Below are 69,392 nucleotides of genomic sequence, written 5' to 3'. Positions count from 1 at the left end.
GCACAACACATAAGCACTGGTGGCAAACAGGAAGGCATTTAATTCCAAGGCCTAAAGGGAGGTGAAGCTTTGGAAGTAGCCCCCAGGACAGAATTGCACTGTGCAGAGTGTGGGAAAGAGCAGACAGCCCCAGCAGGAAGCCAGGGCTGGTAAGGCAGGTCTGGGGAACCCATTACAGACAAAGATTCCCACCTGCAGACTGGAAGCACACCGGGCAAAACTCCCACCATGGCAAGCTGTGGGAAAGGAAGCAAGTCCTTGTAGACGTGCCAGCCCAAGCTGTGGGAACAGCATCTACCCCCCTGAATACCCAGGGCTTGGGCTGTATAAAAGTGATAGCCCAGAAGCACAACTTGGGGACCCTCCACTGAGTAGAGCAGGGTGAAGGACTGGCGGGAGCCTCAGGGATCTCCATGGTGTGATACATTTACTGCGTCTCTCTCTCACTGGCTTCCCACCACTCCCTTCTTCTCTCTCTTACTTTGTATTTCTTTCTCTCCCTCTTATTTACTGTTAAATCAAAGCTGGACTGCTGACTTTGGCACATGGTCTCCTTTGCAGCTGAATTTGGGCAGAGGCGTCTTTTAATGATGGGAACCTGAGAGTATCCATGAGGTTTTACAGTGTGGGAATGACCAACTGATTCCATGAGGTTCTGCAGAGTCACAGGGTCCATTTGGCTTCATAAGGCTCTGTAGTGTGATAATGGACCCTTGATTCCATGGGTTTGCAAAATGTCTCAGGACTCCTCTGGTTGTAGGAGGCCCCACATATCAAAGTGACCCCTTGGTTCCATGAGATTCCACAATGTCCCAAGAATCCTTTGGTTCCATGAACCCTGCAGTGTCACAACGGCCCGTTGGTTCCATGAGGTTCTGAAAAGTCTCAGGGTTCCTTTGGTTCCATGAGGCCCTGTAGTTTCACAGTGGCCTAATAATTCCATGTGATTCCACATTGTCCCAGGGTTCCTTTTGTTCCATGAGGCCCTGCAGTGTCACAGTGGCTTTTGACTCCCCAAGGTTCCTCAGTGTCACAATGGCCCCTGATTCTATGAGGTCCCGAAATGTCTCAGGGCTCCCTTGGTTCCATGAGGCCCTTCATGGCACAATGAATCCTTGATTCCATGAGATTCCACAGTGTCCCAGGGTTCCTTTGGCTCCAGAAGGCCCTACAGTGTCACAATGGCCCCTTTACTCCAGGAGGTTCCACAGTGTCCTTGCTGGAACACACAGGGCTGTAATGTTGTCACCCCTGCAGAGCTGCCTCCAGCTCTGGGCTCCAGCACAGGAAGGACATGGACATGTTGGAGTGAGTCCAAAGGGGAGCAGCAAGAGGATCAGAGGGATGGAGTAGCTCTACTGTGAGGAAAGGCTGCGAGAATTAGGATTGTTCAGGCTGGAGAAGAGAAGGCTTTGGGGTGACCTAATTGTGGCCTTGCAGTGCCTGAAGGGAGCCAACCAGAAAGATGGAGAGAGACTTTGGACAAGGGCCTGGAGTGACAGGACAAGGGGAATGGCTTCACACTGACAGAGGGAAGAATTAGATGTAATATTAGGAAGAATTTCTGGACTGTGATGGTAGTGAGATCCTGGCACAGGTTGCTCAGAGAAGTTCTGGCTGCCCCATCCCTGGAAGTGTTCACGGCCAGGTTGGATGGGGCTCTGAGCTCTGAGGCTAGTGGAAGGTGTCCCTGCCCATGGCAGGGGGTTGGACTGAGATGCTCTTTAAGGTCCCTTCCAACCCAAACCATTCCATGATTCTGTGACTGGTGGGGGATGTGGTGGTCGAAGCCAACGGGCACAGAGACCCCAAAATGATGGAGTTTTCCATTCTGGGTGGAGGAAGGAGGGGGCAGCAGAACTGGCACCTTGGACTGCTGGTGGTCAGACTTTGTCCTGTTTGGGAGACTGACTGATCTGGGTGTGAGTGTGGATGTGCTGGAGGGCAGGAAGGCTCTGCAGAGGGATCTGGACAGGCTGGATCAATAAGGCCAAGTGTCAGGGCCTGCCCTTGGGTCCCAACAACCCCCTGGAACGCTCCAGGCTGGGGGCAGAGGGGCTGGAGAGCTGCTCAGCAGGAAGGGACTTGGGGGTGCTGCTTGACAGCAACTGGACATGAGGCAGAGTGTGCCCAGAGGGGCAAGAAGGCCAAGGGCATCGTGGCCTTTGTGGAGAAGAGTGTGACCAGCAGGAGCAGAGAACTGGTTGCCCCTCTGTGCTGGGCACTGGGGAGGCCCCACCCGGAGTGCTGTGTCCAGTTCTGGGCCCTCAGTGCCAAAAGGCCCTTGAGGGGCTGGAGCGTGTCCAGAGAAGGGAACGGAGCTGGGGAAGGCTCTGGAAAACATGTCTGCTGAGGGACGGCTGAGGGAACTGGGCTGGTTGAGTCTGGAGAAGGGGAGGCTCAGGGGGGACCTCATTGCTCTCTACAACGACCTGAAAGGAGGTTTTAGTGGGGTGGGGGTTGGTCTCTTCTGCCAAGGCTATAGTGAAAGGTTGTGAGGGAATGGCCTTAAATTGCATTGGGCAAGGTTCATATTTGATATTAAAGAAACCTTTTTCCACTGAGAGAGTGTTGAGGCATTGGAACAAGTTGCCCATGGAGGTGGTCTGGAAGTCTCTGGAAGTGTTCAGGTGTGTGGTGGGTTGACTTTGGCTGGACACCAGGTGCCCTCCCAGCCGCTCTATCACTCCCCTTCCCAGCAGGACAGGGGAGAGAGTAAGGTGAAAAAAAAACCCAAAACTGGTGGGTTGGGATAAGACAGTTTATTTAAAGCAAAAGATAGCAGGGTTTGTTCTCTGCTTCCCATGAGCAGCCATGGTCGGTCACTCCTGAGGAGCAGGGCTTGGGTCCACAGGACGGTTCCTCATCAGGCAGCCATTAGACAGTGAATGCCCCCCTCCTGCTCCCTGCCTCAGCTTTTAGAGCTGAGCTGACCTCCCATGGTCTGCAATGTCCCTTGGGTCAGTTGGGCTCAGCTGGCCTACTTGGGTCCCCTGACAGGGTCTTACCCTCAGCTAAGGAAGGAATGTCCCAGTGTTGGTGCTGTGCTCAGCAGTGGCCAAAACACTGGTGTGATGTCACAGGAAAACTGTTATGTCATGAGCATGTGTGATGTCATAGGGGAGATGTGATGTCAGAGGGGAGGACGTGTTGTCACAGGGGAGAATGTGATATCATAGAGGAGAGATGATAGGAAGGATGTGATGTGTTTGGGAGCACATGATGTTACAAGGGAGACATGATGTCATATGACGGATGTGACATCATAAGAGAGCTGTGATGTCACGGGGAAGATGTGATGTCACGGAGGAGTTGTGATTTCACAGGGGAGGACATGACAACACAGGGATGATGTGATTTCACAGTAGAGGTGTGATGTCATATGATGGATGTGAGGTCATAGGGGAGATGTGATGTTACAGGGCAGGTGTGGTGCCACAGAGGAGCTGTGATGTAACAGAGGAGCTTTGATGTCATCGGGAGGTGTGATGTAATAGTGGAGATGTGATGTCACACGAAGGATGTGATGTCATAACGGAGGACATGATGTCACAGGGATTATATGATATCACAGGAGAGGTGTGATGTCATATGATGGATGTGATGTCATACAGGAGATTTGATGTCACATGAAGGATGTGATGTCATATGATGGCTGTAATGTCATAGTGGAGGATGTGATGTCACGGGGAGCTGTGATGTCTTAGGGGAGCTGTGATGTCACAGGGATGATATGATATCACAGGAGAAATGTGATGTCATACTATATATGTAATGTCATGTGGGAGATGTGATGTCACAGGAAGGATGTGATGTCATGGAGGATATGATCTCACAGGGGAGCTGCGATGTCACGGGGAGGGTGTGATATCACAGGGATAATATGATATCACAAGGGAGATGTGGTGACATATGTTGGATGTGACATCATAGAGGAGCCTAGATATCACAACAAGGATGTGATGACACGGGGAGGATGTGATGTCACAGATCAGGTGGGATGTCATAGGCGATCTGTGAAGTCACATGGGTGGATGTGACATCACAGGGATGATATGATCTCGCAGGAGAGATGTGATGTCATATGATGGTTGTGACATCAGCTTTTATGTCACAGGGGAGATGTGATGTTACAGGAAGGTTGTGCTGTCATGTGATACTTGTGACGTCATAGAGGGGGGATAATGTGATGTCACAGGGAAGCTCTGATGTCAGAGGGGAGCTGTGATGTCACAGGGAGGATGTGATGTCACAGGGATGATATGACAGGAAAGATGTGATTTCATATATTCGATGTGACATCATAGGAGAGATGTGATGTCACAGGAATGATGTGATGTCACAGGAGAGCTGTGATGTCACAGGGATTATATGATATCTTAGGAGAGATGTGATGTCATATGATGGATGTGATGTCATAGAGAAGATGTGATGTCATAGGGGAGGTGTGATGTCACAGGAAGGATGTGATGTCATGGGGAACATGTGATGTCATTGAGGAGTGACACATCCCCCCGCCAACCTTGCTCCAGCTAAAGCCGTGGAATTTGTCTTTGTTTTCCTTGGGTTCAAGGTCAGGCTCTTTTATTTCCAGGGATGTCTAGAGATGAGTTAAGGGGAGCTCAGGCCTTTTGGTGAGGAAGGACTTGTTTACTCTGGAGCATCTGAACTCAGCCTTTGTTCCTGGTTTCTTCCCACTCTTTCAGAGCAGTTCATTTCCCAGGGGGAAAGCTCTGATTCCCCAGCACAGTCAGGTTCTCCTGAGATCAGGATGTTTCACTGGTCTCATTTTTCTCCAGTATTAATTCTGTGCCAAATTCTTGCTTCCTAGGTCAGTTAAATGTTGGGGGGTTTTGTGGATGATTTGTCCCCCCTAGTCTTTCCAAAGGAGCTTTCTTGAATGTTCCTTCTTACAGCTAATTTGAGTGATTAGTTTAGAGAAGCCTCTTAGAGTAGATACATTTCAATGAAATCAGGGCACATGTTTTTTTGGCTCTGGTGCAAGATTCAAACTAATTTTTTTCTTCCTCTTTGGCTCAATTAAAAGCCTTCTTAAAACACTCCCAGGATATTGTGTGAGTGCAGGGCTTGAGGCGTATGGGATTGAGTGGACACAGAGAAAGAACTAACATTCAGAAACATATCTGCTTCCCTGTCTCAATTAATAAACCCCAGAGTTTGACACATTAATAATATCCATAGCAATTGTGATTTGACAATATATTGTGACAGGTATATGCACATGTGAGCATAAGGACATACAAAATAGGTGTTGTAGTTTCTGCAGTTCTTGTGTTATGGGTGAGGGGAGAGAGGATTCAAGCTAAAAATTGTCCGAACATTTTGAGAGTACAGAGACATCTGTCTGACCATCACTAGGTATGCTTTGATTTGAAGGCAGAGCATGTTAAAGAATGCAATTACTTAAAGCCAACTGCACTCTTGAATTTTTGCTCTTTCAGCAAAAACAATAGCACTAATAATTACTAATAGTTAATGAGCTAACAGATGCAATAAATGTATCTGCTCGTTTTGACATATGTCCTGTGGAGAGTGGCAGTGGCAGTCCTGTTGGAGTTCTGCTCCTCCTCTCGATCCCACGAGTGGTACCAGAAGTCCCCAAACCCCAAGAGTGTATGTGCTCAGGTTCAGGTGGGGATGTCCAGCACCTCCCCCAGGGCAGAGAGTTTCACAATGGGCAATTGAACTCTGTAAGTCAGGGGGTATTTTTGGAGTGTTTGATGGTCTGGGTGTTGCAGCTGCCTGTTCTGCCAGTCCAAGGCGGCCGATTGGCAGAGATGACCCCTCAGGCTGGGGATGAAGGTGCTAATGCCTCCCTGGAGGGGAGTTATCCCAGCTGAGTCATGGGTGTGAAGACAAAGGAACACTCCTTGCACAGTTCTTTCACACCCAGCTTGTAGCCTGAGGAGTCAGGTGGGCCCTGGGCAGCTGCTGCAAAGAATCCATTCTTAACAGTCCCTGAGAAATGACACAGAGGGTGTAGAATACACAGTTTTGGTTGCACTCACACAGTGATAAACTGGTCCTGGCCCCTGCAACTAGGACAGATTGCCAGGGTCTGTTACCATGGTAACCATCATACACTCCCACTGCTATGGTCAGTTAGCATGGCAACCATCATACATTCCCATTGCTACAATCAGTTATCATACTTCCCACTGGTACAGTCGGTTACCATGGCAACCATCACACACTACCGTTACTATGGTCAGTTACCATGGCAGCCATTACACATTTCCATTGCTACGATCAGTTACCATGGAAACCATCATACATTCCCATTTCTACAGTCAGTTACCATTGCAACCATCATACATTCCTGTTGCTACGGTCAATTACCATGGCAACCATCATACCTCCCACTGCTATGGTCCATTACCATGGCAACCATCATACACGCCCATTGCTATGTTCAGTTACCATGGTAACCATCATACAGTCCCGTTTCTATGGTCCGTTACCATGGCAACCACCATACATTCTCGTCACTATGGTCAGTTTCCGTGGCAACCATCATACAACCCACTGCTATGGTCAGTTACCATGGCAACCATCATACTTCCACTGAAACAGTCGGTTACCATGGCAACCATCATACATTTTCTTTGCTATGGTCAGTTACCCTGGCAACCACCATACATTCTCATTGCCACTGTCAGCTACCATGGCGACCATCATACATTCCCATTGCTATGGTTGGTTTCCATGGCAACCTCATACATTCTCATTGTCACTGTCAGTTACCATGGCAACCATCATACATTGTATTACTACAGTCAGTTACAATGGCAACCATCACACCTCCCACTGCTACGGACGTTTACCCTGGCAAACCTTATACATTGTATTACTGTGGTCGGTTACCATAACAACCAGCATGCATTCTCATTGCCATGGTCGGTTACTATGGCAACCATCATACATTCCCACTGTTACGGTCAGTTACCATAGCAACCATCATACACTCTCATTTCTATGGTCTGTTACCATGGCAACCACCATACATTCTCGTCACTATGGTCAGTTTCCGTGGCAAACATCATGCACCCCACTGCTACGGTCAGTTACCAGGGCAACCATCATACTTCCACTGGTACAGTCGGTAACCATGCCAACCATCAGACATTCTCATTGCTATGGTCAGTTACCATGGCAACCACCATACATTCTCATTGCCACTGTCAGTTACCATGGCAACCATCATACCACCCACTGCTACGGTCAGTTACTATGACAATCATTACACATTTCCATTGCTACAGTCATTTACGATGGCAAACAGCATACATTCTCACTGCCACAGTCAGTTACTGTGGCAACCATAATACACCCCATTGCTATGGTCAGTTATCATGCCAACCATCATACTTCCACTGGTACAGTCGGTTACCATGGTAACCACCATACATTCCCATTGCCACTGTCAGTTACCATGGCAACCATCATACATGCTCATTGCTATGGTCGGTTTCCATGGCAACCCTCATACATTCCCATTGCTAATGTAAGTTACCATTGCAACCATCATACCTCCCACTGCCACGGTCAGTTACCATGACAAACATCATACATTGTATTACTACATTCAGTTATCATGGCAACCATCACACATTCCCATTTCTACGGTCAGTTACTATGGCAACCATCCTACATTCCCATTGCTATTGTCAATTCCATGGCAACCCTCATACATTCCCATTGCTATTGTCAGTTACCATGGCAACCAGCACACATTCCCATTGCTATGGTCAGTTACCATGGCAACCACCATACATTCCCATCGCTACAGTCAGTTTCTATGGTAACCTCTTGGTTCCTCTTGGACAGAAGCAGATGCAGATGAACCTCCCTCTTGTCCACCAACCTTTATTGCAACTGTGCTCTAAAGGCCTGTGTCCCAAGGGCTGTCTTGACCAACACCCTGCACAAACCTCTGGGACTCTTTGCACCCTGTCGTGCTGCCTTTCCAGTGAATTCCAGGGTTATCAAAGCCAATTTCAATGGGCTCTTTGTCTCACTCCACAATGTCACCCAAACCACTCTCTCCTCTGACCCTCACCCACTTTTGTTCACCCAGTTTGTTCATCCCCTAGAGCAGCTCCACTGATCCAAGAAGCTCCTTCCTGCTGAGGACACCTCTCTCCTGCTCTTTCTCTCCTGTGTCTCCTTGTCCTTCTCTCCCAACCCTGCACAGCCCTGCAACCTGGGAACTGTCTCAGCAAGCCTGGGCTGGTATTGCTTGCGAGTGGAATGAAGAGAGACTTGGGACTGCAGCTCCTCCTGCCTGTGCCCCACACGCAGGGCATTGGGGCCTGTCTGGCTGCAGCCCCTCAGCGGGGGCACCGGGGTAAGAACAGACTTGCAGTGGGGAAAGCTGCTCTGAAAACCCCAAGAGCTGGGCTGTGCAGAGGCTTTGCTGACAATGGCCTTGGGGGTGGACGTGCTGGCACTCAGGCCCAGGGGGAAAATCCCAGGCCTGACCCCTGAGGAGATCAGCACATGCTGCTGAAATGCTGGGGGACAGAAGAGCCAGCAGAGGGAGGAAACAAGTGTGGACAGCCTGGGCTGATGGGATTTGGACTCGTGCCTGGCCCGGCCTTGGCTGGGCAGAGAAGGGACAGTCTTTGTGTCCCTGCAGGGCTGGGATTCACTCCCTGCCCCAAAGGCACCCAATGTGTCTGAGGAGCCCTGGGTGGTGCCTGTCCCACAACTGCTGGGAATGGGGACGGGCTTCCTGCACAGGCCCTGTGCTGTCCAGGGCAGCTGCTGCACTTGTGCTGCACAGCCCTGGCACCTCCCCTGGCACTACAGGCCCCTCTTTGGCTGTTCAATCCAGGCTCAGCTGCCCTCAATTAGGTTCAGCAGTGAAGGGATGTCCAGGAGACAACTGCCATTGTACCCTGGGACATGTAGAAAATACCCTGATAAAGAACAGGAGAGAGACCTCTCTCCCTGTGCCACCTGACTCCATTTGGTCACCTGAACACCTCTAGGGGCTGCCCTGGACAGAAGGAACAGTGACAGGTTCCCCTGTCCTACATGTGGGCCCCTTCTGCCACTGAAGTTGGCCAAAGCAATGTCCCAGCAGCCTCCAAGGAGATCCCACAGCTGCTGCCCTGTCCCTAGGAACTGCTCCATTGGAGCCTGCAGTTCCCAGCAGGAATCTCGGTCACCTCTGGCCCCTCAGAAGGAACCAGGGGTTTGTGTCCCAGCAGGTCACTCCTGGCTTTGGTCTTCCTTCATTCCCATGGGAACAGGGACAAGGAGTCACCTGCAGGGGCCTGTTTTGGGCCCACTGAAGTGGGGCAGGAGGAATCCCAGCCCATGGGGGTTGTGGAGGGAGCTGAGTGTCCTTGTGGCCCCAGGTCTGCAGAGCCACAAGGAGACACCTCTGTTGACTCAGCTGAGTCCCTTCCCTCAGTGCAGGTGAAGGAGATCCCTCCTCGGCACTGTCTGGGTTTCCTGTCTAATGATGGGACAGGAAAAGGAGCCTCTTGAACTTAACTCTGTGTCTGTCTGGAGAAATGACAGTGCTGAAAGAAGTGTCTGTGCCCAGCTGAGGGAAGGCATATCATTATTTCCTTCAGCTGTGTGCCAGCAGGTTCCCCTGGAGCCCCAGGGGCAGCTGGAGGGAGCCCAGAGGGGCAGAGCAAGGGCTGCCTGGGGCTGTTGCTGTGCTGCTGAGCTGGGCCGGGCTCCTGGCACACAGGGAGCTCCTGGTAAGCAAGAAGAGCTTCAAAGAGACAGCTCTGCTGGTGAGCAGCTCCTCTGCACAGCCCAGCAGGGCTGAGGGCACTGCCTGCAGCACCCAGGGCACAGGAGAGAAGGCAGAGAGATGAGAGGCAGCCTGGGCTGGCAGGTGACTGAGCTCTCACTACGGGAGAAACCTTCCCAGGATTTGAAGGAAGAATTCTCTGGCTGTAGGAAAGTTCAACTTGCCTTCCTGGAGGCATCTCCTAAAGCTGCCACATCCCACAGCTTCTAGGATCTTTCAGCAGCATTCTCCCAGTTGCTGCAGTGCAGGGGAAGTGGCCATATGGCAGAGCAGGGCAGGAGCTGCAGGCAGCAAGGGCAGAGAGGAGAAGGGAGCAGGAGGTTGAAGGGATCCTGGGCGGGGAGGACAGGGCAGAGCTGCTCAGGGCAGGAACCTTGCCAGCCCTTTGCCATGGTCAGGTTGTGGCTGCAGAGCAGTGCAGGGGAGTTGCTGCAAGTGCCTCTGCCAGCTGCCAAATGGCAGCAGTGGCAGGAGGTGTCAGGATGGCTGTGCTGGATTTGCTGGGGTGCAGCAGGAGAAGCTGGTGCAGAGCAGGACTTGCTGCTGCCCCATCAGAGGCCCAGGGCCAGAAGGTTCCCTGTGGCAGGGCTGGCTGTGGGGTGGGAAGGTGGGGGTGCAGCCAGGGGTGCCCAGGGCTGTGGTGCAGAGCAGGGTCCTGCCCCCAGGGCTCTGTGTGCTGGGGTAGGGACTCTGCTGCCTGCCAGGCTCAGCTCTCAGCCCGGCCAAGGAGCTGCCGTGGCCCTGCAGGGAGAAGGTGTGGGTGGAAGGAGTGACCCCTCAGGGCAGGGCAGGGATGGGCAGGGCCTTTCAGCTGCAGGCTCAGGGCTCCTCACAGCTTCAGCTCCACCTCCTCCATTTCCAGGGGCCCTTCTCAGGAAGCACATCCCCCCAGAACACCTCCCCCTTCCCAGCCACCGCAGGCTGTCTGGGATCTGCTCTGCAGCCCCTGCCCAGGCAGAGCTGCCCCTGGGCACTGGGCTGGGGATGGCTCTGGCAGCACTGGCAGGGAGCTGAGCTGGGCACAGGCAGGGGCTGCTGGCAGGAACAGCTCCTCACCCAGAGACAGGCAGGCAGGGAGAGGCAGCTGCTGCCACAAGGGCTGGCCAGGGGGATGTGGGCCCCTCCCTGCTGTCCCTGTGGCACAGACCCCTTCCCTGAGCAGCTCCTGCCTGGGCTCCTTTCCCAGCCGAAGCAGAGCCTGTGCCCTCAGGCCCACGGGGGCTGGGCTGTGCATTGCCCTGCAGCAGCCAGAGCCCAGGCAAGGACAAGGCCCTGATTTCCAGCTGTCTCTCTGTGTCCCTCCTCCCTTGGCAGCAGCACTGTGGCATTTCATTGCCATCCCCTGCTGCCTGGGCTCTCCGTGTTCTCACCAGTGGGTTTTCTAAGCCAGTGTGCGGTTTGGGGGGGGCAGATTCTTGTCCAGACACAACCCCTTTGGGTGCTGCTGTGGGGATGTGTCTGTGGGAGCCAAGTGCCCAAGTGCCCTCCAGGCACCTTCAGGGTCTTCAGCTGTTTGCCTGGGTGTCCTGCAGGGCTGCAGATGCCCTCCAGAAGGGCACAGCTCTGCCATAGGATCTCTGTGCTGCACAGGATCCCTATGGAGAAAATTCCTCAGTGCTAAATCCATGGAAATGCTCTGGGCAGCTGCAATGACCATTTTGTGTCTCACTCTGGGAGGGGTAAGATGAAAAGGTGAGCAGTGTGTCAGTCTTTTCTTTGGACATGGATTCCTGGATCTCTGTGCAGTTTCTCTGTAGGGGAACAGTTGAGTGTGATGCTCCTCCAGCTCCAAGCTGCCAGCACAGGACAGCTGAGCACAGGACTGATGGGCAGAGCAGCTCTTCTCTCTGCACTAAGGGACCATCCCTGTGCCCCTCAGAACCCACAAGATTTGACCTGCAGTGCAATAGAAATGTCAGGGATTTCAAACCTCCACAACCACTCCTAAGTGTGGTAGGTGCAAGTGGGTGAAAAAATACAAAGAATTTCCCTCAGCTCAGTCCTTCATTTGGGCAAATTGCAAACAGCAAAGCTGAGAAGCTCTTGGATGTATCACGAGTACATTTAATTCAAGATCACCCTGCATTCCAAGTTCCCTCTCTGAGCAGAGAAAGAAGGAGTCCTTGGTCCTTGGGAGCCCATCACAAATTTACTGCTTCCTCTGGTCCCCTCAGCCAGCAAAAGCCAGAGCTCAGGGGAAGGAGCTACAGGGAGGTCTGAGTGAGGAGAGGGAGCCTGAGAGTGGGGTGGCTGAGATGTGTAATGTTTGGCTGCAGAAGCCTGGTCTAACTCAGCAGTGACTTTTCCTTCTCAACAGATCAAAATACCCTGGGGAAGGAGCAAATGTCCAACAGCAGCTCCGTGCCCCAGTTCCTACTCCTGGCATTGGCAGACAGGCGGGAGCTGCAGCTCCTGCACTTCTGGCTCTTCCTGGCCATCTCCCTGGCTGCCCTCCTGGCCAACGGCCTCATCCTCAGCGCCGTAGCCTGTGACCACCACCTGCACACCCCCATGGGCTTCTTCCTGCTCAACCTCTCCCTCACAGACCTGGGCTGCATCTGCACCACTGTCCCCAAAGCCATGCACAATTCCCTCTGGGACACTAGAACCATCAGCTACACAGGATGTGCTGCACAGGTTTTTGTCTACATAGTCTTTCTTAGAGCAGAGTTTTCCCTCCACACCATCATGTGCTACGACCGCTACGTTGCCATCTGCAAACCCCTGCACTACGGGACCCTCCTGGGCAGCAGAGCTTGTGCCCACATGGCAGCAGCTGCCTGGGCCACTGGCTTTCTCAATTCTCTGCTGCTCACAGCCAGTACATTTTCGCTGCCCCTGTGCCAGGGCAATGCCCTGGGCCAGTTCTTCTGTGAACTCCCACACATCCTCAAGCTCTCCTGCTCACACTCAGGCTACCTCAGGGAAATTGGGCTTATTGGGTTTAGTGTCTCTTTATCATTTGGTTGTTTTGTTTTCATTGTTTTCTCCTATGTGCAGATCTTCAGGGCTGTGCTGAGGATCCCCTCTCAGCAGGGAAGGCACAAAGCCTTTTCCACGTGCCTCCCTCACCTGGCTGTGGTCTCTCTGTTCCTCAGCACTGGCACATTTGCCTACCTCAAGCCCCCCTCCATCTCCTCCCCATCCCTGGATCTGGTGGTGTCAGTTCTGTACTCGGTGGTTCCTCCAGCAATGAACCCCCTCATCTACAGCCTCAGGAACCAGGAGCTCAAGGATGCCATAAGGAAAATGATGACTGGATGTTTTTCAGGAGCAATAAACTGCATCTTTTCTACTGCAGAACACTCATTGTGTAACACATTTTGGGTCCAGCCTGCCTTCTAAAGTTTTTGATATTGGTGGGGGGCTTTCCTTTTTTAATCTTAATAACACTGAAATTTTATTCTTCATCCCATATAATTCACTCTCTGCCTCTTTTTTAATCTGTTAATCTTAATAACACTGAAATTTTATTCTTCATCCCATATAATTCACTCTGCCTCTTTTTTTTCACCCACAAAATGTACCAATCAGGAATCATACTCTGTGTGCATTTAAACAAAATAAAAGTTTATGCAGCAAGGTATTTTTCAAACATCCTGCCTGTGTTAGTTTGTACATGAGGAATCACAATCTCTGAGTGTCAGAAAGGGATAGAGTCTCAAAAGTCTTGTTGCTTTGCTTGTTTCTCCATGGAGACAGTGCAGTGAGGTCAGGGACCCACTGGGACTGCAGGGACTGAGGGCTGGGTCAGATGTTGTGTGTTGGTGGCTGATGGCAAATGGAGGTGACAAATGATCTCCAAGTCACCTGCCTGGGGCTCTGCAGCTTGTGAGGGCGCTGATGGCAGGTGAGGATTTGTCTGTAGGAACTCAGGAAGTGCAGGAGAGCACAGAGGATCTGCAGGGACAGCCCGTCCCATCCAGTCAGCAGGGAATGGAGCCCTGGAGCAGAATCCTGCCCAGGGTGGAGTCACCCAGAGATAAAGTACTAAATCTCCCTGTCAAGTGGCAAACAGAGCTCTGCAAGCCCAGGGGACACAGTAGGTACAGGGAAAACTCTTGCCAGTGACTTCTCTTGCCCTCAGTGAACTTCCACAAGTCAATCAAGAGCAGCCCCCAAAGCCATGTCCCAGCTGTGGAACAAGGCAGGGCCCCTCTGAGCCCCCTCCATGGCCACACAGGAGCGTCTGTGGGAGGTGGTCAGTGGCAGGGAGCACCATCAGCTGGCTCTGCCTCCCAGCTGGAGCAGCACAGCCCAACAGAGTCCCCCATGGCCTCGGGCCCCACACCCCCCGTGCTCTGCAGAGCAGCCCCCCCAGCTCAGGGGCTGTGGGGAGCACGGGCAGGGGGTGCAGGAAGGGCTGCTCAGGCCAGCACAGACGTGTTCCCCTGGGGAAAGGCTCTGTGGGGAGATGGGATGTGCCAGGAGAAGAGCAGGACACCCTGTGTGAGCAGAGGGACCATGGAAAGAGGCTGCCCTGTCCCTGGGGAAAAGAGGGGGCAAAGTAAAATGTGGGAAACTCTCTGGTCTGAGCTCAGTTGTGCTGCCCAAGAACACGCTGACTCCAGAGGTGTCCAAGCGGGGCAGAGCCGGCGACTCCGGTCCGTGCGGCGGCGGGGGGGAGGCAGCGGCTCTGCTTGATTCCATGGAGTTCTGGGGAGGCACAGTGGACCCTTGGTTCCATGAGGCTCTGAAATGCCTCAGGGTTCCTTTTGTTCCATGAGGCCCTGCGTGTCCCTTGGTTCCACGAGATTCCACAATTTCCCTATGTTCTCTTGGATCCATAAGGCCCTGTAGTGTCCCAACTGCCCCTTGATTCCATGAAGTCCCACAGTGTCCCTGGATTCCTTTTCTTCCATGAGGTTCCCCAGTGTCACAATGGCCTCTTGATTCCATGAAATTCCACAGTGTCCCAGGGTTTCTTTGTTTCCAGGAGGCCCTGCAGTGCCACAATGGCCTCCTGATTCCATGGGTTTCTGCAGTGTCACAATGGCCCCTTTATTTCAGGAGGTTGCCCACTGTCCCTGGGTTCCTTTGGCTCCATGGGGCCCTGCAGTGTCCCAGTGGCCTCTTGATTCCATGGCTTTCCCCAGAGTCACAATGGCCCCATAATTCCATGAGGTTCTACAGTTTCACAGTGGCTTCTTGAGTCCATGAGGTTGCACCGTGTTATCACGAAGCTGAGCCCATCTTCATGAAAGTTCTGAGGAGGTTGGGAGGAACTGGGACAAAAGGGAAGGAAAATTGGGGAAGGAAAGAGGGGTTTGACCAACAGAGAGGAAAGATTTTGATGAGGTAAAACCAGGTTCAGGGAATGCTGAGGGTGCTGAAACACTGACTGTGCAAACACTCCTGGTAGGCCTTTACTCTCTTTGTAACCTCAAGCCCCAACATTACCTAAAAGTGCTGCCCCTCCCATTGAAAGGAATCCACTGCTCTAATTCCAATCCAGAAAAAACCCAATCCCAGAACTCCAGACTCTTATTTGTACTCCAGTGCCCACCCCATTCCCAAACCTGTATTACCAGTATGAAAAGCCAAGTTTTAATCCTGATCCAGCCCAAAAAGCTCTTCCCCTAATCATGAAGCAGACACTGCCAGCAGAACAACAAACCTCTCAAAGTTCTGTCTAATCCCCACTCTGAGCTCTGAACCCCAAGCCCTGACCATTCAGCACCCCCACAGCCCTTGGGAGCAGGGCAAGGACCTGCAGGGCCCAGAGCAGGCCCAGGGGGTTGGCAGAGGAATGGGAGGTGACCTGGATCTGCTCAGCTCTGCAGTGACCCCCAGGAGAAGGGCCTGGGCTCTGGGAGGGATGTCCTGTGGCACAGGGGCTCAGGATCCAAGTTTATAAGGCCAACTGCGCATGGGGCTGCCTTGGGGGGAGTGTGGGCACCCAGACAAGGGAGTTGTCACCTCCCTGGACTCAGCCCTGGGGTCACCACATCTGGACTGGTCTGTCTGTCTGTGAGGTTCCCCATTCTGGAGGAATGAGGAATAACTGGAGAGGGTCTAGAGCAGATCTGATAGGATGAAGATTTTCTTGGTGCTGGAAAGAAAAAGAAACCCATAAAGTGCAGTTTGGAAGGTTCAGACTGAAGGTGGGGAAAAAGGAATGTTACTCAAAGGGGAACCTTATGGTGCCAGAGGTCACCCAGAGGGTGATGGCATGGCTTTGTGTTCCAGGGAACAGCCAGAGCTGGTGCAGAGACATCAGGGAGGGTCTGGAAATGCTGCTGGGAGGGGGGTGGGAAAGCAGGAGGGGGGTGTGCAGCCTGCAAGGCCAGAGCAGCAGCAGGGCCAGGGCAGGACAGCCTGCAGGAGAGATGGCCAAGGGCTCTGGCAGGGCTGCAAGGCCCAAAGGCACCCAGGCCTTTGGCCCCTTGCCTCTGGCAGCTGCCTCTGCCACTCAGGCCACCACAAGCAACTTGCCTGGCAGGTTCTGCACTTGGTTTCTTCCTCACCCCTCCCTCAGCAGCCTGGCAGGGGTTGCCCAGTTTTGGCCTTTGTTGTTCTTCCCCCTCCCATCCCAGTGCCCCCCAAAGAGCCCTGAGCCAGCCGGGAGGGACAGGATCTGCTGGGCCAGGGCCTGGGGCTCAGGCCTTGGCCTTTGTGCTCCACAAAACCAAGGCAGGCTTTGCTCAGCACTGCAGGGGCCTGCCCAGAGCCTTTGTCTGCCTGCACTCCTGGCCTCCAAGGAGCTGCTCCAAGGAGGCCCTGGGGAGGCTTTGGCAGTGCCTGCCCTCAGTGGGGCCCAGCAATGCTTCAAGGCACTTGCAGTTTGCCTTCTGACTTCTTCAGCAGCTGCTTCAATCTTCTCTCAGTACCTCAGGATCATGGGCTGGGCTGCAAACACACCGTGGGGCTCATTAAAATGCAGAAATCCCTCAGGATCTCTTTCTCTTCCTTTAATTGTCTTCAAGGCAATTTCAAAACAAGTCTTCCAAGTTTGTACTTTTTTTTTTAATTCAGTTTTGGATATCTTGTAGTTAAGAGAAGAGGTGATAGAAGTGTTCTCCAAGTGATCTTGATGCTGAGTGTCTCCTCAGGAGATCCACACTGACCCTGGATGATCAACCTTGCTCCTCACCCCCCAGCCTCACCAGTTCTGACATGGCCCATCTTGGACTGACAGCTGATGCAGCTCCAAACACACTGTGGGACCCATTAAAACACTGAAAAACAAATTATTTTTCTTTCTTTAATTGTCTTCAAGACATCAACAACAAATTGGAGTTGTTTTGTAGTTTAGCTAAGGAGGAAGATTTTAAAGTGGACGTCAAGAAAAAGAGATATATTTTGATGAAAGAGAATGATTTACACAGAGCCTTGGGTTGCAGGAGGGTCAGGGTGCAAAGGATTTAGACCCAAAGATAAGGGGGCAAAAGAGATTAGTAGCACTTAATCATTGACCAGTTGAACAATTATCAAGTGGTTCAATAGCATTTGTTACAATTTTAACAGTGACCGAATTATAGATTCACAAGAACAACATTCCCACCACAGGCAATTCACACCCACACCCAGGCAGAGATGTGTGCACACATCAAGAGCTGGGTGTGCAAAGGTCCCTCTCCCAAATTCTCCTGGTCGTCAGGGAAACACTCCCCCAAATCCCTTTGTGTTTCCCACCAGACAAGGGTCACAGCTGGAGGAGTGTTTGTGGAGGGGGATCAGAATTGTCCTGGGCATCAGCGAGGGTCTTTGGAGTGTTGCAAACTGGAGGGTTCCCGAGCTGGGAGAGGCTGCCAGAGGTGTCCCACTGAGAGGGAGGTGCTGGGGAGCTGCCAGGGCCTCCCTCAGCCCCGCTGGGTGTGGGCTCCCAAGGGGACTGGCTTTAGTTATCTGCTGAATTTCCATCCTGGTGTCAGGAATGACTGGAGTTTCCCAAATATTTGAGAATTGTATCCAAACTGTTCCATTTGGGCTGTGATTCAGGCAGGGAATATTCCAAGGCTTTCATGGGATGACTGATTATTCTGTGTTCCCCAGCTGTTCCACTCTGGATTGTTCCCACCTGTATCATCCAGGAGCATCTGGTCCAGTCCAGGGACACTTCACCACACCCTTGGCACATTGCAGGGGCTCTTCATTGCTCAGTTGGTTTGGTCAAGGCTTGTCAGGAGCTCCTGAGATCATACCTATAAGAAGGTTTGGCACAGACTTAGTTGTAATAAGACAAGTGATAATGGTTTTCATCTAAAAAAGAGCAGATTTGAACTAGATAGAAGGAAGAAATTTTTTACACTGAGGGTGGTGAAACACTGGCACAGGTGACCCAGAGAGGTCATAGATGCCCCAGCCTTGGAAACATTCAAGGCCAGGTTAGAAAGGGCTGTGAGCAACCTGATCTAGTTGAAGGTGAACCTGTTCATTGTGGGGGGATTGGACTAGATGTCCTATAAAGGTCCTATATGATTCAAACTATTTAGGATTTTATAGTTCTTTCCTACAGAGCCAAGGCTGACAGGGATCACCCAGGTTTCAGACCCAGCTGAGCATCCCCTTTGATGGCCCAGCTGGCAGCTCTGCTAAAAAGCTGCTGCAAAGAACCTCTAGACCTAAAGGAGCTTTTGTGCTGGGCTCAGCTGCGGCTCTCAGGGCTGGGGGTTAGCTTTTGGCTTCCAGGTGCCCACCAAGGCTCTCTCTCCCTTCTCCTCCTTCTTCTCCACTCCCCTTGGTGCCTGCAGGGTTGTTTCTCCCACATTTCTCTCACTCCTCTCTCAGTTACAGCACCCTGGATTTTATCCTTTCTCCAAAGGGTGATCACACAGGTGCCTCTGGATTTGCTTTTTGGCTCAGCTTTGGGCACTGGCTGGTCCATTTTGGAGCCACCTGAAACTGGCTCTCTCTGACCCAGAGTCAACTCTTGATCTCCTCTTCCTTAAGGAGAACCTGTAGCCCCCTCCCTGCTACCAAACCTGATCCACAGGGTCATTCAAGTGCCCAGGAATACAGGAGGTCATTGATCCCATTATTCTTCAGGTTGGTTAAACAAGACTTTGTCCTCTTCCTGTCCCTGACTGCAGGTTCTTTGTGTCAGAGCAGAGCTGGGCTGGACCTTAGCCGTGCTTTGCTCCAGAGCCTGCTGGGGTGGGGGCAGATGGCAATGGCAGAGGGACTGAGGTGGCCCAAGGAGAGCAAACCCTGCTGTCCCCAGGGCCAGAGAGACATAGGGCTGGGCTGGGCAGCCTGGCAGGACAGGGCTTTTCCTGGATTGAATAACCAAAGAGGGGCCAAGTGCAGCAGCTGCCCTGGGCAGCACAGGGCCTGTGCAGGAAGCCCGTCCCCATTCCCAGCATTTGTGGGACAGGCACCACCCAGGGCTCCTCAGACACATTGGGGGCCTTTGGGGCAGGGAGTGAATCCCAGCCCTGCAGGGACACAAAGGCTGTCCCTTCTCTGCCCAGCCAAGGCCGGGCCAGGCACGAGTCCAAATCCCATCAGCCCAGGCTGTCCACACTTGTTTCCTCCCTCTGCTGGCTCTGTTCTCCCCTAGCATTTCAGCAGCATGTGCTGATCTCCTCAGGGATCAGGCCTGGGATTTTCCCCCTGGGCCTGAGTCCCAGCACGTCCACCCCCAAGGCCGTTGTCAGCAAAGCCTCTGCACAGCCCAGCTCTGGGGGCTTTCAGAGCAGCTTTCCCCACTGCAAGTCTGTTCTTACCCCGGTGCCCCCGCTGAGGGGCTGCAGCCAGACAGGCCCCAATGCCCTGCGTGTGGGGCACAGACAGGAGGAGCTGCAGCCCCAAGTCTCTCTTCATTCCACTTGCAGGCAATAACAGCCCAGGCCTGTTGAGACAGTTCCCAGGTTGCAGGGCTGTGATGGGTTGGGAGAGAAGGTCAAGGAGACACAGGAGAGAAAGAGCAGGAGAGAGGTGTCCTCAGCAGGAAGGAGCTTCTTGGAGCTGTGGAGCTGCTCTAGGGGATGAACAACTTGGGTGAACTTTTGTGGGTGAGGGTGAGAGGAGAGAGTGGTTTGGGTGACATTGTGGAGTGAGACAAAGAGCCCATTCAAGTTGGCGTTGATAACCCTGGAATTCACTGGAAAGGCACCACAACAGGATAGAAAGAGTGCCAGAGGTTTGTGCAGGGTGTTGGTGAAGACAGCCCTTGGGACACAGGCCTTTAGAGCACAGCTGCTCTAAAGGTTGGTGGACAACAGGGAGGCTCATCTGCATCTACTTCTCTCCAAGAGGAACCAAGAGGATGCCATTGTAACAGACCGTAGCGATGGGTATGTATGGTGATTGCCATGGTAACTGACTGTAGTAATGGGAATGTATGATGGTTACCATGATAACTGACCATAGCAATGGGAATGTGTGATGGTTGCCATGATAATCGACTGTAGTAATACAATATATGATGTTTGCCATGGTAGCTGACCGTAGCAATGGGAATGTATGGTGGTTGCCATGGTAACTGACTGTACAAATGGGAATGTATGATGGTTGCCATGGTAACCGACTGTACCAGTGGAAGTATGATGGTTGCCATTGTAACTGACCATAGCAATGGGGTATATTGTGGTTACCACAGTAACTGACCGTGGCAATGGTAACTGACTGTAGCAATGGAACTGTGTAATGGTTGCCATAGTAACTGACCATAGCAAAGGGTGGTATGATGGTTGCCATGGTAACTGACCATAGCAATGGGGTGTATTATGGTTGCCACAGTAACTGACCATGGGAATGAGAATGTATGATGGTTGCCATAGTAACTGACCGTAGCAGTGGGAGGTATGATGGTTGCCATGGTAACTGACAGTGGCAATGAGACTGTATGGTGGTTACCATGGTAACTGACCATACCAATGAGAATGTATGATGGTTGCCATGGTTACCGACTGTACCAGTGGAAGTATGATGGTTGCCCTGGTAACTGACCGTAGCAGTGGGGTGCATGATGGTTGCCATGGAAATTGACCATAGTGACGAGAATGTATGGTGGTTGCCATGGTAACGGACCATAGAAACGAGAGTGTATGATGGTTGCTATGGTAACTGACCGTAACAGTGGGAATGTATGATGGTTGCCATAGTAACCGACCACAGCAATGAGAATGTATGCTGGTTGTTATGGTAACCGACCATAGTAATACAATGTATAAGGTTTGCCAGGGTAAATGTCTGTAGCAGTGGGAGGTGTGATGGTTGCCATTGTAACTGACGGTAGTAATACAATGTATGATGGTTGCCATGGTAACTGACAGTGACAATGAGAATGTATGAGGTTGCCATGGAAACCAACCATAGCAATGGGAATGTATGATGGTCGCCATGGTAACTGACAGTGGCAATGAGAATGTATGGTGGTTGCCAGGGTAACTGACCATAGCAAAGAAAATGTATGATGGTTACCATGGTAACCGACTGTTTCAGTGGAAGTATGATGGTTGCCATGGTAACTGACCATAGCAGCGGGTTGTATGATGGTTGCCACGGAAACTGACCATAGTGACGAGAATGTATGGTGGTTGCCATGGTAACGGACCATAGAAACGGGACTGTCTGATGGTTGCCATGGTAACTGAACATAGCAATGGGAGTGTATGATGGTTGCCATGGTAATGGACCACAGCAGTGGGAGGTATGATGGTTGCCATGGTAATTGACCGTAGCAACAGGAATGCATGATGGTTGTAATGGTAGCTGACTGTAGAAATGGGAATGTATGATGGTTTCCATGGTAACTGATCGTAGCAATGGAAATGTGTAATGGTTGCCATGGTAACTGACCATAATAATGGTAGTGTGTGATGGTTGCCATGGTAAACAACTGTAGCAGTGGGAAGTATGATGGTTACCATCATAACTGATTGTAGCAATGGGAATGCATGATGGTTACCATGGTAACTGACCATAGCAGTGGGAAGTGTGATGGTTGCCATGGTAACTGATCGTAGCAATTGGAAGGTATGATGGTTGCCATGGTAACAGACCCTAGCAATCTGTCCTAGTTGCAGGGGCCAGGACCAGTTTATCACTGTGTGAGTGCAACCAAAACTGTGTATTCTACACCCTCTGTGTCATTTCTGAGGGACTCTTAAGAATGGATCCTTTGCAGCAGCTGCCCAGGGCCGACCTGACACCTCAGGCTACAAGCTGGGTGTGAAAGAACTGTGCAAGGAGTGTTCCTTTGTCTTCACACCCATGACTCAGCTGGGATAACTCCCCTCCATGAAGGCATTAGCACCTTCACCCCCAGCCTGAGGGGTCATCTCTACCAGTGGGCTGCCTTGGACTGGCAGAACAGGCAGCTGCAACACCCAGACCATCAAACACTCCAAAAATACCTCATGACTCACAGAGTTCAATTGCCCATTGTGAAACTCTCTGCCCTGAGGGACAGAACACCTGGACCTGAACAGGTGGACATCCCCACCTGAACCTGAGCACATACACTCTTGGGGTTTGGGAACTTCTGGTACCACTCGTGGGATCGAGAGGAGGAGCAGAACTCCAACAGGACTGCCACTGCCACTCTCCACAGGACATATGTCAAAACGAGCAGATACATTTATTGCATCTGTTAGCTCATTAACTATTAGTAATTATTAGTGATATTGTTCCTGCTGAAAGAGCAAAAATTCAAGAGTGCAGTTGGCTTTAAGTAATTGCATTCTTTAACATGCTCTGCCTTCAAATCAAAGCATACCTAGTGATGGTCAGACAGATGTCTCTGCACTCTCAAAATGTTCAGACAATTTTTAACTCGAATCCTCTCTCCCCTCACCCATAACACAAGAACTGCAGAAACCACAACACCTATTTTGTATGTCCTTATGCTCACATGTGCATATACCTGTCACAATATATTGTCAAATCACAATTGCTATGGATATTATTAATGTGTCAAACTCTGGAGTTTATTAATTGAGACAGGGAAGCAGATATGTTTCTGAATGTTAGTTCTTTCTCTATGTCCACTCAATCCCATACACCTCAAGCCCTGCACTCACACAATATCCTGTGAGTGTTTTAAGAAGGCTTTTAATTGAGCCAAAGAGGAAGAAAAAAATTAGTTTGAATCTTGAACCAGAGCCAAAAAAACATGTGCCCCGATTTCATTGAAATGCATCTACTCTAAGAGGCTTATCTAAACTAATCACTCAAATCAGCTGTAAGAAAGCACATTCAAGAAAGCTCCTTTGGAAAGACTGGGGGGGAGAAATCATCCACAAAAAACCCCAACATTTAACTGACCTAGGAAGCAAGAATTTGGCACAGAATTAATACTGGAGAAAAATGAGACCAGTGAGACATCCCGATCTCAGGAGAACCTGACTGTGCTGGGGAATCAGAGCTTTCCCCCTGGGAAATGAACTCCAGAGTAAACAAGTCCTTCCTCACCAAAAGGCCTGAGCTCCCCTTAACTCATCTCTAGACATCCCTGGAAATAAAAGAGCCTGACCTTGAACCCAAGGGAAACAAAGACAAATTCCACGGCTTTAGCTGGAGCAAGGTTGGCGGGGGGATGTGTCACTCCTCAATGACATCACATGTTCCCCATGACATCACATCCTTCCTGTGACATCACACCTCCCCTATGACATCACATCTTCTCTATGACATCACATCCATCATATGACATCACATCTCTCCTAAGATATCATATAATCCCTGTGACATCACAGCTCTCCTGTGACATCACATCATTCCTGTGACATCACATCTCTCCTATGATGTCACATCGAATATATGAAATCACATCTTTCCTGTCATATCATCCCTGTGACATCACATCCTCCCTGTGACATCACAGCTCCCCTCTGACATCAGAGCTTCCCTGTGACATCACATTATCCCCCCTCTATGACGTCACAAGTATCACATGACAGCACAACCTTCCTGTAACATCACATCTCCCCTGTGACATAAAAGCTGATGTCACAACCATCATATGACATCACATCTCTCCTGCGAGATCATATCATCCCTGTGATGTCACATCCACCCATGTGACTTCACAGATCGCCTATGACATCACACCTGATCTGTGACATCACATCCTCCCCATGTCATCACATCCTTGTTGTGATATCTAGGCTCCTCTATGATGTCACATCCAACATATGTCACCACATCTCCCTTGTGATATCATATTATCCCTGTGATATCACACCCTCCCCGTGACATCGCAGCTCCCCTGTGAGATCACATCCTCCATGACATCACATCCTTCCTGTGACATCACATCTCCCACATTACATTACATATATAGTATGACATCATATTTCTCCTGTGATATCATATCATCCCTGTGACATCACAGCTCCCCTAAGACATCACAGCTCCCCGTGACATCACATCCTCCACTATGGCATTACATCCATCATATGACATCACATCCTTCATGTGACATCAAATCTCCTGTATGACATCACATCCATCATATGACATCACACCTCTCCTGTGATATCATATAATCCCTGTGACATAATGTCCTCCGCTATGACATCACATCCTTCATGTGACATCACATCTCCACTATTACATCACACCTCCCGATGACATCAAAGTTCCTCTGTTACATCACAGCTCCTCTGTGGCACCACACCTGCCCTGTAACATCACATCTCCCCTATGACCTCACATCCATCATATGACATCACACCTCTACTGTGAAATCACATCATCCCTGTGTTGTCATGTCCTCCCCTGTGAAATCATAACTCCTCCGTGACATCACATCTTCCCCGTGACATCACAGCTCTCTTATGATGTCACATCCGTCATATGACATCATGTCTCCCTTGTAACATCGTGTCCTCCCAATGACATCACATCCTTCCTGTGATATCATCTCTCCTCTATGATATCACATTCTCCCCTGTGACATCACGTCCTCCCCTCTGACATCACATCTCCCCTATGACATCACACATGCTCATGACATAACAGTTTTCCTGTGACATCACACCAGTGTTTTGGCCACTGCTGAGCACAGCACCAATACTGGGACATTCCTTCCTTAGCTGAGGGCAAGAGCCTGACAGGGGACCCAAGTAGGCCAGCTGAGCCCAACTGACCCAAGGGACATTGCAGCCCATGGGAGGTCAGCTCAGCTCTAAAAGCTGAGGCAGGGAGCAGGAGAGGGGCATTCATTGTCTGATGGCTGCCTGCTGAGGAACCGTCCCGCGGACCCAAGCCCTGCTCCTCGGGAGTGATCGACCATGGCTGCTCATGGGAAGCAGAGAACAAACCCTGCTCTTTTGCTTTAAATAAACTGTCTAATCTCAACCCATGAGTTGTTTTTTTTTTTTTCCACTTTACTCTCTCCCCTGTCCCGCAGGGAAGGGGAGTGATAGAGCGGCTGGGAGGGCACCTGGTGTCCAGCCAAGGTCAACCCACCACACACCTGAACACTTCCAGAGACTCCACCACCTCCCTGGGCTACTTCTTCCAAGGCCTGAGCACTCTCTCAGTGAAAAAAGGGTTTCTTGAATAACTAATCTGAGCCTCGCCTGATGCAATTTGAGGCCGTTTCCTCTCTTCCTGTCACTAAAGGCTTTGCAGAAGAGACCAACCCCCACCCCACTAAAACCTCCTTTCAGGTCATTGCAGAGAGCAATGAGGTCCCCCCTGAGCCTCCCCTTCTCCAGACTCAACCAGCCCAGTTCCCTCAGCCGTCCCTCAGCAGACATGTTTTCCAGAGCCTTCCCCAGCTCCGTTCCCTTCTCTGGACACGCTCCAGCCCCTCAAGGGCCTTTTTGCACTGAGGGGCCAGAACTGGACACAACACTCCAGGTGGGGCCTCCCCAGTGCCCAGCACAGAGGGGCAATCAGTTCTCTGCTCCTACTGGCCACACTCTTCTCCACAAAGGCCACGATGCCCTTGGCCTTCTTGCCCCCCTGGGCACACTCTGCCTCATATCCAGCTGCTGTCAAGCAGCACCCCCAAGTCCCTTCCTGCTGAGCAGCTCTCCAGCCCCTCTGCCCCCAGCCTGGAGCGTTCCAGGGGGTTGTTGGGAGCCAAGGGCAGGCCCTGACACTTGGCCTTATTAATCCAGCCTCTCCAGATCCCTCTGCAGAGCCTTCCTGCCCTCCAGCACATCCACACTCACACCCAACGTGGTGTCGTCCATGACTTTCCTGAGGGGGCACTCGATCCCCTGGTCCAGATCATCCAGAAAGATGTTAAACAGGAGCAGCCCCAACCCTTAGCCCTTGGGAGCCCCACTAGTGACTGGTCACACCTGGATTTCCTTCCATTCCCCACCACTCCCTGGGCCATCAGCCACTTTGTCACCCAATAAACAGTTCCCCAGGCAAGCCCTGAGCAGCCAGTTTGTGCAGGAGATGCTGGGGGAGATGGTGCCAAAGGCTTTCTGGAATTCCAGGGAGACACATCCCCAGCCTTTCCCTCAGCTGCTGAGTGGGTCCTTTGTCAGAGAAGGAGATGAGGTTGGTCAGGCAGGACCTGCCTTTCCCAACCCCACACTGGCTGGACCTGATCCCCTGGTTGTCCTGCCCGTGCCATGGGATGGCACTGAGGAGGATCTGCTGCATGGACTTCCCTGGTCCTGAGGTCAATGGGACAGACCAGGAGTTGCCCAGATCCTCCTTTTGGCCCTTCCTGGGGATGGGCATCCCATGTGCTTGTTGCCAGTCAGCTGGGACTTGTGCAGTTGTGCAGCACTGCTGGGGAATGAGTGAGAGTGGCTTGGCCAGCTCTTTCTCCAGCTCCCTCAGGACTCTTGGGTGCATCCCATGTGGGCCCAGGCACTTGGAGGGGTCTCATTGGCAGAGCAGGTCACTGACCATTTCCTCCTGCTTTGTGGGGGCTTCACTCAGCTCCCCATCACCAGTTTCCAGCCCTGGGAGCTGGGGATGCTGAGGACAACTGCTTTGGGTGTTAAAGACTGAGGCAAATAAAGCACTAAGTAACCTCCCGGAAAGAAGGACTCCTGGGACACTGCAGGACCTTCTGGAGCCAAAGGAGCCCTGGGACACTATGGAATCTCATGGAATCAAGGCAGCACTGGAACCCTGGGAAAACTCCTGGAATTCAGGGCCCATTGTGACACTGCAGCTCCCCAAGGAACAAAAGGAACCCTGGGATGCTGCGGAAACTCATGAAACCAAGGGACCATTGGGACATTGAGGGGGCTGATGGAATCCATGGAGTCCATTGGGACAATCCAGGGACTCATAAAATCAATGGAATTCTCAGACACTGTCAAACCTCCTGGAACCAAGGGTTCCTGCTGACATGCGTGTCCTCCTGGAACCAAGGGAGCCCGGAGATATTTCTGAACCTCCCAGAATCCAGGGGCAATTGTGACCCTGTAGAACCTCCTGGATTCACGTGGTCCTTGTGAAACTGCAGGCTCTCCTGGAACCCAAGGATTCCTGGAACACTGCAGAGCTCATGGAACCAAGGGGTCACTGTCCCACTGCAGCTCCTTCTGAAGCACAAGGGACCCTGGGACAGTGGGAAATCTCTGAGAATCCAAAGGGCATTTTGGGACTGCAGGGCCTCATGGAACTAAAGGAACCTTTGGAGACTGTGGAAGTTCATGGAATCAAGGGGCCATTGGGACATGTGGGACTTCCTGGAAGCAAAGGAACCCTGAGAATTTTTGTGGGAACAAGTTAAGGCAGCAGCAGCTGCATTCAGTTAATCAGGATCCAAAAGGAGTGTTTTGGCCTTGACTGGTGTTTTCCATCCAGAGAGTGCTGTTTGCCAAAGTGGAAACCACTTGGAACATGGTTGGCATGGTAGCCTGTGTTTTTCTCTGGTGGCTGAACACAGCCAGCACATGAGGCTGAACCACTTTTGTCCCCAAGGTTTTAATGATTGCAAATAAAATCTATTGATAGAAATGAATTTATTTAGGGTTACAAATGATCAGAGAAAAGATCTTCATCACAATTATTTCCTGCACAACAGAAACACTAAAACTAACAGGAGTACAGGATAATACAGGACAGTGCTCTACACTAAAGCAATTGTTGAAGCCATTCTACTCAAGCTGGCACAAAAGCAATAATTCTTAATTAGAGATGGATGGAACTCCCCCAGACCAACGCTCAGGGGGAGGTCTCTGCTCTCAACCTCCAGCAGTGACCCTGGGGGTTCCCCAGCCAAGGCAGGAATCTCCACAAACCCTCCAAGAAGGCTTCTGTTGGAAGAAGCTGCCCCTGGGAAAGGGGACTGGCCCTTTGTGGTTGAAAGGGTTGGACTGACAGTCACTGCACTCCAGGGGTTGCCTCACCATCACGGGGTTCATTCTGGGTGGAAGCAGCGGCCGAAGCTCTTCCCAAAGTTGGGGCACTGGTAGGGCTTCCCTTACCGGTGGGTCCGTTCGTGTCTGGTCAACTTAGAGCTCTGAGTGAAGCTCTTCCCACACTCCCCACACTTGTAGGGCCTCTCCCCGGTGTGGATTCGCCGGTGGGTGACGAGGGTGGAGTTGTGCTTGAAGCCCTTCCCGCAGTCGGTGCAGCGGAAGGGCCTCTCATCCGTGTGTGTCCGTTCATGCGTGAGGAGATGTGAGGTGGTCCGAAACCTCTTCCCACACTGCAAGCACTCATATGGTCGTTCCCCAGTGTGGATGTGCTGGTGTATGCGGAGGCTGGAGCGCTGGTGGAAGCTCTTCCCACATTCCCCACACGTGTAGGGCCGTTCTCCAGTGTGAATGTGCTGGTGTTTGATCAGGTCAGAGCTGTCCCTGAAGGTCTTCCCACATTCCCAACACATGTAGGGTCGTTCCCCAGTGTGGATGCGCTGGTGTCGGATCAGGTAGGACTTCTGCCTGAAGCTTGTCCCACATTCCCCACATGTGTAGGGCTGTTCCCCGGTGTGGATGTGCTGGTGGTTGAGGAGGTTGGAGTTGTACCTGAAGGTCTTTCCACATTCACCACATGTGTAGGGCCAATCCCCAGTGTGGATTTGCTGGTGCCGGATCAGGGTGGAGCTGTCCCTGAAGCTCTTCCCACATTCCCCACACAGGTAGGGCCGTTCCCCAATGTGGATGTGCTGGTGTCGGATCAGGTTGGAGCTGTTCCTGAAGCTCTTCCCACATTCCCCACATGTGTAGGGCCGTTCCCTAGTGTGGATGTGCTGGTGGCTGAGGAGGTGGGTGCTCGTCCTGAAGCTCTTCCCACATTCCAAGCACCTGAAGGGTTTCTCCCTGCTGGGAGGCTGCTCAGGGACCACCAGGTCGGAGCTGCCCCTCAAGCTCTGGCCGCCTTCCCAGCACAGGCTGGCTCTTTCCCCCTCAGAGCACCCTGGGATGGCTTTGGAGCCCCTCCTGCGGGGGGATCTCTGGGCCTTTTCCTCCCCGCTGCCTTCCTGCGCCGGGGAGCCCTTCAAAACGGCCTCTCCCACCAGGGTCTCACGGGGGGATTTGTCCTCCGGGCTCTCCGTCCTCAGCTCGGGGCCTGGGGCAGGAAGCAAGAAGGACAGGGAGGGGATTTGCCTCCGGCCCACAGGGAAGGCCAAGGACATCCCCCCAACTCCGGCCCCGGCAGGACGGCGGCGGCAGCGGGGTTGTCCTGCAGCCGGGGCCATGCTCGGCTGACAGAGCCAGCACAACACCCGCCCAAAGGGCCACTGACTTCCTCCTCACCTGCCTGGGGGGCCCAAGGCATCTTCCTCTTCCTCGCAGCCTCCTCCTCCATCCGCCCAAGCTTTGGGAAGGACAAATCCTGATGGGGGGGAAAACAAGGGCTGAGCGCGTTGGCTTGGGGGTTCCTCCTGCCCAAGTCCATCCCTAGAACTCACCGGGCATCCTGTGTCCATAAAAACCTCCAAAACACCAAGATTCAGCCCAGAAATCCCAAACCAACATGATTCAGGTAAAAAACCTCTTAGAAATAGCGAGATGAACCGCCTCACAAACTACAGAAAGTTAAATTTAAGCGAAAAAATACACAAAATATGAAGATTCAACCCAAAACAAGGTGTTTAATTGGGAGGATGAGGAGAGTGAGGTCACTTCATGAGCACTTGATTGAGTTGCTGCATTAAATGTAGTGTCACTAAAAACTCACCAGGGTTGTTCCTTGAGGTTATCTGGACCTCTGCCAGTCCGGGGTTGTTTCTCCAAACCACCAAACCAAGTGTGCCAAACACCCTGGTTGGTCAGTGCCAGCTGGGGGAGCGGGCACTCCATGAGGGGATGAGAAAACTGCACCCAGGGCTGGGCTGAAAGAGGCTTCAGCACCACTTCTGATGGCCCAGGGGCAGCATCTGGCTTCTCCCAAACAGAGAGATGGCACTTGTTCCTCTGCAGGGAGTCAATGGCAGGAGGGTGACTCCTGCTGCATGGATGGAATGGCAGAGGATCCCTTGGGCCCCCAGGATGGATCAGCACTCAGGGATACAAACTGCCCTCGGGCTCAGGATGCAGCTGCCAGCACAGATTTCCCTGCAAAGTCTGCAGTGAGTCAAGCTCTGCAGAGGAGATTGTGCCCCACTCATGGGATTGCAGAGGCTCCCTCAGGTCCCCTGCAGGAATCAGCAACCAGGAATAGACACAAAAGGGCCCCCCAAAAGATTTCTGGGGGAGTGTCCTGTAAGGAGGGGACAGTGTCACCACACCAGGGCAGGGTTGGCAAGTGGGAGGCTGTTCCAGGGCTCTGCAAGAGGCCTCGTGCTCTGCTCGGCCCCACCACTGCCTGGTACCAACACCCCCGGCTGCCCCCGGCCCTGGGCAGCTCTGCTGCCACAGGCTGTGCCCTCACCGTGGCCCTGCAATGGTCCTGCCTGTCCCTCACCCGTGGCCCTGCCCACATCCCTGTCCCTTGGCTCTCTCTCTGCCAGCTCAGTGTGGGGCACACGGGATGGGGGTCCCTCCCAAGCCCCCCGGGCAGCCGGCGTTGGCTGGGGGGATGTGAGGGCTGGGCCTGCTCAGCACAGCCCCGGCCTCGTGCCCAGCGCCTCTTTCCTGACCCACACAAGAGCTTCCCGGCCCCCCCAGGGCTCCCCTGCTGCTGCCTCTGCTCCTGGCCCTGCCTTTGCTGCTCCCTTGGCTGGGGCAGCGGCTGCAGGGGGGGGATGGCAGCAGCTTCAGCTCCACAGCACTTCCTGGGGGGAGCTCAGCCCGGGGGGGACGGGCAGGGACCTGATGGGGATGGACAGGGGCCCAGCAGGGACAGACAGGGCCTGCAGGGGAAGGCACAGGAACAACCTGGACCCCCACACTGCCACCGCTGTCTCTGCTCCTCCTTGCAGGCTCCGTGGCCAGGCACAGTTTGTGTTCCTGGGTGCCCACCATCTCAGCACTTGCAGCCGCTCAAATCAGCGCCCGCAGCTCTGCAGCAAAGCCCCAGCTCACCTGGTACACAGGGGATGGACACAGCACCTTCTCAGGGATGGGCACCTTTGCCTCTTCCCCACCACGGGGCTCTCCTTCCTCAGCAGCACCTCTGCCTTGCACTTATTCTCAGCCTCACCTCAGGGACAGCTCTGGGCTCACCTCCGCGCCACTTCTCAGCCTCACCTCAGGGCCTGGGCTCAAGGACAGGAACCTGCAGGGAGGGGACATGATGGGTAAGCCCAGGGCTGCCTGCTTGCACTGGCCTCTGGGCTTCTTTCTCCTTCCACAACCATCCCAGAACTTATCTTGCTTTTCTAACACCACATATTTACAGACTAACCTTGGAGATCGATATGCACAGACATCTCTATCACCCTGGGGATGGAGCCTCAAGTATGTGCTGCCATAGGAATGGCAATCACAGAATCACAGAATCAGTCGGGTTGGAAAAGACCTCTGAGATCATCAAGTCCAACCCTGGATCCAACCCCTCTGTGCTTCCCAGACCATGGCACTGAGGCCACATCCACTCTCACCTTCAACACCTCCTGGGACGCTGACTCCACCCCCTCCCTGCCCAGCCCATTTCAAGGCCTGATTACTCTCTCCACAAAAAATTCCTTCCCAATATCCAACCTAAACCTCCCCTGGCACAGCTCAAGACCCAGCCCTCTTGTCCTACTGCTGCTTCCTGGCAGAACAGCCCCACCCCCACCTGGCTCCAACCTCCTGGCAGGGACTTGCAGACAGTCAGGAGGTCTCCCCTGAGCCTCCTCTTCTCCAGCCTCAACACCCCCAGCTCCCTCAGCCTCTCCTCACACAACTTGTGCTCCACTCCCTTCCCCAGCCTCGCTGCTCTTCTCTGCACCTGCTCCAGCCCCTCCAGGGCCTTCCTCAACTCAGGGGCCCAGAGCTGGACACAGCACTCCAGGGGTGGCCTCACCAGCGCTCACTCCAGCCCAACAATCACTTCCCTGCTCCTACTGACACACTCTTCCTCACACAGGTCCCTCTGCAGAGCCCTCCTGCCTTCCAGCACATCAACACACCCCCAGCTTGGTGTCACCTGCACATTTGCTGATGAAATGCCTGGTTCTGCAGCAGCTGCAGATGCTCAAGGGGCAGCAGGACCAAGTCAGGGACCTGAAGGGCCCTGGGGGGCTTTGGGGTCTGTGAGAGTCCTGGGGGAGCTGGGGAAGGGCTTTGGGGTACAAACCAGGACAGATCAGGACAGACCAGTACCCCCTCCCTGCTCCCCAGATCTCTCCTGGAGCTGGGCCACGTTGTCCTGGGACACCTGAGCCCCCCCAGTGCCCTCCCAGTACAGCCCAGTGCCCCCAGTACAGCCCACTCTGTTCCTGTCCAAGGCTGCCGGGTGATCCCTCTTTGGGGGGGGTTGGAAGGGATTTGAGGGGGGGGCTGGGTGAGATTTGGGGGTATCTGGGGGGGTTGGATGGGGATTTGGGGGGTTTTGGGGTGCTTTGGGTGCATTTAGGGGAGTTAAAAGGGTCTTGGGGGCATTGGGGGTTCAAAAGTATCCAGGGAAAAGGGGATTAAAGGAAAAAAAGGGGAGTTGAGGGGCATTTAGGAGGGGGTTAATGGGGCCTAGAGGGGGAGAGGAGGGCCTGCACCAAGAGCAGGTGAGTCCTGAGACCCCCCTCGTGTCCACAAGACCCTTTCAGTGTCCCCAGTTCCCCCCTTGACACTCTCAATACCACTGTCCATAAATCCCTCCCCACTGTCCCCAAACCCCATTCCTGATGTCCACAACCCTCCATCTCACCCCAGGAGCTCCCCCTGGACCCTCTGACCACAAAAACGCCCCCCCCCCCCCCGCTCACAGAAAGGCCAAGGGCATCTGGGGACACGTTGGGGACAGCTGAGGGGATTTGGGGGGCACTGGGTGATTACTGGGGGATACTGGGACACACTGGGGGGAAACAGGGGGCACTGGGAGGGACTGGGAGGTTACTGAGCGATGCTGGGAGGGCACTGGGAGGGACTGGGGGGTTATTGGGGGATTACCAGGACACACGGGGGAGACCCTGGGAGGTTACTGGGCCATACTGGAGGTTACTGGGTGCTCACTGGAGCATTTCTGGGCCATACTGGGGGGCAGTGGGAGGTCACTGGGACACACTGGCTGGTCACTGAGGGAGTTACTGGGTTGTACTAAGGGTCACTGGGACGTCACTGGGATATATTGGGGGCACTGGGATCCCCTTACCTGGATGTGCTACATCTCCCCTCTACACTTTGGGGGGCACATCCAGGACCCCTCCCCTGGGGGCTGGGAGATCCCCTGAACCCCACTGCTGGGCTTTAGGGGACCCTTGGGACCCCCTCCCTGTGGGGTCTCTGTGTGCTGAGTTTTGGGGATCTCGGGGGTTTGGGAGAGGCATTGGGATCCCCCTTCCCTGGGGTCGGTCAGCTGGGCTGGCAGAGGTGCTGTTGCAGGACGGGTGATGTCTGCATAGGAGTTTTAGTTGGCTGTGGCCAGGCAGGACTGACACGGAGACCCCCCAAAATCCTCTCAAAACCCCTGAAATACTCTCAGAAATCCACCCCTGGACCCATTGAAACCTCCTCAAAGACCCCACAAATCCCCTTAGACACCTCATCTCCCCCCCAGGACCCCCTAAACCCTCTCAATGACCTGCAAAACCCACCTGGGACCACCCAGGCCCTTTCAGGGACCCCCAAAACTCCCTCAGAGACCCTCAAAACCATCTGGGACTCCCTAAATCCCCCTAGAAACCTCCAAAACTGCTTCAAAGACTCTCCCCTCAAAGCCCCCCCAGGACCTCCCAATTCCCTCGGAGACTCCAAAACTCCCTCAGGGATTCCCAAACCCATTCAGGGACCTTCAACCTCCCCCCTAAGTCCCCTCACGACACCAAACCCCTTCAGAGACCCCCCAAAACCTCCTCAGGGACCCCTAAAAGCCCCTAAGGGGCCACAAAACCACAGAACAGCAGAAGAGCTTTCTGTAAAGGAAGGGAGCAAAGAATCTGAGAAGGAGGAGACCAAGGAAAAACTGAAGCAAAGTAATAAAATCATCCTGGCCTTTGTGGTTTTTCCTTCACCTTTTTCTCACTTTTCCTTTCTTTAGGGTTCTTTTTTTGGTTGGGTGGTTTTGATTTTTTTTTTTCCGAGGGACTTTCTCAGGAATCGAATCACCCTGCCGGGTTCTTGGGAGGCCTCCGGGCCCCGCGGCCCCCGAGAGGGTCCTCCGAACCTCCGAACCCCCCGCGCTAAACCCTCCCGAGCCCTCCAGCCTTTCCCACCACAGCCGCGCTCCCCGCAGCCCCCGAGGGGATCCCCAGACCCCGCTCTCCCGCACCCCCCGCCAGCACTCAGAGCTCACCGACCGACCCGCCGCCATCACCGATTCCCGGCAGCCAACACGGCAGGGGCGGGGGCGGGGCTGCGGGGGCGTGGCCGCGCGCTGATTGGCTGCGGCGGTGTTCTCTGAAGGCGGTGCGCGCGCAGAGCGCCGTGGGGGCTGCTGGGAATCGGTGATGGCGGCGGGGCCTGCGGTTCGCTCTGAGTGCTGTGAGTCTCCTCGGGGGGGGGTGGGGCTCGGGATGGTTTAGCGGGGGGGGTTCAGGGATTCCTGAGGAGCTTTTGAGAGGTCTCTGAGGGAGTTCGGTGTCCTGAGGGGACTCAGGGGGTGGTTGAAGGTTCCTGAAGGGGTTTGGGGGTCTCTGAGGGGGTTTTGGTTTCTGAGGAGATTTGGGGGGTACCAGGTCGGCTTTGGGGGTCTCTGAGGAAATTTGAGGGTCCTGGTGGGACCTTTTAGGCAGTTTTGGGGTCTCTAGGGTGTTTACAAGGTCTTAGACGGTTTTGAGGGTCTCATAGGGGGATTGGGGGGTCCCTAAAGGGGACTGGGGGGTCCCAGGTAGGTTTTGCGCGTCACTGAGAGGGTTTAGAGGGTGCTGGGGAGGGTTGAGGTCTCTGAGGGCATTTGAGGGGACCTTGAGAAGGTTTCGATCTGTCGAGGGGGAGATTTCAGGGGGTTTGAGGGCATTTTGGGGGGTCCCCTAAAGCCCAGCAGTGGGTCCAGGGGGTCCCCCAGCCCCGAGGAGAGGGGTCCTAGGGATGCCCCCCAAAATCCGGGGGGGGAAATGTACCACATCCAGGTAAGGGGATCCCTAGACCCCAGTATATCCCAGTGACTTTCCAGTGACCCCTTCAGTGACCAGCCAGTGTGTCCCAGTGACCTCCCACTGCCCCCCAGTATGGCCCTGTGATCCTGCAGTGAGCACCCAGTAACCCTCAGTATGGCCCAGTAACCTCCCAGTGTCTCCCCGTGTGTCCTAATAATCCCCCAGTAACTCCCCAGTCCCTCCCAGTGTCCCTCAGTAACCCCCCAGTCCCTCCCAGTGCCTCCTGGTTCCCCCCAGTGTGTCCCAGTATCCCCCAGTAATCACGCAGGGCCCTGCAAAGCCCCTCAACTCTCCCCAATGTTTCCCCAGATGCCCTTGGCCTTTCTGTGAGTGTGTGTGGGGGTGTTTTTGTGGTCAGAGGGTCCAGGGGGGCTCCTGGAGTGAGATGGAGGGTTGTGGACATCAGGGATGGGGTTTGGGGCCAGTGGAATTGGGGGTGTCAAGGGGGGAATTGGGGCCATGAAGAGGCCCTGGGGACATTGGAGACACCAGGGGGGTCTCGGGGTGTCAAGGGAGGAACTGGGGACACCAAGAGGGTCTTGGGGACACCAGGGTGGGTCTCAGGACTCACCTGATCTTGGTGCAGCCCCTCCTCTGCCTGCCCAGGCCTCATTAACCTCCCCCAAATGTCTCCTAACCCCCATTTTCCCTTTAATCCCCTCCCCCCATAGATACCTTTGACCCCTCAATGTCCCCAAGACCTCTTTTAATTCCCTAAAGGCACTCAAACCCCCAAATCCCCATCCAACCTCCTCAGATCCCCCCAAATCTCCCACAGTCCCCCCTCAAATCCCTTCCAACCCCCCCAAAGAGGGATCACCCGGCACCCTGGGACAGGAACACAGTGGGTTGTACTGAGGGCACTGGGCTGTACTGGGAGGGCACTGGGGGAGGCTCAGGTGTCTCACGACAAGGTGGCCCAGCTCCAGGAGAGATCTGGGGAGCAGTGAGGAGGTACTGGTCTGTTCTGGTCTGTCCTGGTCTGTCCTGATCTGTACCCCCAATCCTCAAAGCCCCTCCCCAGCTCCCCCAGCACCCTCCCGCACCCCAAAGCCACCCAGGCCCCTTCAGGCCCCTGACTTGGTCCTGCTGCCCCTTGAGCATCTGCAGCTGCTGCAGAACCAGGCATTGCTTTGCTCCCCACAGGGTCGTTCCCACACCCAGAATGGAATCTGGAGGCAGCAGGATGTGCACAGTGCTCCCATTTCCTACAGTGCAAAGGGGCTGCAGGGAATGATTCCCCTGCTCTTGCAAATCTGCCAAAACCTGCAGGGCACAGAAGGGGGAGCTTCAGGAATTTGGCACTGGGAATGGAACTGACAGGGTATTGAGAGGAACATATCCCTCAAATACAATCTCTGTGCATACACAAGATCTGTCTGGACAGGCAGGTAAAGCAATAATTAGATGTACTCTGTATCATATATATGGCACATATTCTATAGAATCCATCCTTAGCTATTGTATGATATATCTGTAAGGTATTACAAATAATAAGCAATAATAAGGCAAGTGTCCTCCTTAGGGACACACACTTCAGAAGGGAACTTGCACTTGTCCCCCCTCCCTCTTCATCTTCGAGCCACTTGGTGCCACAGAGGGGGACAGAGCTCCTGTGGAACATTCTATTCCATTGACACAGAGCAAGGAATAAACCCAAACTATTGCCTGGGTTTGTTCCCTGGGGGTCTCTGCAGCAGCAAGCACAGCCCCACACTGACTGCTCTGGGCTGTGCAGGCATTTGTGCTTCTGCCTGTCTCACACACACACACAAAAGTCTGGTGTAGTGCTGCCCTCAGGAAACCCCCCCCAGCCTTGCTCCAGCTAAAGCTGTGGAATTTGTCTTTGTTCCCCTTGGGTTCAGGGTCAGGCTGTGCCTGTGTCCAGCCCAGAGGCTCAGAAAAGCATTTCTCCCATCCCACTGCAATCTGCTGCTGCAGACAGGACCCAGGCACTGGTGGCACTGGGAGTGAACAGCAGAGTGTTTCCAGGGGCTCTCTGAAGGAACACAAGTGTCCAAAGAAACCAGCACAAGTGTCCACAGAAGTCCCAGTCCTTCGTCCCTGAATGAGCTCGTTCAGCCCAGGAAAAACTGTCTAAGTTTAATTTCCATGAAAGGAGCTTTTTCCCACTTTAACACCGGTTTAGTTCCAAACCGTTTTTTTCATTTCCTCCTCCCAATTTCCCTGAAGGACACTGACAGGGACCATGGACACTGACAGGGATCACAGAGTTTGTCCCTTGACCATACAGCTCCTGTTGTTTGGCAGCACAGGAGAGGTTAATTAGAACCCAGGCTCCAATCGCAGGGCACCCCTTGAAGATGAGCTTGAAATCAAACAACTTTCCTGCTGGAGGGTTAAATTCAGTCCCCATCACCTTTTTTTGGGCTGAATCTTCATATTTTAGAGTATTTTTTAGCTGAATCTCAACTTTTTGCAGTTTGGGTGGCCTGGGGTCTTTTTGCTATTTCTGAGGGGTTTTTTTCCTGACTTTCAGTAGTTCGGGTTTTTCTGGGCTGAATCTTGGTGTTTTGGAGGTTTTTATGGACACAGGATGCCCGGTGAGTTCTAGGGATGGACTTGGGCAGGAGGAACCCCCAAGCCAACGCGCTCAGCCCTTGTTTTCCCCCCATCAGGATTTGTCCTTCCCAAAGCTTGGGCGGATGGAGGAGGAGGCTGCGAGGAAGAGGAAGATGCCTTGGGCCCCCCAGGCAGGTGAGGAGGAAGTCAGTGGCCCTTTGGGCGGGTGTTGTGCTGGCTCTGTCAGCCGAGCATGGCCCCGGCTGCAGGACAACCCCGCTGCCGCCGCCGTCCTGCCGGGGCCGGAGTTGGGGGGATGTCCTTGGCCTTCCCTGTGGGCCGGAGGCAAATCCCCTCCCTGTCCTTCTTGCTTCCTGCCCCAGGCCCCGAGGTGAGGACAGAGAGCCCGGAGGACAAATCCCCCCGTGAGACCCTGGTGGGAGAGGCCGTTTTGAAGGGCTCCACGGTGCAGGAAGGCAGCGGGGAGGAAAAGGGCCGGAGATCCCCCCACAGGAGGGGCTTCAAAGCCATCCCAGGATGCTCTGAGGAGGAAAGAGCCAGCCTGTGCCGGGAAGGCGGCCGGAGCTTGAGGGGGAGCTCCAACCTGGTGGTCCCTGATGAGGCTCCCAGCAGGGAGAAGCCCTTCAAGTGCTTGGAATGTGGGAAGAGCTTCAAGAACAGCTCCATCCTCATCCGACACCAGCAGATCCACACTGGGGCACGTCCCTACTCGTGTGGGGAATGTGGGAAGAGCTTCAACCAGAGCTCCAACCTGATCAAACACCAGCGCGTCCACACTGGGGAACGGCCCTACATGTGTAATGATTGTGGGAAGAACTTCAGTGACAGCTCCCACCTGATCCGACACCAGCACATCCACACCGGGGAACAGCCCTACACCTGTGGAGAATGTGGGAAGAGCTTCAGGGACAGCTCCAGCCTCCGCACCCACCAGCTCATCCACACTAGGGAACGGCCCTACAAGTGCTTGGAATGTGGGAAGAGGTTTCAGACCAGCTCACATCTCCTCAGGCATGAGCGGACACACACGGATGAGAGACCCTTCTGCTGCACCGACTGTGGGAAGGGCTTCAAGCACAACTACCACCTCATCACCCACCGGCGCATCCACACCGGGGAGAGGCCCTACAAGTGTGGGGAGTGTGGGAAGAGCTTCAACAAGAGTTCTGGCTTGACCAGACACCAACAGACCCACCAGTAAGGGAAACCCTACCAGTGCCCCAACTGCGGGAAGAGCTTCGACCGCTGCTTCCACCTCAAATGAAGCTTCTGATGGTGAGGCAGCCCCTGGAGTCCAGTGACTGTCAGTCCATCCCTTTCCACCACAAAGGGCCAGTCCCCTTTCCCAGGGGCAGGTTCTTCCAGCAAAACCCTCCCTGGTGGGGTGTGTGGAGATTCCTGCCTCTGCTAGGGATGCCTCGAAGGTCACTGCTGGAGGTTGAAAGCAGAGATCTCCCCCCGAGCATTGGTCTGGGGGAGTTCCATACAACTCTTGTTAAGAATTCTTGCTTTTGTGCCAACTTGAGTAGAATTGCTTTATCAATTGCTTTAGTGTAGAGCCCTGTCCTATCTTATCCTGTACTCCCGGTAGTTTTAGTGTCTCTATTGTGCAGTAAATAATTCTGATGAAGATCTTCTGTCTGATCATTTGTATCTCTAAATAATTTATTTTTATCAATAGATCTGTTTTGCCATCATTAAAATCACAGGGGACCAAAGTGATTCAGTACCACTTCTGTAGTTCCTCTAAAGTGGTGGCATAATCCAAGGCTGACTGGATCCAGCAGCCCCCAGCACCCCACAGTAAGTTGGGAGCTCAGGGGGCAAACCTCCTTGTGCTCAAAGACCCCCATGGGACCTTCAGACCCGCCAGACCACCCTCCCTTTTCCACCCTTCTCGCTGTTCCTCCCACTTTCCCACTGTCCCCTCAATCCCCAGTTTCTGCCATGAACAGTTTTTGGGTCCCAACCCCGACATTTTGCCCCCTCTCCTGTGGGCGCTGAAGGAGAAAATGAGGCTGCACACACAGAGTTCCATTGCGGGACTTGTCCGCCCATCTTTCCAGTGTCCCCCTTTCATTGAGGTTCCTTTGGAAACAGCACCTGGGGTTATGGCCAGCAGGAGTTCCGGAACACACGCAGACAATCAATATGATCAGGTGATGTTCAATTTATTATTTAAATGAGTTAACTTTTATACAGTTTAGTTTTTTCCGGGTACGTGCTTACAAGAAGGTGATTGGATAGCTCAGTCTGTGCACGCGTACCACGCCTTCGGTTCATTGGTTCTGGTGCTCTGTCCACGCAGCCTGACATCATAGGGCCACCCAAAGTCCCTTCTATTGATCCACCCTTAGGGACTTTCCGAGATCTTGCAGTTTTTCCTTTATCTCCAGTTTTCCCAAAACTTTCAACTATAAACACAGGATTTTCTCATACCTACGACTATAAACATATAGCTAACAAGTATAAACATTGCATAGTTTCACAGAATTTGTAAGTATAAACACAGAGCTTTCACACAGTTTGCAACCTCCAAAGTCATGTCAAGCAAGGCCTAGTGCTTCTTAAAAACCGTCATACATTCACATTGAAATGGTCAGTTACCATGGAAACCATCATACGTTCCCGTCTCTACAGTTGGTTACCATGGCAACCATCATACCTTCCCATTGCAATGGTCAGTTACCATGGAAACCATCATACAGTCATGTTGCTACATTCAGTTACCATGGCAACCATCATACATTCCCATTGCTACGTTCAGTTACCATGGCAACCGTCATACAGTCCCAATGCCACTGTCAGTTACCATGGCAACCATCATACCTCCCACTGCTATGATCAGTTACCATGGCAAACATCATACATTCCCATTGCCATGGTCGATTACCATGGCAACCATCATACATTCACATTGCTATGTTCAGTTACCATGGCAACTGTCATACATTCCCATTTCAACGGTCAGTTACCATGGCAACCATCATACATTCCCATTGCTATGTTCAGTTACCATGGAAACCATCGTACAGTCATGTTGCTACGGTCAGTTACCATGGAAAACATCATACTTCCCACTGCTAGGGTCAGTTATCATGGCAACCATCATACATTCCCATTGCTATGGTCAGTTACCATGGCAACTATCATATAGTCCCATTGCTATGGTCAGTTACCATGGCAACCATCACACATTTCCATTGCTACTGTTTGTTACCATGGCAACCATCGTAAATTCTTATTGCTGCACTCGGTTACCATGGCAGCAATCATACAGTCCCATTGCTATGACCAGTTACCATGGCAACCACCATACCTTCCCATCGCTACAGTCAGTTACCATAGCAATCATCATACATTCCCATTGCTACTGTCAGTTACCATGGCAACCATCACACATTCCCATTGCTACGGTCAGTCACCACAGTGTCCTGGTTAGGGAGCAGGAGGGGCAGTTTAGCTCTTTGTGGGTGTGACCAAGTTATTTATCCTGTACCATCCATGCCATCCCTAGGGCTGTGCTTTCAGCAGGAAAAGCTGGGGCTCTGCACCGGAACTGCTCCATCCTGCCCCACTCTCTGCAGGGGAGGAGCTGTCAACATCAGCGCTCCCCATCCCAGATGCTGCCTCGTCATGTTTTCCCCGAATTGGGACGATGGACCTTTGGTGCTGAAAGAGGAAACCACGACGGGCCGTTGTTGCGGACGACGGGAAAAGAATACATGACCACAGAGTTTGATCATGACTTATCCAACTTTATTGCTGCAGGCTTTGTGCTTATAAAGGTTAATAATTAGCCTCATACATATTACAAGCGCTAGCTCATCATTGGCTTCTGATTACCTAAGTTATATTTGCGCAAATGCTGTTTCTTTCACATTCTTATGGTTACTTGTTTGCTATTTGTTCTGCTTTCCCATCCGCTTTATTCTATTCTTCTGTCACGTATGCAGTTTCACAGATACAGTGACCTTCGAATAGTTTTCTCTTACCGTGGGACCAGAGCTATAGCATCTTTCTCATGTCCTCTTTCTATCAACCACATTTCTGTAATACTTTCCACAGGCCGTGGTGCTGAACCAAAGCTCTGAGCAGGATGGGGCGGTTGGGGGGCAGCCTCAGCCCCCTCAGCTGTCGGGTTGGGAGGAGAAGAGAGGAGCCAGTGCGGGACTGAGCCCAGGGAGCGGCTGCGCCACACGGCTGGGACGACCCAGCTCCCGGGGCGTGGCTTGTCCTTGATTCTCCTTGTTGTTGGGCTAAAAGGGTGGACACGTTACCCTTGGGAGCTCCCCCACCTTGAGTGCCTTAGTTCGGGGGCACCGCGCAGACACGTCGCACGGGGAGCACCTGTCATCTTGTCTGTGTGCCTGGTGGTGATGCCCTTTTGGGGGTGAAACACCTTCTCTTTCTGGATACTTTTGCTGGTGATATTGCTGTTGTGACTGTGCGTGTCTTATTCCATTGCTCTGTGTTTTTAGTGAATTGTTATCTCCACTCAGAGTCTCTCAGTTTTTGTCCCTCCCTCACCGGAAGGGGTGTGGGAAGGGGAGTGATTTATCTGAATTTTAGTTTCCTGCTGGTGCTAAAACCAGCACACCAGCCATGCACCAGCCTCGGGAAAGATGGAATGATGCAGTGGGTGCTGGGACATGCAAACATTGGGATACACATTTAGCAAAGGCCACCTGGTCACTCAACACTGGGGGATGTGCCAATCGGGCTGGCCCTGTCCAATCCAAGTTTTCACGTGCCGTAGAAAGGGATAAAGTTCCTGTAGTGCACATTAAAAACATGCTGGGAAAACAGTCGGGGTTATTCCCGCTTCAGGCAAAGGGAAGTGCACCTGTGGGGTTCACGTTGCTCAAGGACACGGATGCGCTTGGTGGGTTAGGAGGGAAAGATGGGAAATCCCGTGTGTGCCTCTAAGGGATTGAATTTTGGGTGAGAATAGCCAAGGAATTCAGTTGTATTACAGTGGTAACTCTCTAACACTGCATTCTCACTGCTGTGGAGACTCTTTGCCGTGTCAGGGGTATTACAGTGAAAATCACTGAGAGAAATGAACAATGAGCTTGGAGGAGACTAGACAAGCACAGCAGTGATGGAACAAGAACTGGCTGCAACAGGCAACAGTCCCACAGTAGACAGCATTTTTCCTGCCCTGAAAGAGTATTTTGGCAGATGGAGCCTAAAATCCTGGACTAAATGAACTCAACAGACTTTCATAGACTAAGCAATGAGATCTGTGGGTTTATATCAAATGATAGGAAAGGTGATGGTGGAATGTACTGGAAGGTGTGGGATCTGACATGGTGTAAATGGTGCAGAATAAGGGGTGGACACCAGCCTTGTCTTGGCTGTTCTTCCTAGTAGGTTGGGTTAATCTTCCTATAGATTAACTACAGATTAATTCTGAGATAGAGTTAATTTTCTTCCTAACTAGAGAGTTAATTTTCTTCCTCGTAGCTGGTGCAGGGCTGTGGTTTGGATTCCATGGGAGAACAACGTTCATCACCCACTGATGGTTTGGTTGTGCTTACCCTAATCAAGGACTTTCCAGCTTCCTGTGCTCTGCCAGGTGCACAAGAAGCTGGGAGGGAGCAGGGCCAGGACAACCGACCTGGACATTCTAAAGGGATATTCCACACCACGGAACATCATTCCCAGTGTATACATGAGGAGGGGTTGTGCAGCAGGGGCAGATCACTGCTTGGGGTGTGGGGCATTGGGCAGTGTGTGTGAGCAATAGTGTTGAGCATCACTTGTTCCTCTGGGGTTTTATTCCTCTCTCTCTTTCTTTTGTCTCCCTTGTCAATACAGTTATTATTACAGTTACTACACTTATTATTATTTTCATACTTTACTTTGTTTCAGTTATTAAATTTTTCTTATCTCAACCCACGGGTTTTGTCTTTTCTTGATTCTCCTCCCCATATCAGTGCAGGGGGAGGTCAGGGGACTGAGTGAGCAGTTCTGTGGTACTTGGCTGCTCACTGGGGTTGAACCACAAGAAACGGGAATGCGCAGGAGTGGAGACCCTGCTGGGATGTGCTCTGTATTCATGTACTACCCAGCACCAGTGGGGCCTGTTTTGGGCCCACTGAAGTGGAACAGGAGGAATCCCCAGCCCATGGGGGTTGTGGAGGGAGCTGAGTGTCCTTCTGGCCCCAGATCTGCAGAGCCACAAGGAGACACCTCTGTTGACTCAGCTGAGTCCCTTCCCTCAGTGCAGGTAAAGGAGATCCCTCCTGGCCACTGTCTGGGTTTCCTGTGCAATGATGGGACATGAAAAGGGGACTCTTGAAGTTAACTCTGTGTCTGTTTGGAGAAATGACAGTGCTGAAAGAAGTGTCTGTGCCCAGCTGAGAGAAGGCACATCATTATTTCCTTCAGCTGTGTGCCAGCAGGTTCCCCTGGAGCCCCAGGGACAGCTGGAGGGAGCCCAAAGGGGCAGAGTAAGGGCTGCCTGGGGCTGTTGCTGTGCTGCTGAGCTGGGCTGGACTCCTGGCACACAGGGAGCTCCTGGCAACAAACAAGAGCTTCATAGAGACAACTCTGCTGGTGAGCAGCTCCTCTGCACAGCCCAGCAGGGCTGAGGGCACTGCCTGCAGCACCCAGGGCACAGGAGAGAAGGCAGAGAGATGAGAGGCAGCCTGGGCTGGGAGCTGACTGAGCTCTCACCACGGGAGAAACCTTCCCAGGATTTGAAGGAAGAATTCTCTGGCTGTAGGAATGTTCAACTTGCCTTCCTGGAGGCATCTCCTAAAGCTGGCACATCCCACAGCTTCCAGGATCTTTCAGCAGGACTCTGCCAGTTGCTGCAGTGCAGGGGAAGTGGCCATATGGCAGAGCAGGGCAGGAGCTGCAGGCAGCAAGGGCAGAGAGGAGAAGGGAGTAGGAGGTTGAAGGGATCCTGGGCTGGGAGGACAGGGCAGAGCTGCTCAGGGCAGGAACCTTGCCAGCCCTTTGCCAGGGTCAGGCTGTGGCTGCAGAGCAGTGCAGGTGAGTTGCTGCAAGTGCCTCTGCCAGCTGCCAAATGGCAGCAGTGGCAGGAGCTGTCAGGATGGCTCTGCTGGATTTGCTGGGGTGCAGCAGGAGAAGCTGGTGCAGAGCAGGACTTGCTGCTGCCCCCTCAGAGGCCCAGGGCCAGAAGGTTCCCTGTGGCAGGGCTGGCTGTGGGGTGGGAAGGTGGGGGTGCAGCCAGGGGTGCCCAGGGCTGTGGTGCAGAGCAGGGTCCTGCCCCCAGGGCTCTGTGTGCTGGGGCAGGGACTCTGCTGCCTGCCAGGCTCAGCTCTCAGCCCGGCCAAGGAGCTGCCACGGGGCTGGGGGAGAAGGGCTGTGGGGAAGGAACAACTCCTGGGAGGGCAGAGCAGGGCAGAGTGCTTCTGATCTCCAAAGTGGGCTGCAGGGATGAGGGCTGGTCACAGCTCCAGATCTAAGCAGGAAATTTCCCAGAAGGTATTTGCAAGAGGCACAGACAGACAGGGGTTACCTTCAAGAGAATGAACCAGTTCTTTCAGTGTTATACTCTGGGTTGTCTGGGTGCTGACTGTGACAGGGAAATTAATCTCTGAGCACAGGAAGAGACACTGAAACTTGAACTCTGTTAGATTAGAGGAGATTGAACCTGAAAGTGTCAGACATCAAAACTGTCTTATAGACACATCAGTGTCACTTTTCCAGCCTCCTCAGGGTTGCTCTGACATTGCCATCAGAGCCTACCCAGCCAGAGCTGCCCCTGGGCAGTGCCCTGTGCTGCTGGGAGGGCTCTGCAGGGCAGAGCTGAGTCCCCAGGACTGGGATGGGCTCTGGTAGCACTGCCAGGGCCCAGCCCTGTGCCAGGGAAGCAGTTGCTGGCAGGGACAGCTCCAGGCAGCAGAGCTCTGGGCAGGGAGTGGGGGGCAAGTACCCCCAAGGCCTGGGGGAGGCAGCTCTGGGGGCCCTTCCCTGCAGCTCTGCTGGGAACTGTGTGCTGGGTAAAGAGTTGCCTCTACCTGGAGACCATCTCCCCTGTGGGACCCTGCCCTCTCTGCTGGACCTGTGCTGCTGGGTTTGGAGCTACCCCCAGCAAGGTCCAGCTCTGCCTAGGCAGGATCCTGGGCAGTGCTGAGCCTTCCCTTGGGGGTGGGCAGTCTCCTGTCCCAGCCCTTGGCTTCTCTGCAGGAGGGCTCCTGTCCTGCTCTGTCCAGCACAACTACAGTGCTGGCCTGGAAGGACAAGTTGAACTCTTTGGCAGCACACAGCAAGAGCTTCTACTACACACAACCTTCTGCCAGCACATATTAGAGAGAAAAATTTGATTTAATCTTGAAATGAATTGTATTGAAATCTGGAGTGATATTGTCAGAGGCGTCTGTCTAAACTTTACCCTGTGGCTTCCTTTTCTGAGCAGACCCTGTGCTAAGAAGCATCAAATGCCCAACAGCAGCTCCCTCACCCAGTTCCTCCTCCTGGCATTCTCAGACAGGCGGGAGCTGCAGCTCCTGCACTTCTGGCTCTTCTTGGGAATCACCCTGGCTGCCCTCCTGGCCAACGGCCTCATCCTCAGCGCCGTAGCCTGTGACCACCACCTGCACACCCCCATGGGCTTCTTCCTGCTCAACCTCTCCCTCACAGACCTGGGCTGCATCTGCACCACTGTCCCCAAAGCCATGCACAATTCCCTCCAGATCACCACAACCATCTCCTATGCAGGATGTGTTGCACAGGTCTTTCTGCTTGTCTTCTTTCTTGGAACAGCGTTTTCCCTCTTCACCATCATGTGCTACGACCGCTACGTTGCCATCTGCAAACCCCTGCACTACGGGACCCTCCTGGGCAGCAGAGCTTGTGCCCACATGGCAGCAGCTGCCTGGGCCACTGGCTTTCTCAATGCTCTGCTGCACACAGCCAGTACATTTTCCCTGCCCCTGTGCCAGGGCAATGCCCTGGGCCAGTTCTTCTGTGAAATCCCACACATCCTCAAGCTCTCCTGCTCACACTCCAACATCAGGGAAGTGGGGCTTGTTGGGGTTAGTGCTTCTTTTTGTTTTGGTTGTTTCATTTTCATTGTTTTCTCCTATGTACAGATCTTCAGGGCTGTGCTCAGGATCCCCTCTCAGCAGGGAAGGCACAAAGCCTTTTCCACCTGCCTCCTTCACCTGACCGTGGTCTCCCTGTTTCTCAGCACTGCAGCATTTTCAAATCTGAAGGCTCCCTCCATCTCCTCCCCATCCCTGGATCTGGTGGTGTCAGTTCTGTACATGGTGGTGCCTCCAGCACTGAACCCCTTCATCTACAGCCTCAGGAATCATGAACTGACAGACTCTTTGAGGAAACTGGTAGCTACATTTATAGGCAAAAATAAAGTGTGTCTTTTCTTCTGCAGAACATTCCAAACGTAACTCATTGCAATCTAAGCCCTTTTTCTCCTCTATATCCCTTTTATCATCAGTGTATTTCCTTATCCTTTTTCTACTTTTCTAATATTATCCACAAATCAATGGCATTGCTCATGGGATTTCTACATCAATATCTACCATTCTTCTGTAATCCAAAGACTTTCATAAGGCTTGTTCTCTGTACATTTGAGTAGAATAAAGTTCCCTGCCCTGACCTGTGTGTCCAAGATGCTTCCTCAACCCTTCTCTGGAGCTGCAGGGGCAGTGCCTGTGTGCAGAGCTGGAGGGAAGAGACTCCCAGCACAGCAGCACAGCCAGGGACAAGGGCACTTGCTCCTTCCACATCTGCTCTTTCCAACTCCACATTGTCCTTCCCAGCCAGCTGGTCACAGTCCTGCTGTGTGTCCTTGCTGGGATCACAGGCAGGGACAGGCCCCGGGCACTGCTGGCACAGAGCTGGGCTCCACACCAGCACCTCCAGCAGCCAAGGGCATCTCCTGAGGGTAGGGCAGGAAGGCTTCAGGCTCTTCCTCCACAGTCCCTGTCAGCAAAGTGCTCCAGGAATGCCCTGGCAAAGCAAATGCCAGTGCCCAGCTGAGAGTGGGAGTGTGCAGGGTGGGGGCACACAGCAGTGTCCTTGCACAGCCAGAGCTCCTGGTACAGCCCCGAGGGACCAGCAGAGCAGGGGCTGGGCTGTGTCTTTGTTCCAGGGACAGCCTGGGAAGGTGGCCCAGGGCCACTGTCACAGAGCAGCCCCTGCAACCCCCATTCCCAGCCCGGGCCTCTCACCCCACCTGCAAGAGGTTGGTTGTCCCTCCATGGACGGACATCAAGGGACCAAGTCAGAAGTCCACATTTGCTTTGCACTGAGGACACTTCAGCATGTCTGCTCCATCCCTGCCCTGCCTTCTGGCCCGTCCCATTCCCTGCCCAGCAGGAAAGCAGCCCGGCTGGGCAGCATTGCCCCTGGGCAGGCAGGAAGGGCTCTGCAGGCAGGAGTGGCATTACCCTCCAGCAGAGGCACTTCTGCCCTTTCCCAAAGCACAGAGCACAGCTGGGCACTGGGATGCAGCCAGAGGCACCCACAGCTCCATGGGTCACCCTCTGAGCTGCCTTTATTCCATGAAGTTGCACAGTGTCCCTTGGTTCCATTTTTCCACAAGTTTTCCCAGTGTCACAATGGCCCCTTGATTCCATAGGGTTCCCCAGTGTCCCAAGGTCCATTTGGCTCCAAAAAGGCCCTGTAGTGTCACAGGGGCCCCTTGATTTTATGAGGTTCCACTGTGTCCCAGGGTTCCTTTGCTTCCATGAAGCACCACAGTGACAACAATCGTTCCTGGGTTCCATGAAGTTCCAAACTGTTTCAGGGTTCCTTTTGTTCCACAAGGCCCCAAATATTAAATGGTCCCTTGGTTCCATGAGATTTCACAGTGTCCCTGTGTTCCTTGGTTTCCATGAGGCCCTGCAGTGTCCCAATAGCCTCTTAATTCCATGAGTGTCATCACAAAGCTGACGCCGTCCAGACACATGTTTTGGGGAGGTAAAGAGGAACTAGGCTAAAAGGGGAAAGATAAATGGGGAAGGAAAGAGGGGCTTGGCCAATGGAGAAGAAAGATTTTGATGAGGTAAAACCAAGTTTGGGTCATTCTGAGGGTGCTGAAAGACTAACTGTGCAAACACTCCTGATGGACCTTTACCCTCTTTGTACCCTCAAGCCCCAACAATACCCAAAAGTGCTGCCACCCCCAAGGAAAGGAATCCACTGCTCTAATCCCAGCCTCAACCTGACCTCAAAGGTAAAGCCCAAACCCAGAACTCCAGACTCTTATTTCTACTTCAATGCCCACCCCATTCCCAAAACTGTATTACCAGTATGAAAAGCCAAGCTTTAATCCTGACCCAGCCCAAAACCCTCTTCCCCTAATCATGAACCAGACACTGCCAGCAGAACAACAAACCTCCCAAAGTTCTGCCTCATCCTGACCCTGAGTTCTAAACCCCAGGCCCTGATCATTAAGCACCCCCACAGCCCTTAGGAGCAGGGCAAGGACCTGGAGGGCCCAGAGCAGGCCCAGGGGGTTGGCAGAGGAATGGGAGGTGACCTGGATCTGCTCAGCTCTGCAGTGACCCCCAGGAGAAGGGCCTGGGCTCTGGCAGGGATGTCCTGTGGCACAGGGGCTCAGGATCCAAGTTCAGAAGGCCAAGTGCACATGGCAACAGCCAGAGCTGGTGCAGAGACATCAGGGAGGGTCTAGAAATGCTGCTGGGAGGGGGGTGGGAAAGCAGGAGGGGGGTGTGCAGCCTGCAAGGCCAGAGCAGCAGCAGGGCCAGGCCAGGCCAGCCTGCAGGAGAGATGGCCAAGGGCTCTGGCAGGGCTGCAAGGCCCAAAGGCACCCAGGCCTTTGTCCCCTTGCCTCTGGCAGCTGCCTCTGCCACTCAGGCCACCACAAGCAACTTACGTTGCGGGTTCTGCCCTTGGGTTCTGCCTCGCCCTTCCCTCAGCAGCCTGGCAGGGGTTGCCCAGTTTTGGGCCTTTGTTGTTCCTCCCCCTCCCATCCCAGTGCCCCCAAAGAGCCCTGAGCCAGCCGGGAGGGACAGGATCTGCTGGGCCAGGGCCTGGGGCTCAGCCCTTGGCCTTTGTGCTCCACAAAACCAAGGCAGGCTTTGCTCAGCAGTGCAGGGGCCTGCCCAGAGCCTTTGTCTGCCTGCACTCCTGGCCTCCAAGGAGCTGCTCCAAGGAGTCCCTGGGGAGGCTTTGGCAGTGCCTGCCCTCAGTGGGGCCCAGCAATGCTTCAAGGCACTTGCAGTTTGGCTTCTGACTTCTTCAGCACCTGCTTCAATCTTCTCTCAGCACCTCAGCATCATGGGCTGGGCTGCAAACACACCGCGGGGCTCATTAAATTCCAGAACTCCCTCAGGATCTCTTTGTCTTCCTTTAATTGTCTTCAAGGCAATTTCAAAACAAATCTTCAAAGTTTGTACTTTTTTTGTTTTGATTCAATGATGGATATTTTTTAGTTCAGACAAGAGGTGATAGAGGTGTTCTCCAAGTGATCTTGATGCTGAGTGTCTCCTCAGGAGATCCACACTGACCCTGGATGATCAACCTTGCTCCTCACTCCCCAACCTCACCAGTTCTGACATGGCCCATCTTGGACTGACAGCTGATGCAACTCCAAACACACTTTGGGACCATTAAAACACAGGAAAACAAATTATTTCCCTTTCTTTTAATTGTCTTTCAGTCATCAAGACTTCTACAGCTAATTGGAGTTGTTTTGTAGTTTAGCTAAGGAGGAAGATTTTAAAGTGGACGTCATGAAAAAAATATATTTTTTGATGAAAAGAATGATGTACACAGAACCTTGGGATGCAAGAGGGTCAGGACACAAAGGATTTGGATCCAAAGACAAAGGTCAAAAGACATTGGTAGCACTTAATCATTGACTAATTGAACAGTTATCAAGTGGTTCAATAGCATTTGCTACAATTTTAACAGTGACTGATGTTAAACAACATCACAACAACAGATTGTAGATTCACAACAACGACATTCCCACCACAGTCAATTCACACCCACACCCAGGCAGAGATGTGTGGACACATCAATAGCTGGGTGTGCAAAGGTCCCTCTCCCAAATTCTCCTTGTTGTCAGGGAAACACTCCCCCAAAATCCCTTTGTGTTTGCCAACAGACAAGGGTCACAGCTGGAGGAGTGTTTGTGGAGGGGGATCAGAGTTGTCCTGGGCATCAGCGAGGGTCTTTGGAGTGTTGCAAACTGGAGGGTTCCCGAGCTGGGAGAGGCTGCCAGAGGTGTCCCACTGAGAGGGAGGTGCTGGGGAGCTGCCAGGGCCTCCCTCAGCCCTGCTGGTTGTGGGCTCACAAGGGGACTGGCTTGAGTTATCTGCTGAATTTCCATCCTGGTGTCAGGAATGACTGGAGTTTCCCAAATATTTGGGAATTGTATCCAAACTGTTCCATTTGGGCTACAATTCAGGTAGGGAATGTTCCAAGGCTTTCATGGGATGACTGATTATCCTGTGTTCCCCAACTTTTCCACTCTGGATTGTTCCCACCTGTATCATCCAGGAGCACCTGGTCCAGTTCAGGGACACTTTCCCACACCCCTGGTCCAGTCCAGGGGCTCTTCATTGCTCAGCTGGTTTGGTCAAGGCTTGTCAGGAGCTCCTGAGATCATACTTATAAGAAGGGTGGGGACAGACTTAGTTGTAATAAGACAAGTGATAATGGTTTTCAACTAAAAACCAGCAGATTTGAACTAGATATAAGGAAGAATATTTTTACACTGAGGGTGGTGAAACACTGGCACGGATCACCCAAAGAGGTCATAGATGCTCCACCCTTGGAAACATTCAAGGCCAGGTTAGAAAGGGCTGTGAGGAACCTGATCTAGTTGAACGTGTCCCTGTTCATTGCGGGGACTTGGACTAGATGACCTATAAAGGTCCCATCTGACTGAAACTTTTTAGGATTCTATAGTTCTTTCTTATCCTGCAGAGCCAAGGCTGACAAGGATGACACAGGTTTCAGACCCAGCTGAGCATCCCCTTTGATGGCCCATCTGGCAGCTCTGCTAAAAAGCTGCTGCAAAGAACCTCCAGACCTAAAGGAGCTTTTGTGCTGGGCTCAGCTGTGGCTCTCAGGGCTGAGGGGTTGGTTTTTGGCTGCCAGGTGCCCACCAAGGCTCTCTCTCCCTTCTCCTCCTTCTTCTCCACTCCCCTTGGTGCCTGCAGGGTTGTTTCTCCCCCATTTCTCTCACTCCTTTCTGGGTAACAGCACCCTGGATTTTATCCTTTCTCCAAAGGGTGATCACACAGGAGCCTCTGGAATTGCTTTTTGGTTCAGCTTTGGGCACTGCCTGGTCCATTTTGGATTCGCCTGAAACTGGCTTTCTCTGACACAGAGTCAACTCTTGATCTCCTCTTCCCTAAGGGAAACCTGCAGCCCCCTCCCTGCTACCAAACCTGATCCACAGGGTCATTCAAGTGCCCAGGAATAGAGGAGGTCTTTGATCCCATTATTCCTCAGGCTGGTTAAACAAGACTTTGTCCTCTTCCTGTCCCTGACTGCAGGTTCTTTGTGTCAGAGTAGAGCTGGGCTGGACCTCAGCCGTGCTTTGCTCCAGAGCCTGCTGGGGTGGGGGCAGATGGCAATGGAAGAGTTGGGTTGGACTGGATGAACCTTGTGGGTCCCTTCCAACTCAGCATATTCTGTCATTCTGTGTTTGTTTGGGTTTGGTTTGGTTGTGTTTGGTCTTTTTCCCTCCTTTTGAATTGCCTTTCCTCTGACCCATGAGTTTTTTCTTCATTGTCTTGGGCCTTGCTGGGCACCTGATGGCAGGACAAGTTTATCCAACTCGCTCATCTTGACCACATTTTTTGTCCAAGTCACCATTAACTAGACAAGGTTTCTCACAGACTCGCTGCAACTTGGCATCATCCACAAAGGAGTGGAAAGTGCATTTCATCCCATCACCCAGAGACATGATAAAGATGTTCCATAGGAATGGTCAAGGGCTGGTCCCTGATGGATGTCACCTGGGAGTTGCTGCCAAGAGGAAATCGAGGTCAGGGAAAGTGCAGGAGCCCTGGTGTCACCTGCAGGAGATGCCCAGCACAGCCTGACTGTGCCCCTCAGTGCCAGCCCCTCTGCCCAGCCCAGCCCAGAGTCCTGGCCCAGGGACAGAGCAGCCTGTCCCCAGGGGGGCTGCAGAAAGAGGTGTCTCTGTGTCAGGGATTCCTCTCTGCAGGCCCAGAAATGCTGCCTTGCTCTTCTGCAGGGACATCCCTTTGCCCAGGTCAGTGTGTCCAGGCTGCCTTGGCCACTTGCAGATCCCAGCCTGGGATCCCTGCAGGGCCCTGAGCTGGAGGGGCTGCTCTGCACAGGGAGGGGCTGTGGCACCCTGGGCTGAGCCTGCACTGGCCATGCTGGTCAGGGTGGGGAGCAGACCCAGCAGGATGGGGATCACTCCTCTCCACCCTCTGCCATAGTCCTGGAAGGCTCAGTAGCCAAGAACAAGGCTGGGCAGGACCATGGGCTGTTTCCAAGGGCACAAAGGGCAGGGCAGGGCTCCACTCCATGCAGCCTGTGGGCTGGAGAGTTCTTCAGGACACCCTCCTGGAAAGCCCAGCCCTGGCTCTGGTACAGCCCCCTCTGAACTGGGGAGGCACAAGGGGAGTTCACTGTGGGTCAGACGAGTCACTGGCCAGAGTCCTTTCTCTGTTCCTGCTGCGCCCCCTGGGCTTGCAGAACTCTCCTTTACCAGTTCACAGGCAGATTTAGGACTTGATCTCTGGTAACTCCACCCTGGGCAGGATTCTGCTCCAGGGCTCCATTCCCTGCTGACTGGATGGGACGGGCTGTCCCTGCAGATCCTCTGTGCTCTCCTGCACTTCCTGAGTTCCTACAGACAAGTCCTCACCTGCCATCAGAGCCCTCACAAGCTGCAGAGCCCCAGGCAGGTGACTTGGAGACCATTTGCCACTGGCCACCAGCACAGAACATCTGAACCAGCCCTCAGTCCCTCAAGTACCCCAGTGAGTCCCTTCTCTCACTGCAGGGACTGAATGGGGAAACAGGCAAAGCAATGAGACTTTGCAGAGTCTATTCCTTGGCTTTGTTCTTTACACCAACCTCTCAAAAAGAACAAAGTCTTCAGAAACTGTCCAGGGTGATCCCCCTTCCTGATGGAAATGATGTGAAGGAGCCCAGCTCTGTGCCAGCAGTGCCCAGGGCCTGTCCCTGCCCATGGTCACAGGAGTGACACAGCAGGGACTGAGCTGCCAGAGCACTCAGGCCTTGGGCAAGGAGCAGAAAGGAGAGGGAGGGAGTGGAAAAAGAGCATCTCTGAAAAGGCCAAGAGCTGCTGCTCCCTGGCAGTGCTCCTGTACCAGGACTCTTTACCCCTTCTCCTCTGCACACAGGCACTGCCCTCCAGCTTCAGGGAAGTTCTTGGAGGGAGAATCTGGAAAAAAGAATTCAAGTCCTTTATTCTACTCAGAGATTGTGATTCCTCATGTACAGAATAACAAAGGCAGGATGTTTGACAAAGAAGTGGCTGCAGGAAACTTCTATTTGTTTTAAATGCACACAGAGAATGATTCCTCATTACACAACTTGTGGGGCAAAACAAATAAGTAGGAGACTGGAATTAGGTATGGGATATGAAGAATAAATTCTGTGTTAACAACTTAAAAGAGGAAAAATATAAGAAAACTCACCCACCACCACTTTTCAAAAGCTTTAGAAGGCCAGAAACACAAAGAGTGTTCTGCGAAAGAAAAAAAGGCAGGTTGTTATTCCTAAAAAACATCCAGTCATCATTTTCCTTCATGGCATCCTTGAGCTCCTGGTTCCTGAGGCTGTAGATGAGGGGATTCACTGCTGGAGGCACCACCGAGTACAGAACTGAAAACACAAGGTCCAGAGACGGGGAGGAGACTGAGGGGGGCTTCAGGTGGGCAAATGTGCCAGTGCTGACAAAGAGGGAGACCACGGCCAGGTGAGGGAGGCAGGTGGAAAAGGCTTTGTGCCGTCCCTGCTGAGAGGGGATCCTCAGCACAGCCCTGAAGATCTGCACATAGGAGAAAACAATGAAAACAAAACAGACAAACACTAAACAGGCAATAACCACAATGAGCCCAATTTCCCTGAGGTAGCCTGAGTGTGAGCAGGAGAGCTTGAGGATGTGTGGGATTTCACAGAAGAACTGGCCCAGGGCATTGCCCTGGCACAGGGGCAGGGAAAATGTATTGGCTGTGTGCAGCAGAGAATAGAGAAAGCCAGTGGCCCAGGCAGCTGCTGCCATGTGGGCACAAGCTCTGCTGCCCAGGAGGGTCCCGTAGTGCAGGGGTTTGCAGATGGCAACGTAGCGGTCGTAGCACATGATGGTGAGGAGGGAAAATTCTGCTGTGATGAAGAAATAAAAGAAAAAGAGCTGTGCAGCACATCCCATGTAGGAGATGGTTGTGGTGCCCCAGAGGGAATTGTGCATGGCTTTGGGGACAGTGGTGCAGATGCAGCCCAGGTCTGTGAGGGAGAGGTTGAGCAGGAAGAAGCCCATGGGGGTGTGCAGGTGGTGGTCACAGGCTACGGCGCTGAGGATGAGGCCGTTGGCCAGGAGGGCAGCCAGGGAGATGGCCAGGAAGAGCCAGAAGTGCAGGAGCTGCAGCTCCCTCCTGTCTGCAAATGCCAGGAGGAGGAACTGGGCCATGGAGCTGCTGTTGGACATCTGTTTTTTCTTAGCATAGGGACTGTTCAGGAAAGGAAAAGACAGTTTAGACAGACATCTGTGAAAAAGCCACTCCATTTCTAAAAGAAATCAATGTTTCAAATTTCACCAAAGGCACTGCCAAGGAGTCAGGTCTGCTCTGCTACAGTGGGACATGGATCTTTTTTGGTAGAGCTCTCACACACACAGGGAATGTCAGATGTAACAGACCTTGAACACAAAAGTTCCATCTCTACTGTAATGACTCAGAAGAACTGGGGCTGCAGAGCAGAAGCTTAGTCTGTCCGTAGAACAATTAGAACCTGTGGTTTTTATTTTTACCATCACATCTGGAGAAGGTTCTTCTCCACTGCAGGAATCCTCATTTCTATGACCCAGCACACAGTGCCCAGTAGAGCTGCAGGGAAGGGCCCCCAGAGCTGCCTGAACATCCCCTCCCCCAGGCCTTGGGGGCACTTGCCCCCCACTCCCTGCCCAGGGCTGTGCTGCCTGGAGCTGTCCCTGCCAGCAGCTGCGTCCCTGGGCACAGGGCTGATAAAGTGACACTGATGCTGTCGATAGGACAGTTTTAATGTCTGACACTCTCAGGTTCAATCTCCTCTAATCGAACAGAGTTCATGTTTCAGTGTCTCCTCCTGTGCTCAGAGATTCATTTCCCTGTCGCAGTATAACACTGAAAGAACTGGTTCATTCTCTTGAAGGTACCCCCTGTCTGTCTGTGCCTCTTGCCAATACCTTCTGGGAAATTTCCTGCTTTGATCTGGAGCTGTGACCAGCCCTCATCCCTGCAGCCCACTGTGGAGATCAGAAGGACTCTGCCCTGCTCTGCCCTGCCAGGAGTTGTTCCTTCCCCACAGCCCTTCTCCCCCAGCCCCGTGGCAGCTCCTTGGCCGGGCTGAGAGCTGAGCCTGGCAGGCAGCAGAGTCCCTGCCCCAGCACACAGAGCCCTGGGGGCAGGACCCTGCTCTGCCCCACAGCCCTGGGCACCCCTGGCTGCACCCCCACCTTCCCACCCCACAGACAGCCCTGCCACAGGGAACCTTCTGGCCCTGGGCCTCTGAGGGGGCAGCAGCAAGTCCTGCTCTGCACCAGCTTCTCCTGCTGCACCCCAGCAAATCCAGCAGAGCCATCCTGACAGCTCCTGCCACTGCTGCCATTTGGCAGCTGGCAGAGGCACTTGCAGCAACTCACCTGCACTGCTCTGCAGCCACAGCCTGAGCGTGGCAAAGGGCTGGCAAGGTTCCTGCCCTGAGCAGCTCTGCCCTGTCCTCCCACCTCAGGATCCCTTGAACCTCCTGCTCCCTTCTCCTCTCTGCCCTTGCTGCCTGCAGCTCCTGCCCTGCTCTGCCATATGGCCACTTCCCCTGCACTGCAGCAACTGGCAGAGTCCTGCTGAAAGATCCTAGAAGCTGTGGGATGTGGCAGCTTTAGGAGATGCCTCCAGGAAGGCAAGTTGAACTTTCCTACAACCAGAGAATTCTTCCTTCAAATCCTGGAAAGATTTCTCCCATAGTGAGAGCTCAGTCACCTCCCAGCCCAGGCTGCCTCTCATCTCTGTCCCTTCTCTCCTGTGCCCTAGGTGCTGCAGGCAGTGCCCTCAGCCCTGCTGGGCTGTGCAGAGGAGCTGCTCACCAGCAGAGCTGTCTCTTTGAAGCTCTTCTTGCTCTCCAGGAGCTCCCTGTGTACCAGGAGCCCAGCACAGCTCAGCAGCACAGCAACAGCCCCAGGCATTTCATGACCCTCAGGGGGTTTGATGTTGTTTACAGGAGACTCAGTCCCTGAGAGGAAGTTCAAACAACTTCTCAAGAAGTCAAAGTGAGATTGAAACACTAAAGTTTCTTGTTGTGCTAATGAGTCTCACTGAGGAACACAACTGAGAACGTGTCCCCAGGTTCCAGTTAGAGCAGAAAACTTCAGACAGTGATGACAAGGATGGACAAGCAAAGGAAAGGTGGCTCTGATGCTGAATAAACCTTGACTTGTTTCCTTAATCCAAAGGGCCAAGTCCTGACCCCCAGCTCCTGGGAAGGCAGATGCTGTCCCTGCCTCATTCCTCAGAGCTCTTCCTGGGGCACTGGCATGTGGGATGTGCAATGCCAAGGGCAGGACCATGGGGTGGCACCTGCCAGGCTGCTGAACAGGGACAAGGAGGCCATGAGGCCCCAGGGCTGCAAGGGCCACTCCCCTCCTCCTGGCCTCAGGGGCACAGACAGCAGCCATGGCCAAAGGCCTGCAGAAGGTGGCTGTGTCAGGGCCTTTCAGCTTCTCCCCCTCCCTGTCTCCTCTCCAGCCCAGGCTGTCCTACGGTGTCCATGCCCTGCCCCTTTCCCTGCAGGCTGTCGTCATCCCCCCGGCTGCCCCACCTGGCTGGTACCTTCCTGCACTGACATCTCTGCGGCCTCCCTGGCTCTTCCTGCACACACAAAGCCTTGGCCTCATCCAGACTCCTTTTTTTGTGACATATTGCACCACAACACGGACCTGGCCACCAGCCCTGCCTGTGCCACTGCCCCTCGCCAGCAGCACCCGGCAGACGTGCCCTGGCAGGGCTTCTTGCCCTCCTTGTCCCCAGCCAGGCCAGCCTGGCCCCCTTGGGGGTGTGCCCACCCTGCTGCTGAGACCCGGCCTCCAGGGCTTCTGCCACAGGGCTGGGAGAGGCCTCGGGAAAGCACCAGAACAGCCGACTGGCAGGGAAGGAGGTGGCTGCCTGGGGGCTGCTTATGGTCTCTGCCCCCCAAGTCCTGGGACCCTTTCCCTCCACCCTGCCCCTCAGGGTCTGCACCAAGTCTGTCCACTCGCAGCCTTCTGCCACTCACCCCTTCCCAGATTCCCCTCAAGGCTTCCCACTCCCTTGTCCCATCAGGGCCTCCACAGCACCTCATCCCTTCCTGGCCTCCCAGTGCCCCCTCCCCTGCGGGTCTCCCCCAGCCCCGCCAACCTGCCCGGCAGCGGCGCAGCCCTGAAGGAGCTCCAGAGGAGCCGCTCCAGAGGCACTTGGGAACCCGGAGCAATCCAGCCAGCAACACACATGCAGGACACAGACGCTGCTTCCTGGTTGCGGGTGGGCTTGTGGCCATCTCCAAGGACAAGGTGCTCAGGGATCCCCACAGCTCCAGCCTCTGCCCCTCCATTTTGCCGGAAACGTTGAGGCTCCAGCAGAACCACCAAAGGCCAAGGGGCTTCTGCCCACTTTTGCTGGCACGCTGCACAGCGGGGCAAGTGTTGCTGAGCACAAGGAGCCCTTTTCCCCTCTTCCCCAAGGCCCTGTGCACACTGGGCACCAAAAAAAAAGCTCCTGGGCCCCTGTGTGTGATAATACATATGTAATATTCCCATGCTGAGCTCAAAGGAGGTGCTTGCAGGGAAGAAGCATCTTCCCCACAGGCTCAGGTGGCTCCAGGAGATGGAGCTTCCTGCATCAGTTCTCCACAGAGCGTCAGCAGCACAGGCAGACACTGCCCTGCAGAAAAGGCCGGGCCTGCCACGCCCTGCACAGCCAGTCTTGGAACTGCTGGAATCTGCAGTAGGGAACCGTCTGTACAACTCTCGGCACGTAGCAGTGTTGAATTGCCAGGCCTGCCATGGCGAGTCTGATGTCCTCTGTCACACATCTATGGGCTGGAAGAGGCAGCAACGGAGACTACCGGAATGGGAAGAATGGAGTTCTCCGTACAGTCCTGATGATGTGGAGCGTTTCAACGGCCAGGTTTGAGACAGTAGGGCTGTCATCAGAAATGCCTTGAAGGGCTGGAAGAGAAAGGAAGAGAGCCAAGGTGAGAGACCAGGGGTGTGGGGACATGAGGAGCCCCTCCTGCCAGGGCCGTCCCAGCCAGCTCTTGCCATGGCCAGGAGGGAGCAGGGCCCAAGGGGATGAGCTGGAAGGTGCCCTCGCTCACCTTGGCAGATGAGCTGCAGCTCTGGCTGCTCCTGCTTCATGGACCTGGCGGCGATCCCTGGGAACACAGAGCCTGTCAGGCCCCAGAGGCACAGGTCCCCCGCAGCAGCGCTGCCAGCCCGGCCACACGGCCTCCTGGCCTGGCAGGGCTGAGCCCGGGGCCTTCCCGCATGGGGACGCCCCAGGGCTGGGCTGGCACAGGGCGGCAGCAGGCGCCAGGCCACTCGGGGCTCCACATGCCCTGGGCCGCATCCTGCTGCCGCTGCAGCAGCCGGGGCTGGGGCCGAGCTGCGGCGGGGCGGGGAGGGACCCCGGCCTTGTGGCTCACCCAGAAACTTGATGGCCAGCTTTCGCAGGGGCTCCTCTGGGCTCTCCAGGTACGGCAGGGCCTGGCGCACGTACTGGCCCACTCGGCTCCTGTCCTTTTCCAGCTGCAAAGAGCGCCAGGGCACGGAGGGAAGGCTGGGCTCAGGCTCTGCCCCTTGGCCGGGTGCTCCCTGCCCCCAGCACGGGGCTCCCCTGCCCGCAGAGCCCTGAGGCCCGGCCAGCAGCCACTGGGGCCGGGCTTTGGGGGGGAGCAGAGGGATGGGTGATCCCAGGGAGCCAGGGGCTGGGGCTCTGGGACCGTCCTTACCAGGCACTCGGGAAACCTCCATGGCTGCTCCATGGTCACCAAGTGCTCAAGGTCCCTCCACTTCAGGAACCTGGCTGCACCAAACAGTGCTCTCCGAGAGGCCTGCACAGCAACAGAGGGCGGGCCATGGCACCGCAGCCCAGGGCACAGCACCCGCATCCCTGCGCCAAGGCCAGGAGGAGGCTGCAGGCGACCATGGGCCAGGGCAGGAGGCACAGCAGCCTCCTGCCATGGGGACAGCAGAGCCCACGAGTCCTCACCTCTGCCACACGCTGGTTCTCATCGTGCCAGTTGAAGTAGAATGGCACCAGACTCAGGTACACGGGTGGCTTCAGGCTCTTGCTCCTCTCTGTCGCCTCCATCACCTCCCGGAAGAGGAGCATGGAGAGCTGCTGCAGCTGGCTGTGCTCCTGGTGCAAAGGAAGAGCAAAAGACCTCAGCACTGGCTTCTCCAGGCCCACCGGGGCACAGGCCTGAAAAGACACTGGGCCCAAAGTTTCCTGGCAGCACTCAGTGCCCACGATGAGGGGCACAGAGCCTTACGTTGTCAAAGAGTGGCCGCAGCGCCTCAAGCAACTTCAGGGCAATTGGGCTGGATATTTGGATGATTTTCAAGCCCAGTACATTGATGAATGCTGAGAGGGTCATCTGAACTGCGTCCGTGTCTGCATCCTGCAGTAGCTCCAGGAGGCTTTCATTCAGGCTCCGGATGCTCTTAGCCTGTGTGGAACACAATGCTGTGGTGCAGCCCCACGCTGCTGCCACGGGGCCCAGAGGCCAAAGGTGCGTCCCAAAGGAGTCGGGCAGCTGAACGGGGAGGAGGAGAGCTGGGAGCAGCTGGCACAGCTGCCAAAGGCCAGCCAAGGCCAAGCTACTGCCTTGCACAGCCCCACGCTGCCGGCCCGGCTTCAGCCCCTGCCCCCTGCTCACCATTGAGGGAGCCTTGCTGAGCACCACCAGGCCTCGGAGCGCCAGGCGACGCCTCTCCGGGCACTGGCTGCGCAGGTGCCTTGAAATTATCTGCAGGACGCTGGGCCCACATTGTCTGGGGTTCAGGCAGTGCAGGACCTGAAAGGCAGGGAGCAGTGACGGGGGGCCCGGCCAGCAGGAGCCCGGACCCGCCCGGGGCTGGGCCCAGGCAGCAGCACAGGGTGCAGGCACCGTCCCGGGCGGCTGCAGCTGTGAGAGGGCAGAGAGGGGGAGGCAACTGGGCCAGGCAGCGCTCGCCATCAGGCTCACCTCCACCAGGAAGGCCAGGGCAGGCAGTTCCCACAGGGGCTCTTCCCTGCTGAGCCGCGGGAGCAGGCTGACGGCGATGCTGCGGCAGATGGAGCGGGAGACACGGCACAGCTCCCTGCAAAGGGGAATAAAGGTGCCAGAGACCCTGAGCCAGGTGGGCAAAGCTCTCCTGGGACTGACTCACACAGGCCTGGTCTTTGGTCACCAGCCCAGGAGAGGACTTGGGCACTTTGGGAGGTGGCTCCTCCTGTACAGCCGCCCCTCTCCGCCTTTTCCACTCTACTCAGCCATCCCTGGCTGCCAAGACCCTCTGGCCCAGCAGCACGGGCACTGTGTTGGGTGGGCTGTGCACAGGGCAGAAATGATGGGAGCAGTGGGGAGAAAGGGCTCTCACCTGGCCAGCAGACCCACTGCATAGTGGTGGCTGTCAGCCTTGAGGAGCATGTCCCAGACACACTTGCGAGCGATCGCCATCAGCACGTCCTCATCCAGCAGCTGGAGCAGCAGGGCTTTAACGGTCTGCACTGCAAACCTGTGTGCAGAGTACAGCCCAGGTCAGGCACAGAGCCCTGGCCCCAGCCCCGAGGGCGTGGCAGGGAGAGGGGACTGGGATGGAGCACCTGTTGGGGTTGGGGGGAAGGCTGCGCTGCTCCCGGCATCGCCTCCAGAAGGTCTCGACCTCCTCTGACATCTCCTCTGTGCTGATGAAAACTTGGAAGAGCAGAGTCGGAAGGAGGCGGGGGAAATTGTCCTTCACTGCCCCTGGGCACCAGGACAGCTGGAGGATCTCCCAGAGTGCCACAGTTGCCTGCCAAAGACAAAGCACCCAGAGACAGCTCTCAGGGCCCAGATGTCCATGTGGCAGGGCCCCAGAGTGCCAGGAACAGGTCAGGGGAGACACAGGGGGATCCCCCAGCCTGGTGTCCCTGAACCTGCCTGTAAGGCAGGCCTGCAGCCCAGTGCCTGGGGCAGGGAGAAGCAGTGGTGAGGGAGGATGGAAAGGAGTCCCAGAGGCAACATGAGGGCGAGCAGAGGCCAGCTCAAGAAACTCACAGCCAGGGCAAAGACATCGCTCTCATCCCCATCAGAGGTGCGTCTCCTGTGCGCTGGCCAGTATTCCAGCACACGGAAGAGGATCTGCAGCACCGGCTCCTTAGTCCCTCTGGAGGAGACGAGCGTCTTCCACATGGTGCGAGCAGCTCTGTGGAGTCACAACTCTGGCTCAGGGGGATCTGGGACACAGCTCTGTGGCCTGGGCAGCTGTGGGGCCCAGGTGACAGAGCCACGGTGCCTTGTGGGGCAGGGAGGCAGGCTGGCCTCAGGATTGGGGGCTGCCATGCCAAAGCTGGCAAAGAGAGGAGCTGGAGTGTCCTGGAAGCCTCCATCTCTCTGGCACACCATTTGGGACAGGCTGTCCAGGGGGATTGGGGTCTAAAGGCAGGTGAACCCTCAAGGTAGGTGGGCCCCATACCTGTCACAGGCTGGGGCAGAGCGCAGCAGGGTCACTGCAACATCCACAGGGTGTGCCTCGGTCAGCAGGACAAGAGTCTTGTCCAGCCTGTGCTCAGCAGACAGATTGGATGTGAGCCACTGGTGGATGCACCTGACTATGGCCGGCACCTGGAGGGACAGTTGGAGAGCTGCCAGAGCCAGCAACTTGCCCAGCTACCCTCAAGAAATGCTCCCCTTGCCATCACACTCTGCTGGTCTCAAAGGCTGAGGGGGTCCAGAGCAGCTGACGTGAGGGGCCACAGCATCCCTGGGGGACTGGAGCCCTGGCCACAGGCTGCTTACTTGCTTTGCTTTGTAGACACCGTTCTGCACAAGCAAATCCAGCAGGGCAGCGCTGGTCTGGGCATTGAAGAGGTTCGAGTTTGCCGTGTCCCCAGTGGCCATGAAAGTGGCCTCTTCACGCCAAATGCATCTGATGAATCTGCAAACCAGCTACAGGAGAAAGGCAAGGAAGAGAGAGGGATGTCCCCTGGAGGGCTGGGACAGCGGTGCTGGGCTGAGCAGTGAGAGCAGGCCCAGCCCAGGGGGGGATGGCTGCAGGTACCTGTGCTGCCCTGCGGAAGCGGCCACGGGCACGGAGCTGCTCTTCTGTCCGCTCCTGGCCTGCATCTGGCAAAGAGCGAGCGCGCTCAGAGCTGAGGGGGTGTGGGAGAGGCCGGAGAACACAGCCCAGGCCTGGGCTCCAGGAGCAGGCAGGGCCAGCCCCGGGATGCCCAGTGGATGGAGCACGGCTGCCGGGAGATCAGCCCCTCTGCGCCCCTCCCTTTCCCTGGGCATGTCCAGAGGGGATGGGACAGGATGAGGCCAAGGGGGCTGCAGCCAGCAGCCCTGTGGCCCAGCTCCAGCACTCACCCTCCTGTGGGGGCTGCACCTGCTGCACCTCTTCAGGTTGCTGTGTTGGAGCAGCCCCAGGGCTTTCCTCCTTCTCCTCCTCCTTCACCCAGGCCAGCTTGGGCACCGTGGGGGGTCTCTGCTGCATGTCTCTGTCTGGTGTTATGGTTACCTGCAGCAGAGATGCCATGGAAAAGCTTTGGCTCCTCAAGTCCTGCAGTCGTGCCTTGAAGGCAGCTGCAAGAGAGAAGCCTGGGAAATGCTCCCACTCATCCAGTCCCACTGTCTGGCCTCGAGGGCACCTTTCACAGGGACTGGAGATGCCTTGAGCAGCCCCAGGTCCCCAGGTGCCACACTCTGGCCTGGAGGATGCACAGGGGAGATGTAGAGAGCTGCCAGAGTGAGCAACTTGCCCAGCTTCCCCTGAGAAATGCTTCCCTTCCCAGCACACTGTACCAGCCTCAAAGGCTGAGGGAGCCCAGTGCACCCAGCTTGGGGGCCACAGGCTGCTTACTTCAGCAGAGACAGCTCTCTCCTCAAGAAACTCCAGGCTGGGGGTATCAGTCAGGCGCTGAACAGGCGCGGTGTCAGTGCTCGCCACGCCCTCCGTCGTTGTGGCGTCGGCCTCCTCCGTGAGACCAGGCAGCACAGAGTCACAGTGTGACACATCATCGGTCGATGGGGTGTCCCAGTGGGTTGTGGGATCACTGGTTGTGGTGTCACACTTTGCTGGGACAGCAGTCGATGCGGTGCTGACATCAGGCTTTGTCAGCTGGGTCGGGATGGTGTCAGGCTGGGCCTGGACATCAGCTGGTGTGATCCTGGACTGTCTACGCCGACTGCGCATGAATTTCATAAATGTCTGCAGGAGAAAGAAGGGCAGGGAAGAGAGGGATGTCCCCTGGAGGGCTGGGACAGTGGTGCTGGGCTGAGCAGTGAGAGCAGGTCCAGCCCAGGGGGATGGCTGCAGGTACCTGTGCTGCCCTGCGGAAGCGGCCACGGGCACGGAGCTGCTCTTCTGTCCGCTCCTGGCCTGCATCTGGCAAAGAGCGAGCGCGCTCAGAGCTGAGGGGGTGCGGGAGAGGCCGGAGAACACAGCCCAGGCCTGGGCTCCAGGAGCAGGCAGGGTCAGCCCCGGGATGCCCAGTGGATGGAGCACGGCTGCCAGGAGATCAGCCCCTCTGCCCCCCTCCCTTTCCCTGGGCATGTCCAGAGGGGATGGGACAGGATGAGGGCAAGGAGGCTGCAGCCAGCAGCCCTGTGGCCCAGCTCCAGCACTCACCCTCCTGCGGGGGCTGCACCTGCTGCACCTCTTCAGGCTGCTGTGCTGGAACAGCCCCAGGGCTTTCCTCCTCCTTCTTCCTCCGCAGCAGCCTGAGCAGGCTGAAGCGTCTCCCTGCCATGCCACAGTCTGGTGTCGAGGGCACCTGCAAAGAGAGACGCCTCGGAGAAACTCCGGGCCACTAAGTCCTGCAGAATGGCCTTGAGGCCACCTGCCACAGGGATTGGAGACGCCTCGGAGAAGCTCCGGGTCTCCAAGTCCTGCAAAAGGGTCTCGAGGGCACCTGCCACAGGGATTAGAGACACCTCGGAGAAACTCCGGGTCTCCAAGTCCTGCGGAAAGGCCTCGAGGTCACCTGAAAATGAGAAAATCCTCTAAAACGCTCCGGGTCAGCAAGGCACGAGTTGGCTGCGCGGGGGCTCCGCACAGCACCGCTCTGTCCCGTCCTGTCCCGTCGCCTGCTCCGAGGAGCACTGTTGACACTATGGCCGTGTCACCAGCAGCACCTCTGTCACCACGGGTCATAAAGGGCCCTTGGACACCCTGCCCCCTTCCATCCCACCGGCCATGCCCAGCGTGTCACAAAGGGCCCTGGCACACAGTGCCACGTGGCCTGGGGCCTCCCCCAGCCCCACCAACCTGCCCCACCTTGGAGAGAATCCACTCTCTAAAGTATCTAATCTGGCTGGACCTGAACTGTAGGAACGGCCCAAGAAATGAGCAAACACTCCCCTCCTGTGCCTACTCACGGCAGCACAAGGAGCCCCCTCGGCCACCGACGCGGCCGCAGTGGGAAGGGCACGGGGCCTTCCACACAAGCTGGCACGGCCTCCTTGGGAGAAGTGCTGGCTGCTGGCCATCCTAAACAGGGGGGCTGACACCAAGAAGGAAGGTGTGGGCAAGGGCAGCAATGCTGCTGGGAGCCCTTTGGCCAGGACTGCACCCAAATCAGCAGTCCTGGCAAGGCTGCTGCCCGTCTCCTGCCCCAAAGAGCTGTGGTCCCCTGTATTAGTTGGTTTGAATACACGTCCAGAATAAAGACAAGTGCAACAGACATTCAAACACTACAAAAAATCTTTTATTGCAGTGAGAACAGAAAAAACTACTGGCAATGAGAATCAAAAGCTAAAAAAGAATACAAAAAAACCTGCTTTATCGGTTGGTATTCATACAATGCTACAGACAGCTTTTAATAGAGTATTAACTAGAAAAAAGGGAATTAAAAGGATACCAGAAAAGAATATAAAACATTTACTTTCTCGGTTGCTTCCTCTCAATAAACTGTGCTGACCCACACAGACAGGTCAGGGCTGCCAGGATCTGCAGCAGCTGGTCGGTGCCTGTGCTTAGCGGGCGTCCCCATGGAACAACACAGTCTCCATGGCAGGATGAGGATCACTCACCCCAGCAGTCCTGACACCCCATTTTATCAGCTCCACATCACACCACGTAGGGCCAGTACCCAGTATAAGGTGATGCCTGAGTGGCAGCCAAACCCCGCCTGTTCATCACCTGAGAGCAACAGTCTGTGCATGCCCTGCTGTAGGGCAAGGGGCCAGTGACCCCTGCCCACAGAATCTGCCTCTCACCAGCATCTTTCTCACCCCTGTGTATGACCTCTACCACTGTGTTTCAAGGGTAGATGTATCTATCTTGCAATATGTAGCAAAACCAAGGAAGAACTGAGCTCTGATAATAGGGGATATCAAGCTGACTTGCTAAAAAGTACAATGGACCTTACAATTAGCTTGTGCCATGAAGTTACACTGTACCATACTCTGGCTGGTTTCACATCCTAATATGATTTCTTTCTCACGCCTCTATGCTCCACTGATCATCTAATTCAAAAGTACCCCCCTTACAGACATGAAACAGTTTAAAGTCCTGTAGATGTAGAGATGAAAAAGTCATATCTAAAATGTAGTGCTAGCTTGTTCCTAAGCATTTCCAAAATTCCTTCCCCTCAGGTGCCAGGATGGGTGGGCAGGAGGTGACTTGCTTTGTTCAGACCATTCTTGTACGTGTGACTGCTGCTCTTTCACCCCTCTCTCCCTATTTCTGGGTTGGTTTCTAGAGCTGTTTTTGAGAGAAACACTTTTTCCAATCTCACACGTGAATATTTTCAAAGAAATACAAGACACGAAAATCTAGTAAAACCAATATTTAACAAAATGGTAAAATCACACTCCTTTATGTCCTCTGAGCACTCTGCTACTGACAGTTTGTGTAGTTCTCCATATACTGGAAATGTAACAAAAGATCAAGCAATTTTCTGTGTATTCTTTGTTTCCTTTTCAATTTTTTTTCTGTCATCAAATTGGCTGCAGGATTTGGTCCTGTCTTTGTGGAGGATGAATGCCACAGGGGCTACAGGAAAGGAATTAGTCCTGAGGTGTGTTTCCTGCTTAGGCATTGTAGCAGAGACATTGTTCTCTCCGATCAGGAGGCTGCACTGAAATTCAAACTCTTTTACTCTCAGAGATGAATATTTCAGGCAGGATCAGAAATGAGCACAGGATCCTGGGCAGTGCTGAGCCTTCCCTTGGGGGTGGGCACTCTCCTGTCCCAGCCCTTGGCTTCTCTGCAGGAGGGCTCCTGTCCTGCTCTGTCCAGCACAGCTGCACCTCTGGGCTGGCACAGGGGACACTTCCCAGAGCTGCCCTTTCAAGCAGCGCTGCCCTGCTCTCAGCACAGATCTTGGTGGGGTTTTTAAAGAGGAATCTGTGTGGGAAGTCATCTTCAAGGCAGCCCAAGGGAAAGTGCAAGGCAGATAGGAAACAGACTGAGAGGCACTACAGCTCTCCTGGCTCTGCAATAAGCAAGGTAGAGCTGAGCTCTTCTGCCTGTCCTGGTTCAACACTCTTCAGATTTGTCATCAGAAAAATTTGCCCCTAAAAAAACATCCTCAGGTGTTATAATTGTAACCAAAAAACCCTGTCAAAGTTATTTTAAGGATACACTGTGCCTCTTTTCTGCAGCCCAAATTGCTCCAAGACCAGAACAGGAATTGAGCTTTTCCATCAAAGCTGGATTCCATGTGACATCCCCTGTGATCATGAGAGCTGTCCCAAACCAGCTCCATGTCTGCACTGCAGCAGAGCAAAACTGAGTCCTTGGCAGCACATGGGCAGAGTTCCTGCTCCTCACAGCACCCTCAGAGAGCACAAACCAGAGAAAAGAAATGGTTTGACTTGGAAGAGCTTTCCCTGAAAACTGCACTGGCTTTGCTGGGAGAGGGCTGTTTTAATTGTTCCCTGTGCTTTCCTTTTCTGAACAGGCCCTATGCTAAGAAATAACAAATGTGCAACAGCAGCTCCATGCCCCAGTTCCTCCTCCTGGCATAGGCAGACAGGCGGGAGCTGCAGCTCCTGCACTTCTGGCTCTTCCTGGCCATCTCCCTGGCTGCCCTCCTGGCCAACGGCCTCATCCTCAGCACCGTAGCCTGTGACCACCACCTGCACACCCCCATGGGCTTCTTCCTGCTCAACCTCTCCCTCACAGACCTGGGCTGCATCTGCACCACTGTCCCCAAAGCCATGCACAATTCCCTCTGGGACACCACAACCATCTCCTACATGGGATGTGCTGCGCAGCTCTTTTTACGTTTCTTTTTCATGTCAGTAGAGTTTTCCCTCCTCACCATCATGTGCTACGACCGCTACGTTGCCATCTGCAAACCCCTGCACTACGGGACCCTCCTGGGCAGCAGAGCTTGTGCCCACATGGCAGCAGCTGCCTGGGTTGCTGGGTTTCTCCATACTCTACTGCACACAGCCAATACATTTTCCCTGCCCCTGTGCCAGGGCAATGCCCTGGGCCAGTTCTTCTGTGAAATTCCTGCCATCCACAAGCTCTCCTGCTCACACTCAGGCTACCTCAGGGAACTTGGGCTCATTGGGGTTAGTGCCTGTTTGGGATTTGGTTGTTTCATTTTCATTGTTTTCTCCTATGTGCAGATCTTCAGGGCTGTGCTGAGGATCCCCTCTCAGCAGGGAAGGCACAAAGCCTTTTCCACCTGCCTCCCTCACCTGGGTGTGGTCTCCTTGTTTGTCAGCACTGCCACATTTTCCGACCTGAAGCCCCCCTCCATCTCCTCCCCATCCCTGGACCTGGATGGTGTCAGTTCTGTACTCGGTGGTGCCTCCAGCACTGAACCCCCTCATCTACAGCCTGAGGAACCAGGAACTCAAGGATACCATAAGGAAAATGATGACTGGATGCTTTTCAAGAGGAACAACCTGCCTTTTTTCTTCTGCACAACACTCATTGTGTAACCCTTTACTGGCCCAACCTGCCTTCTAAAGCTTTTGAAAGTGGTGGTGGGAGTCGTTTCTGACATTTTTTCCTCCTTTAATGTTGTTAACACAGAAATTTATTCTTCCTCCTGTACCTAATTCACTCTCTAACTCTTTGTTTTGACCCACAATTGTGTAAATGAGGAATCATTCTCTGTGTGCACTTAAACAAAATAAAAGTTCCTACAGTAACTTCTTTGTCAAACATCCTGCCTTTGTTATTCTGTACATAAGGAATCACAGACTCTGAGTATAATAAAGCACTTGAATTCTTTTCTCCAGATTCTC

General features: G+C 54.0%; 5 protein-coding genes across 5 annotated transcripts; 2 read left to right on the top strand and 3 right to left on the bottom strand.

Annotated features, from left to right (window-relative positions):
* The first annotated feature begins 12,104 nt into the window (after positions 1-12,104).
* LOC116781592 (olfactory receptor 14J1-like) lies at positions 12,105-13,163 on the top strand. The gene has a single exon (XM_032677248.1). It carries the CDS (start codon positions 12,140-12,142, stop codon positions 13,139-13,141), a length of 1,002 nt encoding a protein of 333 aa, XP_032533139.1. The 5' UTR covers positions 12,105-12,139; the 3' UTR covers positions 13,142-13,163.
* Positions 13,164-27,616: 14,453 nt separating this feature from the next.
* Positions 27,617-29,018, bottom strand: LOC116781589 (zinc finger protein 551-like; the record flags this gene model as incomplete). The annotated part of the gene is made up of 1 exon (XM_032677245.1): positions 27,617-29,018. A coding segment is annotated over one exon (921 nt), but the record flags the coding sequence as incomplete, so codon positions are not given.
* Positions 29,019-37,794: 8,776 nt separating this feature from the next.
* LOC116781588 (zinc finger protein 239-like) lies at positions 37,795-39,138 on the top strand. Its single transcript, XM_032677243.1, has 2 exons — positions 37,795-37,801; positions 38,144-39,138. Exons 1-2 carry the CDS (start codon positions 37,795-37,797, stop codon positions 38,980-38,982), a joined length of 846 nt encoding a protein of 281 aa, XP_032533134.1. The 3' UTR covers positions 38,983-39,138.
* A 15,264-nt stretch (positions 39,139-54,402) lies between these two features.
* Positions 54,403-55,431, bottom strand: LOC116781587 (olfactory receptor 14J1-like). Its single transcript, XM_032677242.1, has one exon. It carries the CDS (start codon positions 55,414-55,416, stop codon positions 54,403-54,405), a length of 1,014 nt encoding a protein of 337 aa, XP_032533133.1. The 5' UTR covers positions 55,417-55,431.
* A 3,625-nt stretch (positions 55,432-59,056) lies between these two features.
* On the bottom strand, positions 59,057-65,164 carry LOC116781593 (maestro heat-like repeat-containing protein family member 6; the record flags this gene model as incomplete). The annotated part of the gene is made up of 19 exons (XM_032677249.1): positions 59,057-59,163; positions 59,313-59,369; positions 59,640-59,742; positions 59,946-60,047; positions 60,206-60,355; positions 60,489-60,665; positions 60,876-61,013; positions 61,185-61,299; positions 61,579-61,716; positions 61,805-61,992; positions 62,238-62,385; positions 62,656-62,804; positions 62,979-63,128; positions 63,241-63,305; positions 63,549-63,699; positions 64,042-64,389; positions 64,502-64,566; positions 64,810-64,854; positions 64,955-65,164. Coding segments are annotated over 19 exons (2,606 nt in total), but the record flags the coding sequence as incomplete, so codon positions are not given.
* Positions 65,165-69,392: the final 4,228 nt, after the last annotated feature.

Source organism: Chiroxiphia lanceolata, assembly GCF_009829145.1.
Source record: "Chiroxiphia lanceolata isolate bChiLan1 chromosome W unlocalized genomic scaffold, bChiLan1.pri scaffold_71_arrow_ctg1, whole genome shotgun sequence".
Taxonomy (NCBI): Eukaryota; Metazoa; Chordata; class Aves; order Passeriformes; family Pipridae; genus Chiroxiphia; species Chiroxiphia lanceolata.
Note: the sequence above shows the minus strand (reverse complement) of the source record. Positions and strands in the feature narration are given on the sequence as shown.

What these genes read in the sequence shown, in the direction of transcription:
- LOC116781592 (XM_032677248.1), top strand. Translation starts at nt 12,140, where the DNA reads ATGTCCAACAGCAGCTCCGTGCCCCAGTTCCTACTCCTGGCATTGGCA.
- LOC116781587 (XM_032677242.1), bottom strand. Translation starts at nt 55,416, where the DNA reads ATGTCCAACAGCAGCTCCATGGCCCAGTTCCTCCTCCTGGCATTTGCA.